The 60,948-nt window shown below is 42.9% G+C and overlaps 1 protein-coding gene across 1 annotated transcript; it reads right to left on the reverse strand.

The window, feature by feature from the left end:
* Positions 1 to 41,613: 41,613 nt before the first annotated feature.
* CD83 (CD83 molecule) lies at positions 41,614 to 55,779 on the reverse strand. The gene is made up of 5 exons (XM_063420152.1): positions 55,617 to 55,779; positions 55,358 to 55,488; positions 45,385 to 45,601; positions 45,168 to 45,271; positions 41,614 to 43,383 (listed from the first exon to the last, which is right to left on the reverse strand). Exons 1-5 carry the CDS (start codon positions 55,657 to 55,659, stop codon positions 43,225 to 43,227), a joined length of 654 nt encoding a protein of 217 aa, XP_063276222.1. The 5' UTR covers positions 55,660 to 55,779; the 3' UTR covers positions 41,614 to 43,224.
* Between the last annotated feature and the right edge of the window lie 5,169 nt (positions 55,780 to 60,948).

Below are 60,948 nucleotides of genomic sequence, written 5' to 3' on the forward strand. Positions count from 1 at the left end.
CAACCTCCAAACAGATCTTCTGCCATCTTTCTTCCCTACTTGCAGTAGTTTCTGATTTGGGAAGAGTGCTAACTGAGGAGGGGGCTTGGTGGGACTGTTGGGGCTGAGTTTGAGAGGGGCAGGCACAAGCAAGCTGGGGAGAGTGCTGTAAGCAGAGGCCTGGTAGGAGCCCAACTTTGTGCCCTGGGGCACCAGAAACAGGAAGGCAGAGAAAAACACCTGAAAAGACAGGAAAAATATAAAATGCTAAAGGAAGTTGATGCTGAAAAGGAGGGGAAGGGCTGCAGTCGGGAGTCCTGCCAAATGACTGCAGTGCAAGTTGCGTAGCTGGTGTTTCTCTGAGACCAGCAAGGACCCAGATACACTATGGTGTCCATCCCATGCAGCCTGGAACTGGTAGCCACACGAGATGGAAACTGCCACGGCTGCCAGAACTCAAATATTGCAAAGTTTGGCATTAATTTTTGTTGTGTGCGTAGATTATTCGGCCTAGAAAATATGTTTTTCTTAACTAAGCAAGTATTTTTGGGGTGTTGTCTGACCTGGCTCTTGATGCCAAAGATATCACAGGATGAATACACCTTTATGTATATCATGAATCAGGATAGTAAAAAAGGCAAGGAAATACTGAACAGTGCTAATCCCAGCTGCTCTTCTGCATCATTTCCAAGTGGGAGGGCCAGGTTTTCCCCTGGCTTGAGTCTGTGAAGTCTAAATGAAAAATTTTATTATGTAAATCTGAAAAATATTTTTCAGACTTTCTTAGTAATGTGGTGGTTTTTGTTTGCTGGGGTGTTTTTTTTTTGTTTTTTTGTGGTTTTTTGTTTGTTTGTTTGTTTGTTTGTTTGTTTTAATGTGGCCAGCTTTGGAAATGTTATATGTCTGAGTACAAAATCACACAAATCAAAGGTAGGATAATGAAAGCCACACTTTGCACCAAGTGAGTGAGATAAAACAGTCCAAGGAGGAGCTCGTTAATAGGAGTTTTGACTTGGATATCCCCTCAATCATCTGCATGTAGCAAGTCTGAGTTTCATAACTCTGTCTGTGAAGACTAAACATTATATTTTGTGGACAGCCACAAAAGCCTTTTAACACAGGTTTAATTACAAAGCCCAGAAAAATGGTTTAGCTCTGGAAAGAAAGTAATAAACAGCACTTCAGTTGAAAGAGGTTGTTTCACAGCTGAGAAGAAGCATACACACAAACTTTTTTATTGTGTTAAGAAGAACATTTGAATAATGGATGCTCTTGTTTTTATGTTGTGCACTGTGATTAGTACTGGAGAAAGTACTTAGATAAGTTTAGGTCACTTGCAATAAAGAAAGCACTTATGCACATGATATAACTTTATGCAGGTATTAAAAACATCTCTGGAACCTAGAGGATTTCTGAATTGAATTCAGTGTTTGTCAGTAAATTGTATGAAAAGCTACTTTCATATAGGCACAGCTTGAGTCCTCAGAATCAAATGTGAAAGATAAATATGTCCATGGTTCTTGCATTTAACTGCATGATAGAAAAAGAAAAAGAAAAAAAAAAAAAAAAAAAAAAAAAAAAAAAAAAAAAAAAAAAGAACAGTTGTAAAGAGAGTAAAAATGTTTCCCCATAGCATACTTTTAGCTTTTGGGCCCAGATAAAGAGCTCATGGGTAATTGTCATGGGTTAGCACTGGCCAGATGTTAGTGCACCCATGAATATATGTTTTTTTTCTCTAACAACTCCTGTGGGATGTGATCAGGAACAGAGCAGAGCAGGCTTAAATCTTGAAAACAAAAAAAAACCCACCAAAACTTTATTAATTACATAAGAACAAGGACAGAAATACTCTTAAACACACACAAAGACAGAAATAAAAACTTCTTAGAACATTTCTTCTCTTAGTTTCTACCTCCCCACCCATCACTCTTCACAGACCAACCTTTGGGTTTTAGATCAAACAATCACCACTCAAAAACAAACTAATCTTCAATTCAGCAAGGGAGAGAGGAGTCTCTCTCGCACCACAGACTGTTCCTCAGAAAACACGGGTCTACCCCTTATGTGTTTCCATGTCACCCATAGCACCGCCCGGAGAAGTCTGCTAAGGTGACACTCTCTTTTTCCTATGTCCAGCGCTCTCACCGCTGTCTCATAGGCCAAAACTGCATACAGGGCTTTTTAAGGATGCTGCATGCCAAGCTCTCCCCCTTTTCACCCAGGGGCCGGGGTTCCAGGAGCAGGTCTGCCCTGAGGGCAGAGGGCACCACCTCACCCTCCCCCTCTCTTCTCTGCTCGCTACTCACTTCAAGTGCCAGTCACTGTAGCAAAAGCAAGGGGCAGCTGTATCTACCCAAAAATGCAGTTTATGTTCAAAAGAGACTCAAGTTCAGTCCATGGCTGACATTATGCAAGAAAAGTCTAGCTCTAAGGCTACTCCTCTCATTCTTCCATCGATTTCTTTCCAATCATGCTTTATCATCTCGGTCCCAGGCCGCTTCCCTCTCTCCGAAAACCACCAGTCATGAGAATCAATGTCTAAGAAAAGTTTCTTTCTGCCAAGCAAGGGTTAACAGTTTCTTCTCGGCAGGGTGCTGCAGGCTGAGGCACTCCCAGGTTCCACAACCCCCACGTGGCTGAGCACCTTCTCCCGGAGTTTGGGGGGGAGGAGGGGGGTGAGCACACACAGAAGGCACTTCCACAGTTTTCCACCCCTCCATCCTGGACGGAGCAGCTTAGTTCCAGTCCTGTCCCTTCTCTTCTCCCCACCCCCGGGGGGGGCTCCCGCTTACCTGAGCCGACCACGTGTTTCCCCTCCCCCACCCAGCCTCGTGGCCAGGCGGGGGGGGGGGGGGGGGGGGGGGGAAGGCTGGAGATGTCTCTCTGCTGAAACCCGGATCCGAAAACAGGCCGAGCCCCTCAGACTCCTGCTTTTAACTCTTTGTGTCCTCAGAAGCGTGTCCAAACTTCCGAGGGACCAATCCAGGTGTTAGCAGAAAAGCTGATCACTGATTGGACTGCCCACATCTCCCTAGAAAATTTCACCTCCCCCCCCAACCACGACAGTAATAAATAGAACAGGACATTACTTACCACAACAAGAAACAGAAAACCAATATGAAAGGGTAAAAAGTGGGGGGTTTAAACCTTCATCTTGGGAAGCTTTAGCTGATTATCCAGTTCACTATTTGAAAAGTGTCATAAATCAGGCTTCTGTCAAACCTTCAATGCACTTTTGTGCAGCTTGAAGGAATACTTGGAGTGTAGCAGTATCATTTACAGTAATAAAGGACCACTAAGCCTGGCACTTCAGAAACTCAGATCCCTCTCCCTCCCTCTTGAGCAGTTCTCCATCTTGAGTAACAACCCTCTAAGTGTTATTTGAAATGAGAGTCAAGGCGTTCCTACATACACCTGGATTTCAATCTTTGCAGCTTCTACTTTAGCTTTCAACTGAAAACATTAATGTATAAAGATGCCCTCTGACAGATTCAGGACATGACTCTCCTACATCTCTTGAATCAAGCAGAATAGTACCTGTTATGGTGTTATTCTCAAGAATATGAATGTCAATATCAGCACGAACCAGCCTGGAGGAAAGCAGAGGCCTGGGAATATAGGAAGATATCTAAATAAAAGCAAGTATATGGATTAAATGTTACAAAACGAAGAGCTCAGACAGCCCATGCTATAAAGCCACCATTTGGGGGAGTGGGTCCAAGATTTCATGGTTCCCCCTAAATTTTTCTTCAGTTTTAGAAATGTGTCTGCATACACACATCAACCTTTTAGGTCTCCTTGAAAAGAGGAAATTTTGGGTTCCAAGATGAGTCACTATATGCCTTTTTGGTTAAAAAGAAAAACAAAGTCGCACCAAATTTTAAGGTAAATAAAGAAGCAGGTTACCCTGCGTGTTTGTGTGGCACCAAGCACAGAGGGTTCACAATTCAGAATGAGACAAGAGTAACACAAAGTACAGCCAGAAGACAGTCAGTGATCAAACTTACATCTGCTTTGCATGTATATTTATGTATTTGTTGCAAAACATACAGCCCAATTCTTCTCTTGTGCCTATATAGGCATGAGAAGTCTCCATGGTATACAAAACAACACCAGAAGAAGCAAGGAAATAAACTGGGTTTTGGTTTAGGATAAATTTTGGGAGGAAACTTTTGAATGGGGTCTCTCTAGAAAAGCAAATTTAAGTGGCTCCTCTTCCAATTGGTTCAGGAAAAGATTTTTTTGGAGGAAAGTGGAAAACCTTATTTATTTAGCAAGCAAAGTATTCACAAGCATTAAAAAAAAAAGGAATAATATTAAACAATAAAACCTTTTGCTGTTGGCAGATTCAGAAAGTCCTTTCATGGGGTGTAGCTCAGCTCACTCAGTCTCTTATCAGAGAGAATGCAGCATCCCAGGCCCTGGTGAGCCACAGGTGTGAGCTCCTGGTGTTTTTCTGGTTTTTAGTCAAGAGCAGGTTTGAACAGTTCCAAGAAAGACAAAAAAACCCACAGTCCAGGGAACTTCTCTGACTCAGCTAGCAAAAAAATAACTAAAAGAAAAGGAGAGCTCTCTCCTGCTGTCCATGCTGCAGACAACACAGTCCAGGAGCAGGAATGCGGAGGAGTGAGAGCAGTTCCTGAAAACAAATTGCGTGCTTCTTTTTCCCTCTCCTTTGCTCTCAGAACCAGTCTTTAGGGTGCCGAACTTAATACCCAGCACAAACAGAGCAGACAACTGGGGACACAACCATCACAAAGTCACTCTAGGACAGCTATTTATAATTGCTCGGTTACCAATATACTCCTTCAACAGCTTGCCCAGATTAGACATAATTGTGTATTTATACTCTCTGGTAGAGTGGTTCTGAATAACTTTGTCTCTTTTCAGAAGATGCTTTTATAAAATCTGTATTTGTAACTGGATTCCATACATCCTATTACATGGATACTTTAATAGTAATTACTTTGACCTCTGTTTGACCACTATGTAAAGGGAAAAGGGGCTTCCTCCAGGAACATAATCCTTTTAATTTTTCAGGAGAAAATAATTTTGGTTTAACTTTATTTCTCTCTAGTTATTGTAATATTTGTCTTGTTCCTCGGGTCCTTTTATAAGAGGAAATAATCTTTCTGTGTGAGCTTTTTTCCCTTAGAATCCTCTCTCAGACTTTCTACCAACAGACAGAGTAGAAACTCCATCATGCTGAAAAACAACAGAAAACTGAGGTTCCTGCAAGTACCCTGCTAGTCTGTGGCCAGGTGCAGAGCAGCACAGCTGCCTGCCTTTTCCTCGGGGCAGGCAGGGTAAGGATGCTGTGTGGTGCTTCTTTCTGCAGAGGGAGGATTTCACTGCTACTGGTGTTTAATGTGGAGCAGCACCCACGCTAAGTATGACTGCAGGTTTGGCAGAGGAGGACCGTTCACACTGTGCCAGGAGATCCACTCTCTGCTTCTCCTGCAGCAGATCAGAGGGGCAGCCACCTTGCTGAGATCACAGGCCTTCTTGGCACTGCTATTCCCTTTTCCACTTCCTTCTGTCTTGCCTAATTACAGTGTGAGCTCTTCAGGGCAGTCTCTGCTGCCATGTGCCCAGTGCAGTGGGGTTCTGATGTGGGTTAGGGCCCTGGGGCACTGAATGCAGTAGAAGTCATTAATAGGTCAAGAGAGAAATTTTGAAGTATGTGGTAAGGATGGAGAATGCACAAAACCCTGAAAATTCCCAAATGTTTACTAACCTGAGGTCAGAGCAAAGTGTTCTTTGAAACCTTTGAAAAATCTTGGCTTAGTACTTTGATGTTGCTTCTTTTTCCTGACTGAGGATTGGTGAGTTTGGCCAGCCACTCCGCTTCCCTCTTCTCCTCTCTTCTCTCATTCCCTGCCAAAAATCCTCTGGATGGTAGAGGGCTTTGGCTTGCAGGGGGGAGTGCCATCTCCAGTAAAGGAACTGAGTTGTCCATTTCTCCACTGCCACCCTCTGGAGTCCACCAGCCCAGAGGATTACAGTGGAGCAGACACTTTATTTTACAGTAAAGCAAACATACTGACTATGTCAGTGATTCCCATATTGAATTCAACCATTAAAAAAAGAAAACAAAAACAAAGCAAGAAAACCCCAAAACACAGCAAACAAAGCCCCCTGTAGCTAAAACCTTTACAATGATGGCATCAGGGCAGAGGCTTCTCTCACCTCACTGGAAGAGGGGACAGGGAAGGTGCTGCATTGCAATGAGTGTGTTACGTGCTGCATAAGCAGGTACTCATCTGCTGGTACCCATGAGGAAACTAATGTTCCCTTATTTCCCCATCCCTCCACTGCCAGCTAATCTGTGCCTGCCTGTCTAATTTCCTGGCAACTGTTCTAATGTACAGGCTAATAATGTTTGCAGCAATCCTGAGAGACGTCAGTGTGCAGGCTAAATATGAGGTTGTAGGGTCCAAAGGAGGATTAATTAGGGGAACTGTGGCATCTGGATAGGGGGAGCTTTTGCGAAGCCCTTCATCCAGGTGGTGTGAGAAGGCCAGATAAGCACCCAGATATTTCTGTGGAGAACTGGGATGCCATCCCTAATTGAAGTTCAACCGCTACAAAGTCCCCTTGATGATTTCTCCTCCTTTCTTCCTCGGAGTATCGTTTTTGTTGTTGTTTCCAACTATAACTTAATGAAAACACATTTGAAAGTAAAATTACACATTTCTCAGGGACTCTGACCCTTAGGGGCAGCCATGGAGATGCTGCAGAAGGAGCTGAGTACACAAGCTCCTGTTAATTAGAGCAGAGTGAATGATTCATAGGAAATAATTTATTCAATTAATTTAGCCTCTCTTTCTTTTGCAAATTATCTGTGGAAAGTTTGCAGTTTTATTGCATTCAGCTGCTAGACAGCAAATGATTTCTCTGCATGTAGTTGACCCCTATGAGGCTTGAAATGTAAGGTCTGGCTTTTAGTTTTTCAGTGGACAGGGGTACTGGAATTAGTGTTCTTCCTTGATTAAACAACTGACTTTTAGTATGTGCCTTGAAAAACTGATGTTCATTTTTACAAATGTAGAGGTGACCTTCCACGAATGTTATTAACTATGGCATAGAAATATCTCTGCCAGTGAACCCATTTAATAGAACAATGATCTGGAAAGTCTGTCCAGCACTTACCCTCCAGTGTCCGACATGGTGTGTCTTTGTGAGCCTTCCCCTCTGGCATGCTCAGGGAATTTTCACTCTTTCTCCTTCACCAGTCCTGTGCAGAGTCCTTTGCTTAAGCTTCTCTCCACTTGGAGGCAACCCCTCCAGAATATCAATTGTCTGATCAAAGCAGCCATGAAGCACAGTTGTTAAAGTCAAAGTCATAAAATTCATTGCCAATAATCTGATGCCTATTTGCTGAAGTCCTTGTCAGCAAGGTGAGTGTTTACTCACTGAAAAGCATTCATGATGCTTACCATTTTTCACAATAAAGATTACAGAATACTTCACAAGCAGGAGAAAATCCTAAATAGTACCCGCAATGACCCTCCACCACCAAGCAAAGAGCCCTGCTCCATAACCTTGCAGCATTTTTCTTTGCCTGACTTCCTCACATAGGATAAACTAAATGGACACAGACCTCGGGTGTGGGCAGCTGAATTCACAAATCTGTCTGTCCTGGTTTAGGGCAGGGCCGCTGTCTCCAGCAGACTTCTGCTGCCCTGGGAACAGGGACCTGTGGAGAGGCGACCCATGGCAGGCAGGCTTTTCTTGAGATGCATCCAAGCATGGGGTTGTAACTTCGAGCTCAAATTAACATTAGTTTCAGTAACAGCTTTTCATATTCCATCAAAAAGTGTTTTTAAAGAAGGATGGTACTGCATGAAAATTAATGCATGGGAGCGTTCCTGTAACAGGTGCATAATATTTCAGTAATAGGCTTGTGGGATGTTTATTCACTAGCCAAATTCATTTATCAGGTATTGGATTCAAAGGATTTCCCAACAGGATATCTGCAGAGACTAGTGAGCTAGGCAAATGTGCTTTGAACAAATACATCCTTTCATCAGGCAGTCATTTGGACTATTCCAGCACCAACATGCTCGCTGTTGGAATGGGTCTGCTGGTAATTGCATTAACTATTTTTCCTGTGGTCGTACATACGTGTGCCTTTAGGTCCTACAAGGGCAGAATTTGGCCTGCAACCTGTTAGTCAAGAGGTACCTGCCCATCTCTGCCTGCACACATGCACTTTTGGCCAGCCCAGTCTTGGCCAAAGTAGCCTTTCTTGCCTGGAAAGACCTGCTGTATTAAAAAAAAATAAAATAAAATAAAAAACCACCACCTTTGCCAGCACAGGTTGACCATTATTTCTTTGAAAACCAGTTGAAGACAAATTGCCTCCAAGATGTAAGAACATTGTATTTCAAAATGTTTTATAATAAAATACACTTAATTTTCATTTTCTTTGTTTTTTTAGTAGGTCTTTGATTTTGTTTTTGAAGTTGAAAATAAAATTAAACTTGGTTTTACCAGGAGAAATTTCTCATCTGATTTTACCCTTGAAACTTTAAATAGATTGTCATTTTGATGGAGGACAGGAATCAATACTGGAATAAGAGGAATTATCATGGATTGAAAACTTCAGAAGTTCATATTTAAGATGACAAGTCATTCAACAGATATATTGGAACCCATATTTTATTATCAGACTAATGAAGAAATAGTAAAAGTTGTGTTAGTCTTGTTCCAGCAACTAAGTGGCCCATTTCTTTTCTTATCTGCTCTATCCTATAATATTTCTGGTCTTAAACACTGAAGTAACTAATTATGGAAAAATTAATCAGCTTGGCTTATTAAATGGCCAATTCACTTTCAAATTATTTTTTTCTCTTTTTAGATGCCTGGTCTAATATAATGAGTCTCTGTTTGAGACACCTGAAGTAAAGAACCATAATTCTTCCATTGATTTTTGAAAATGTGGGTCACCATATCAAATGTACCAAGCTTAAATCCTGTAATGACTTAAATGTGGTTGTTCTGTGCCTTGAGCTATAAAAGTAGGAACAAAACTGAGGATTTAAGGGTTAGCATATGACTTTTCAACTCAGTGTGTCCTTTTTTTGTCAGATTTTTGAGCGTTTTAAATTGTGGAGGGCTGAAAGAACCTTCAGTAAATTTATTTTTGAGTATACCCGTGCTTCCCTGAGTCATGAAACCAAACCTTATCAAACCTTATCAGTGCGAAGAGAACCAGGGCCATGGAGAATGCACATAAGCAAGAAGGACTCTGAGAAATAGAAAAGGAGAAAAAGGAGGGTGAAAGTGTTTGGAGATTTGGGAAGGTGGTTAACATGCTTGAGGTTTTATTATTTTTTAATGTTTTCTTTTCATTGTTTTTGGGGGTTTTGTTGTTGTTATTGTTGTTATTTGTAAAGCATAATATTTTACTGTGAAAGCAATGGAACTCTCACAGCAAGCCCCTTCCCTTGTTTGCATCCTTTGGAGGTCACTAGCTGCTCACGCACATTACTGAGCTGAGGGCAGACTCTTTCTTGTGTTCATGTTGAGAGCACAAGAGCAGATGTCTCAGGCTGTGAGCATCAAGTTGAGTTCTGCCCAGGCCCCAGGAATGGTGAGATGTGATGCACATCTGTGTTTTGGTCTTGGCCTGCTCCAAGGATGTGTGTCAGCTGTGTGCTCATCTGAGTTCAAGTCCACATTCCCCTGAAAGCTCTGCTCAGAGCTCAGGGTTATTCCCAACCACAGGCATTGCATGTGCCCACCTCAGTGCACTGGAAATGGCATGGGAGGGGCTGACAGCCTTTCACACACAGTTCTGCCGTGGTGATTGCACAAACAGGTAGGACATCACCATCTTGTCTTCCCCTGCCAGACAGCCTGCACAGGGCCATGATATCTCGGCTCATCCCACCATAATTTGCCCTGGTCTCCCCAGGCCGGGCTGTCCTGGGGGACCAGGACACTGTGCCCCACATTCCCAACCACGGGCAACTGGTAGGAAGCAGTAGGAGAGGATGCTGGCAGTTGTTATGCTCTCCATCACGAGCAGGCTGCTCTGGATATCTCTGGCATGGAAGCAAGTGCATGCAGGAACCCTCAGCAGCGAGGAAAGGAAAGCCAGAGTTCACTGCTGCTTTCTGTCATGGAGAGGCTGAAAGCAACTTGCCAACTGACAAGCAGCAGCTGCAAGGAAATTTCCCCATCACTACCATCACCTCTTTTTTTTTTTTTAATGACAGCAAAATTTTAATCAGCTTGGGCTGAGCACAAAGATCTGAGTGAGAGGTGGGAGGAATATCTGGGGAGGGGAGGAGGAGTAGAAGAATGGCTGGCTGCTGGCACATGTTTGAGCTGAGGGACACTCTCTGCCTAGGAGGACAGTTAACCTACACAAAATGTTCTGGCTTCTTGCCTGTATCAGCCACATCCTGCTGCTCCAGCCTTTTGTGCCAGATCTCTGAGATGGTGACTGTCACTCCAACAGAGGGAGAGAGAAGGAGAAAAGATAAAAAAGATAAGGGGGGGGAAAAAGCAAAACAAATCCACAAACTCACCAAACCGAACACCACAACCCAGTAATAAGCTTGCTGTCAAGGCCAGGTAGAACAGCTGTATTTTTCAGAAATGAGCAGCAGTGGAAAAGTAGCAAGCCAGCTGTGTGTTTCTGCAGAATAAATTGAGGTTGGATGGAAGGCGTTGAAGAATAAAGTCAGCCAAGCTCCACAGAAATGGCTATGAACACATATAATTTAATAGGGAACCTGAACTCATGGAGTCTAGCTGCGAGCAAACCACAACTCAGGCTGGGATCTTTTTTTCTCCAATAAATCCAGGTGGAAGAAACACACTGATTTCTAAAAGAGAAAAATTCATTGTCAGAAATGCTCTGATAACACCTTTGTTTATACCCACAGACTTTCTTATACAAGGGATACTATAATAGCCTGTTGACCAAAACTGCCCCTGGTCTTGGGTCAAATTCCCTCATTTCCCTAAGCCAGGACTTCTGTCACTTTCTCCCTTACAAACTTCTTGTAAGTTCTTCTATAGAATGCTGTTATCTACCACAGATGAGAAGCTGCCTTTCCAAATTATTCCAGAAAGCCAAGTGGCTGCTCTCCACCCCAACAATTTGCACGTGGGAGTTGACAAACCTGTGTCATTACCCAGTTCACAAAAAATCTTTTATTATTAGCAACACAATTGCCGTTCCCAGGTCACACCACAGCTCTCACAGGCTGCTCCAGCACCAGTGAATTAGCTGGACATTGTCAGTGCAGAGCAAAAATGTTTTCCTTTGTCCTCAGATGTCTTCTCAGCCTTGTGGCTTGAGTTTGGAGCTGGCAGCTCCCTTAGCAAAGCCCAGAGGAAGGTCTGCCTGTGCCCACTGAATGCTGGTGTGGGAGCAAGGGGGCAGAGCAGCTTTTTGAAGCACGGGGGAGAGTTACAGCTGATCCAAAAGTGAGTGTTAAGAAGTGAAGAGACTGCTGGAAAGTGCATCTTAATAGCTAAAAGCTGTGTGTGACTTCAATTTGAGAGCTGGCTCATAGCTGATCTCATAGCTTGCACTCAAGTTGTGCTTTCAAGCTGTTCTCCAAAAGCACTTATCCACTTCAAAAATATTTTTGATGGAGCCCGAGATTCTCTAGTAGCTTGAGTTCTAAGGGAAAACATGAACTACAACAAGATTCATGTCAGAATAACACATTATTCCAGGATGTTTGAAGATGAAGGAAGATACCTAAGGTCATTCAAATGAAAGGATGTGAGGGGGGGGAGGCCTGAGCATAATTTCATTTATTTTTCTCATCACTGAAAAGAAGAAAAGCATCTAGGGACCCTGAATGAGATTTTTAAAACCTGCATAAGCCACTAATCAAGAAATTTGTTGGAAACCAGTAGGCAAACAGTTGGTTTAAAGTACACATCAGGTGCATATGGACCCACAGCTGCTCTTATTCCAAGTGCCACCCAAAGTACAGGTCTCTCCATGATCCAGGCTGTCACACAAGGACTGTGCCAGATGCCTTGCAAAAACCCTCTCAGCACCTGCCTCTCCTGTGCTGGCAGCTTCTGAAGGGCAGAAAGAGAGAGAGAGTGGACAGGGGGTTGCAGCAAACACCTTCCAGCTGGTAGGAAACTTTTATCTGCCTCAAACGGATGGTAAAGCTGCTTAAATAAGCTGTGTATTTATCTCACATCTCCTCAGAAAATTATAGAAGTGACACTGCTGTACCTCAGTGGAGAAGCAGAAGTCGAAAAAGTAAAGAGAAAAAGCCTAGTGGACGGATTAATAGAAGTTTCAGACCTTACTGCTTTCTTACTATAGTTCCACTCACATCTTGCTGCAGGTAAACAATACAGATATATCTGTGGTTGTTTTGGTGCCAGCTTAATGCCATGCATTATATAGGATGTAAAAGTTGGAGGGAAAAAAAAATCTGTGCTTTTTGCCACTTGCTTCAGGTTTACGTGTAAAGAGTCATGAAAGATGTTGTTTTCAGAGCCCTATTTTCTTCCCACCTCTCCACTTTTGGCAATATTATCTGTGTCAATTTTGTTGTTCAGCTACCTCTCGTGGAAAACTTCTTGCAGGCATGAACATCAAAGGTCCTTCAGGACTTATCTGGATGTTTTAGCTCTTGAACAAAGGCTCTTTTCTCTCATATCTGTTAATAAAAAAAACAAGACCCTGGAGCTTTTAATAACTATATAGATATTAGGATAAGTGAAATATGTTAACAGAAGCAGGGGGATGCTTGTTGGTGCATCTTTCACTGGGTGAGAATTTTACAGGCATCTCACCCAGCAGTCCTCTGTGTCCACCTACACTGAAAATGTCTTCAACAGGCTGGGGCTCCTTGGGTAGTAGTGCACAGATGTGCCCTGACAGTGGCCTCTACCTCTGAAGTCAAAGGAAGAGGGGAGAGTTCTGTAGGAAGATGCTAGCATTTGGGAGTACCATTTATTGCACCCACTCAAACTCTATCAAACTCTCTCCATGAGTCAGGCATCAAGACCAAAACAATGACCATCTAGTCCCTGGAGAGAAGCTGCTCATCCTGATGTGGACACAATTCCTTCTTGTGTTAAATACTTGCCTTAGAGTGCTGTGTCCCAGTCCCCACTGTTTGCCCACACAGTGGGCATTTTGCCAGCCTAACAAGTTGACGCTGACTTAAAGCTTCAATTTAGGGTGGATAAAGTTTTAGACAGTAGGATAAATGCTCTCTGGTTTCTGAACAGCTAAAGCAACAATCAGTTGTTAAACGATGAGTGCTTTGTCACACTGCCCTTGTAACAAGTCCTGTGGTCAAAACAGACCGCAAAAATTAGTTTATTGCCGTCTCTCTGACAGAAAAACAGAGTCTATCACATCATTTAATGGATAACATTGGACATCCAGAAAGAGGCACTGAGGCAAAATGAGCTTTGGTTGAATTATTATCATTGAATTCAGCACTTACTGAGTTAATGTTAGACATTGGAACAATCTGCAATTTGACCAGGATGAATTTAAATGTGGCATAAGTGTGAATATCCCATAAGAGGTGGTGCACCTCATTCAGCTGATGAGGGATATAAAAATCAGACTTGCCCTCAAAAGTATATGTAGCCATCCACAGAGCTACTTTTAGACAAACATCACTTGAGAAAGTGTTTCATTGAGACCCTAGATGTGTCTGAATGAGGATACATGGTACTTGTAAAGTAGAGCAGAGCATAACACTGCCCTCTTTTGTGTGAGACGACACATGGTCACCTGGCATCCCCAGAATAATTCCTGGGAAATGCTGCTTTTATGCAGCAAGTAATATCAGTCTCATATAGAGATCCTTTCTGCACTGGGGAAGAGGGAATGTTATATGTACGTTTCAGCCTAAATAAAGGAAGAATTATAAGTTCAATTTTACATGTGCAAATTATTTGAGTATCAGTTTACACAGGTAGACTGGCATTGGGAGGGCAGTGAATTAGGAGGGCAAGATGATTTTTTTCCTGTAGCCCTAAAGAATTAAAGTGCTTTGCTCAAGAAAGACCCCAGAAAACATGAATGTGTGCCTGCTGAGCACATATGCTGGGGTTCAGGTTCATATGAAGCAGAGCTCTGTCTGAGGGTGGGTTTGAAACCACGTTCAGAGGCTTTAGAGAAGGCAGGAGCTTCTATTATGAAATAGGGGCTTCTACTGCCTGTTAGAGAAGTGTCAGCTATGATGTTTCATATGTGATTTCATGGTCATATTAAAGGCCTGTTTCTTGGCAGTCATTACAAAATGAGCTGAAGTCTGAGTCTGCTTCTGAGCCCTGAGCACCACCAGTGACCAGATCAGTAACATCCTGTCAGCTCTCACTGTTTGTGAGGAGAGAGGAGGGGTATTTTCATCATGCCTACTTCAATCTTCAGCAAGAATGAACAAAATAATCATCAAGATCTTCGGCTCATTCCTTCCAGGTCCACATTGTGGGTGCATCAGCAATGTTCTGAGAGGGTCACGTATTTCCTTTGGATTCTCAATATGCAGCAATAGGCAGGAGAAATGTTTGCAAGGCAAATACTTTCTGATGGGCCTGTCCCTGAACTCACCAGTCACAAGCCATTTGTATGGAAATGACACTAAAATTGCTATCCTAGAGCTGCATCCAACCTCAGCTTCCGCCAGCAGAAGATACAGGGTACCAGATGGCAGAAATCCTACCCAAGCACCAAGTGGTTTAAACTGCTCTTTTTGCTGGAAATTTAAATGGTCCATATGCTGGAAGTATAACGCTCGGCTGCACCCTGGCTGCCTGGTGGAGGCCTCTGCTGTCTGAGCTAAAGGAGATGAGCAATTAGCTCATAGCAGCTTGGAGCTTGTATCCCCTCTATGTCCCAATGTCTGGCTGTGTCACACACACATCAAAATGTCAGATTGTGCATCTGGAGGAAGATTGTCAAACTGGGGCTGTTGTGTCAAAGACTCAAGAGAAAAGCAAAGACTGAGCATGGTCTGGGTATCTGGTGTCCTCTTTTTCTCAGCTTCTGGGATCGCCTAGTCAACCCCAAGCTGAGGTACTCAAGGGACATAATTTGCCATGATTCCAGAGAAGTGGCAACAATGCTCTCTGGGGGATTGGCAGCCTCAGATTTCCAGGGCCTGGTGAGACACCAAAGCTGCTTTGCAGAATGATGCACAGTGCCTGGAGCAGAAGGTCCTCAGCTCTGGTCACATGTTGTGCTTGCCATTGTGCAGTTAGGACAGATCTGCTCTTTGATCATTTGGGTGATTTCATTTAGTTGTTGGGAAGGGCTTACTCCTCCCTGGGCAGATCACCCACTTTATAGGTTATCTTCCAAAAATCTGCCATCCATCTCACTGGCTGAGGCTGTACACGTTCCAGGGCAGTAATGTCATTTTTTTGTATGTTGAAAAGGTGACCAAGCACAGTGCTTCAAATGAAGAAGTGCCCTACCTCATGCAGAAATGTTATTCCTTATCCTGATTTATATTCTCTTCTCTGATTCATCCACTTTCCCCTTGCCTATTGTGCTGGAGTTGAACTCCAGATGGATGGCTCGGAGGGCTTTGCTAAAGTAATCCCTGGAGAAAATTCCTTTCCCGGACAGATCATTCTGAATTACCCCTCTACTTAAAATGTACTCTGGCTCTAGATTTATTATGTAACATTTTTCTAATTTAAATTGTTTTCTGTTTACTGGCACAGTTGCCTGAAAGATCTGCTTCATCCCAAATCCAGCTACATTGGTCATTATTCGCCTTTTCTCTCTCCAGTTCTGTCACTGTCATTGGTCTCTCACATCTGATGTCCTTATCTAAATCATTTATGTCCATTGATAGGGAAGTCAAGTGTTTCAAAATCTTGCAAGGTCACTGAAAATAAAGCTGTAATTTGTTTTTTTGCTTGTCCTTTCTATGTGAAAAATTGTATTTTGGTATTCATAAGGAGACTTTTATTAGCAAATGTAAGACTGCCTTGAAATGGATATTTTAATTATGCATGTAATTTTTTATGATTGTGACTATTAGTATTTAGCATGCTTGTTATCCTTGATTTTTTTTTTATTCCTAGAGGGTCTCCAGATGAACAAAGCAGCACATATTTTAGTAAATTATTCTCTTTATATCAGTGAGTTACTGACCCTTTAAAAACACTTTTTGCTAATATATATCATATATATATAAATAAAATAATACAGTATTCTTTCTGATAAAAATAGACATCAAGAATTTCCCCATGTAAATGTCTATCTAGCTGTTCCTTTTAGCCCTGTACCAGAGCTAGATAACTTCCAAGGAGCTCCAAATCTTGAACTTCAGAGGGCTCAACTCCTCCTATTATGTAGGAACTTGTCTGCAGTGTTTCACTGGGCTCCAGTGCGAGTTTGTTCATTTCAACAACTATTATGTCTCTTCCCAAATGTAGCAAATTGAAGGCAATCCTTAATAGTACACATGAATCCGTTTTCACAGGTATCAGGTCCTACATCTCAGCAAGTAGACTCAATTTTCACAGAATATGTAGATACAGGGGTTGAGGTTTGGAAATTTCCAAAGAATCACACGATGGGGTGATGAAAAACTTTCTCACATACAGCATGCACTGAGCTGGTGTCTCCACAGCTTGCTTTACTGTAAATCTCCTCACACTAATTATGTCTCTGAAGTGAGAAAGCACTGTTATTGTTACTGAATACATGGTTTTGTTTGATGATGGACAGATGGGAAATCTGTAAGAAAGCTAGAGAAAAATAATCTAGATTTCACAAGTTCTGGACTAGGAAAAGCAAGTTAGGGGGTTAAAAAGTGCTGCGGATTAGAGAATAAGTCCCCTGAATAGAAGAGTGGAATGTGTTTCATCAGGGATTTATTGCAATTCTTTTTCAGCTTACAGTGGTGAAATAAAAATGTCAACAATTGACTAAGAAATTAAACTGATCCAATATCTATTAACATTTTATGCTCCTCAGGTGGCACTAGTCACAAAATAACCCTTGATTAATGTCTGTGCTAATATCAACAATAAGTTTCACTATTTGTCATCAAATGGGCTTTAATGCTGAAGCTACGCATGCACAGAAAAGTAAAAGGAGAAAGTAATGCTTGCAGACAGCAAGAAAACTAGAGATGTTATACTAAATACAAAAACAATTATTCAGAAAGCCACTCTGGTTACTAGTAAAAGAGACGTATTAGAGACCAAAAAAAGCATTAAAACGAGAAAACTAAAAAAGATTAATTTTTGTATGCTAAATGTAAAACTAAATTAGGCAAGAATAATAGATTTTCAGGAGATCTTTTAGAAAAACATAGAAGGTACCAGTGATAAAAACGGCAGCAGTATCAGCAACAACAAAAGCAACCACGTTTGATACAGAAAAAGAGTCAATGAAACCAGCAGATGAAAAAGAAGCAAAAGAAGGACAAGATCATTATGGCAATAGGAAATTAATTACGGGTCTCACCACTCACTACCTGTGAGACAAGGTCTCACACCAGAACTCTATTTGATGTTGAGTAGCCTAAGAAACTATCTAAAACAGGAGTGTCAACGGAAGAGATTGCTGGACAAATTACGAGAACAAGGCAGAGGTCACTGAAGAGTTATAAAGGAAGTCAGATATTAAATTGTTCAACAACTAATTGTCATGTGTAATCTACCATTTTTCTGCAGAGTAATGTACAGTGGCAAATGTGTCACCAGCCTTTAGTAATGGCTGCAGGCTTCATAGGGAACTACAGATCAATAAAACCACGGTCAAACTTGTAGGAACAATTATAAACAGAATTCTCAGACACAAAAATACATACACATTGTTCAGAAAGAACTGTACAGATTTTGTAGAGTCTTACTTGGAGACTTGGAGGAGCTGGCAACTGATGCCTTAAGTTTTAGCTTTCTTTTTTCCCAGACTCTGTGCTGCATTAGTGTATAACTCTGATATACACTCTATATAAAGTGTTCACGAGTTCTCCTCACAGTTTAGTCAGACAAAGCAATCCTTTTCCAACTTCAGGTCCAAAAAGTATAAACAACAGCAAATTGAGGAAAGCAATCTGGGAGGATGGGACTTCATAACCTGAAACTGTAATTGGACAATTGACTCCAATATGTAAATGAACCAAAACTTATAAAAGTGTGAAAGCTTGTGACCCATCATCCATCTTGGCTGTAGCCATGGCCGGGCTCTTGTACTGCCCAAGGTGCCCAAGGCCTTAGAGGCCTTTTAATAAACCCCTACTTTATTCCTTTAACACTCTAGCCTCTGTTCTAGGTAGCCTCTCAAGGCATCATGACTACCTGAAAAAATGTGATCCAGCTGAAAAGTATTGAACTTATGTTTGCCAATGCTTTTGACAGATCTCTCACCACAAGACTGTAAGGAAAGGGGGTTCTCATGGAGCCCACAGGACCAGGGACATGGTAGCGAGGGGAGTCATTCGGCAGCAAAACTCTTGCTCTTGCTCTGTGTATTTGTGATTTTTCAACAAAGCTGGTGAATCTTGAAGTGATAAATTCTGCAGAAAATATAAAATTACTCACAATAATAAAACAGGAGACAACTTCTGGGGGAGACTATCAAGGAAGTCTACAGATTGGGAAGTGATGTGTAGCAAGCAAATGAGAAATGGTGATTCCTTCTTTTTGTCAGTTCCAGACCCATGAGGTATCCAATGAAAATGATGATATAGCAAGACTGAAATAAATAAAAATGGGTTTTATCACAACATATATAAACTCCTAAACTGTGGTACTCATTACCACTGAACATGGCACGTGCCAGCTAAGACCAGGTTCAAAACCAGATCAGGCAACTCAGAGTTATTACATTTCAGGTCAGACTTAGTGTGGCAGTTTCAATACCCTGTGGAAAAAAAGTTGTGTTGCTGATGGTACAAAATGGCACTTGCATGAAAGAATTCTTACATTTAAAATGTGTCCTTAGATGGTGAAGTGAGCTGTCACTGTTTGGTTCTTGGCACAGTTGGTCAGAAAAGTTGCAGAAAATCTGTGTTGCCATCAGAAATCAAAACAGTTTGCAAAAGAGGATTGCTTTCAGTAGATTCCTGGAAGAAAATCACTGAAAAAAGTGCTGACAATGTAAGGTTGAAACATCCCAACATATTTTTTACTTTGAGATAATTCTCGGCCTTCATTTTTCTTTTTCTTACTTTGTATTAGCTTTTTTGCTATAACATAATATTAACTTTAAAAAGTCTAACCAGAATGTTTCAGTTTCCATTACAACAAAAGCTGTCAATCAACTTGAAATACATTGAAGATTTTTTTTTTTTTAATTCCCCTTTGCAGAGAATTTCAGACTCTGGGGTTTCAGTGCAATTCAGAATAAAGTCAACTTTTGAAACCTGAAAGATCTGTGAAAATCAGAACTCTTATTCTTTAAAACTTGGCCAAAATCACTCTATTTTCTTTCTCTTTCAGTTTGCTTATGTCAAGATTGGTAAGAATGTTGCAGATCCATTTTTGCAAAGCCCTTTCAGACTCAGTATCCAAGAATTCCACATTTCTGTGTCTGATACTAAAACTGTATGATTTCCAAGCACTATCCCTATTCCACCACCTTCAGCTGAGTCTCTCTCTCCCTCAGTCATATGTTCACAAATTTCAATGGTACTTCTTTTTCCCCACTCCTTTTCTTCCTGGCCCTGTCTAATGTTTTTGGTTTGCCTTCTTATTTGTGCAAACTGGGAACTGTTCCCTTCTGGGATGGGGGGAGGAATTGCTTTCCAGAAGGCCATTGCATTTGACCTTGTCCAAGATCTTTTCATGATTAGTAGCTCATTGAGTGGAGCATGCAAACTCCTAACAGCCCAAGCAGAGCTGAATCAGCTCTGGCAGGACAGTATGAGGAAGTTCACAGTGCCACCACTTGTGCTATAAATACAAAAATAAAAGGAAGAGCTCATCCTCTAAACTCTGCACATTACATCCTCAGGCTGGGGACTCAAGCATGCTTTGTGCTGCCATTAGCCATCTGCAGCAGAGGGAACGTCTTCCTTGCTCAATTCCCAGGACCGATGCATCAGGATTGCTATGAGATAGCGTGAGGCAGGAAGAGTTTTCTGGATTCTGGAATGCCAATAAGTACTTCAAACATCTTTCTTGGCTTCTGGAGTCCCTGCATCCAGCACCCTGGAGCGTGATTTCTTTTTATAAAAAGAAAGCCTGTGCTATTTTTCATACCAATCACATGCTGTTCTAAATGGCTTGAAAGTTTCAAGGACTCCAAATGCTGAAAAACAGCTGTATGTTGATGTGAGCAGCATGTGTAAGGATGATTTAAATCTAGTTTTTATCCTATTTAAATCCCAGTGGCTTTTATGTTTTTCATAAATGGATGAGAAAAGTTCTTGGCTGGAAAGAGTCATAAAAACATGTAATAAATTCTTTGTAGTCTCAGCATGAGCAATTCATCATACTTTTGTTTGTTTGTTTTCTGGGATTTTGTTTGCTTTCTGTGACTTTGACATGTCTTGGATCTCTGATGAGTCTCTTGTTCCTCACTACATGCTAGTCCACAGTGATATACTGTTCTTCATATTTTGGTTACAAGGTAGTGACCTACATCCAGAAGAGAACATCTACTGCCTGGGATGGCCACAAGGACCACCTCTGTCCTGCTGAAATGTGAGTCTTCCTAAAAATCTCTCCTGTTGGCTAATTATCTCTCTGTTAAGAGCAGAAGGATTTTAGCTCATGAACGGGTGGAATTCATTGAGAGGGCTTTAAACTAGGTTTGAAGGGGGAAGGGAATGCAGCTGGGCTCTCTGGAAGCAGGCCCAAGGATGGTAAACCTGAGTTAGGGGTGAAATCAGTAGCCCAGTGAGGTGCATGTGTACCAATGCACACAGCATGAGTAACAAGAAGAGCTGTGAGCCATGGTACAACAGCAGAGCTGTGGTGTGGGCACCATCACAAAAACGTGGTGGGATGACTCACGTAGCTGGGGCTCTGCACTGGATGGCTGCAAGCTCTTCAGGAGAGACAGGAAAGGGGGAGAAGGTGGAGGGGTGGCCCTTTATATTAGGAAGGCTTTTGATGCCATGGGTATTGAAAGTAGTGACAATGTAGTTGAATGCCCATGGTTAAGAATTAAGAGGAAGGCCAACAAGGCTGACATCCTACTGGGAGTCTGTTATCATCCACCCAGCCAGGAAGAAGAGGTGGACAACATATCCTATAAACAGCTAGAGAGTGTTTCAGGGTCACCAGCCCTTGTTGTTGTAGGTGACTTTAACCTACCAGACATCTGCTAGGAACTTAATACAGCAGAAAAAGAGGCAGTTCAGGAAGTTCTCGGAGTGTGTGGAGGACACCTTTTTGTCACAGCTGGTGAGTGAGCCCGCCAGGGGAGGGACTGTGTTAGACCTGTTGTTTGCAAATAGAGATGGGCTGGTGGGAGATGTGGTGGTTGGAGGCCTCTTGGGGCACAGTGATCACGAAATTATAGAGTTCTCGATATTTGGTGAAATGGGAGGAAAATCAATAAGACTTTTACACTGGAATTCCGGAGGGCAGATTTTGGCCTATTTAGGAGACTCATTCAGAGAGTTCCTTGGGAAGCAGTCCTTAAAAACAAAGGAGTCCAGGAAAGGTGGGTGTGCTTCAAAACAGAGATCTTGAGGGCACAGGAACAGACTGTCCCTGTGTGCTGAACGATGAGTCGATGAGGCAGATGTCCAGCCTGGATGTGCAACAAGGTTTTGAAGGAACTTAGGAATAAAAAGAGAATGTATCATCTTTGGAAGGAGTGTCAGGTCTGTCAGGAAGTATTTAAGGGGGTTGCCAGGGCGTGTAGGAAAAAAAATTAGGGAGGCCAAAGCTCAGTTTGAACTTAAATGAGCAACTTCTGTAAAGGATAATAAAAATATTTTTTACAGATATATTAATAGCAAAAGGAAGGGTAAGACCAACCTTAGTTCCCTACTGGATGTGGGAGAGAACTTAGTAACTGCAGATGAGGAGAAGGCAGAAGTGCTTAACACCTTCTTTGCCTCAGTCTTTAGTGGGAAGACGGCTTTTCCTCAGGTTAATTGTCATACTGGGTTGGTGGATGGTGTCAGGGAACAGAATGGTCCCTCTGTTATCCAGGAGGAGGCAGTCAGAGAACTGCTGAGCTGTTTAGATGTTCACAAACCTATGGGCCCAGATGGGATCCATCTCAGGGTGGTGAGGGAGCTGGCAGATGAGCTTGTGAAGCCACTCTCCATCATTGACCAACAGTCCTGGCTCACTGGGGAGGTTCCAGATGACTGGAAGCTGGCCAATGTGACATCCATCCACAAAAAGGGTGGGAAGGAGGATCCTGGTAATTCAGCCTGGTCAGTCAGCCTGACCTCAGCACCCAGTTGTTATGAGTTAACACAGTTTGGTTTTTAGTTAAAGAAGAATATGGACTATTGCCCTGTTAGGACCTTAGATTTCTTTAGAAAATACAATGACCTATCAAGGGCCAGTTCTTGACTATTGGCATGTGGTTTGAGTACTCAGAAAACAGAATGCAACGTTTGGTAATACCCCTATAAAGCTGAAGTTTTGTTCCAGCTCTCTCTCTCTTCTCTCCCGGTGAGCCACTAGGTAACATCGTGGGCCGTGGCGGGGCCCGGCTTAGGCCTGCTCTGCCTTGGGCGGCCGGGCCGGGTCTCCGGAAGCTGCTGCCATGGGGAGCGGCCCGGCCAGCCAAGCCTCTTTTCTCCTCGGCTGTGAGGAAAGACTGAGGGAGCTGTGGTTGTTTAGCCTAGAGAAAAGGAGATTCGGAGGCGACCCAATCACTCTCTACAGCTTCCTGAAGGGTGGTTCTAGTCAGGAGGGAGTTGGTCTCTTTTTCAAGGCAGCAACAGACAGATCAAGAGGACACAGTCTTAAGATGCACCAAGGGAAATATAAGTTGGATATTAGGAAAAAGTTTTTCACGGAAAGACCAATAAAGTACTAGAATGGCCTACCAGGTGAGGTGGTTGAGTCACCATCCCTGGATGTGTTTAAAGACTGGATGTGGCACTCGGTGCAATGGCTTAGTTGAGGTGTTAGGGCATGGGTTGGACTCAATGTTATTGAAGGTCTCTTCCAACCTAATAATTCTGTGATTCTGTGATACTCTCAGTATCCCAGAGACCACAAGAGGCAGTAAGACTCCTTAGCAAGAGCTTGGCAGATTGCAAGTAGAAGTTTGGGGGTTTGACTCTCCCCTGTTGCTGATATGAGAAAGCCCTTTGTGGCACCCAACCCAGCCCAGCAGAACTGCTGACAGAGGATTCCAGGCCCTCCTGAACAGAACCTAGTGTGTGTATTCTCATCACATCTCCAGGGTCAGATTTAGTGATAATTTGACTCAAACTAATATCTACATAAGGGGATTTTGCAAATTTATAATTTCCAAAGGGCACATCTGCTAATATTCTATTATAATTTCTGAACTCCATTTCTTTCATTAAGGAGCTAATTTTGTTCCCAAGAGGATCATTAGCTTTTACCCATTTTGATTAATTTAATTCATATTACCAATAGCTACCTAAGGCTTTATGAACTGGATGGGAACTTTTAGCTTTTGCTTTAACGCAGTCTCTCACCATGAGAAATCTTGTCACCTCTAATTGCATTTAGAGGAATTTAAATTAATTTCCTTTGACATTTTTTTTTCAGATCTATACTAAGTGCATGTTACGCTCTTCACAATGTTCTTATTCTGCCTTCGTATAAATGTTAAGCATGGAGGGCTCTTTGTCCAGGATTATCCCAAAATCACTCTCAAGAGACTTGATCCCAAGAGGTACAGGATTTCCTCAACTCCTAGTGAGTTACAGAGCAGAAGTACAGATTTTCTTTTCCTCATATCTCTTTCAGTGGAGTTTAGCCTTGGGCTCTCCTCCTCTGCAGGTCTCCCTGGGGTTCTTACATCCAACTTTACAGCTGTCTTGGAAGATTTGTGCCTGGGAGAGAGAAAGTGGCCAAGGGAACTACCTTTCCCTCATCGTGGACATGGGGATGAGGTAATAACAGCAAAGAGAGGACAAAAGGGTGCTTGGTGTATGGCACCTGGGACAATACCAATGCTTTTACAGATGTAGGAACAGATGATGTTAGGGAACGGGCCAAACAGGGCTTCTCAGGCATCTCTGGTGGCTACCACTCTCCCTGCAGCTCCTGTCAAGCAAAAGGCAGCTTCCTTTTTCCCCACTATCACATTCAAGATCCAGGCCCTGGCTATGATCATATATTTCAACATTACCAGCAATTTCTTCTCAAATTATGATGGCAACTTGATACCAGAATGTAAGTGCATGTCCCTGTGATCTGCATTCCTTTCCATTTTTGCTTGGATTTACAAAGGCTACAGTGTTGTTCAATTTTCCTTTCTGTTGACTGTCAGTGGGAATTCATCCTAGCTGGATGAAAAAAATCACCCTCATCAAGTCTAAAACTCCACTCTGCATGTTCCTAATAGCTTCTTATTTTTGGATGCTTAGCTTCAGCCACAGAGACTGTAGTTGTTTCTTCAATTCCTTGATCTTACCATTAAAACTGGTGAGTTGTCATCACGGGTAAAACCATGTGATATAGGAAACAGGCCTTCAAAGCCCATCACAGTGGCAGCTATAAATGGCAGAAATGCAGTAAATGTTTTGCATGGGCGAAGTACAAGCAGAGTCTGCATTCTCCAAATGGCACATCCTTGAAGACCACACGGTTGCTATTTAGAGACCTTGAACATCCATTAAATCCAGCAGGAGCTGTGGGCACTATAAATAGTCCATGCTGGGACTGACATAGCAGAGCTGGGGCTGAGGAACAGTGTTGCCAAACCTCTGGGATAAAGGCAGGGATGTAAGAAAATAGGTCTGGATGCAGAGTCTGGCCCATACCTTCGAAGCTAAGGTAGCTATACCCACTACTTACGTGAATTCCCTTGCTGTGTATTTTGCAGTGCACAAGCAGGATGTGGTCTGCAAAAGCTGACCTCGTTGAGTGCTGATTGTGAGCTGAAGACAATCCTGGGCAGGAGCACAGGCGGGACCTCCTGAAATGGCCGGCTGCCCTGCGCGTGCAGCACAAAGGCAGTAAATTCCGTATCTCACCAGCCTATAAATCTTTGTTGACCATCTCTGTGCATGTCCCTGTAAGAACATTGGATCTAATAGCCTTTTAAAAAATTTCCCTTCATTTTCCAGCATAACCCCCCAGTGAATCATTAATGTAACCAGATAAAGATCTCTAGCTAAGGAATTATTCTTATTATAAAGTTCCCAAGTTCTAGTAGTAAACCTCTCCAGGGTATATATTAAGCCAAAAAGGTCCCACACAATCATTTAAATCTACAAAATTCAATTCATTTCTGACTCCCTCCAGGCACTTGTTTTATAGTGATCTAATAAAGGAGAGTTGTGGCAGTTAAATGATAAAGTCTCCAAAGGGGACGTGGGAATCTGCACACTAGTCCCCAACATTTTCTGGGAAGTTTTAGTCCTCCATCTCACCAACATCCCTTTTGACAAGGAATCCTTTCAAAGTCTTGCAAAATGAGTAGATGATTCTGTTTTTAAAGGAAAGCAAAGTAAAAAAAAAAAAAATCCTTAAAAAAAAATACCACCAAAGGATATAGGTTACAAAAAGATTAAGCACTTAATTGTTCCAGAAATTATATGTATGTCTTCACCAAATGACTGAAACAAAAGATGGAGCGTATGCACATCTGTTCTATTTCCTTGCTGGTGCATCCCTGAGATGCTTTTTCTGCTACTTCCTCCAGCCTAGTTCTAAATTACCTGTGAAATTATCATTGTTGCAATTCTGTTGTGTGATAATGCATATAGATTCCCTGCAAGACAGTGTCTGATGATTTGGGGGTTTTTTCACATAGTCTTGAGAATAGAGAGGTAGGGATAATACAATACTAGCTCTCCTGATTGTATCAAAAGCATAACTGCAGGTGTATCAGTATCATCCACTAAACTGCACTCAAGAGGCATTAGATACTTTTTTTTTTTTTACAGTTGGAAAATATATTTACATGAAGGCTCGTATTAGAAAAATGAATGTCTTTCCTGATGTTAAATACAACTTCCTACCTAATGCAGACACAGGGCTAGATCAAGCTTGCTACTATGACAGCTACTTACAGTCCACCAGGGTTAATCACCATCAGGTAATACAGGTTTTGCAATGCCCATTTTTGTCCATGCAATAAGAGATTATTTATGTTCATTTTTAACTATGTGGTAACCACTGTATTTTGTAACACACAGTATTTTCCTTGCAAAGAGGAGGAATAAAAGAGAAAATTGGAGCTTCCTTCCAAATTGCAAAAAATAACAGTTCTGAGGTGGATGCACAAAGACCAGGGGAGAGCCAGCTTTATTTCCAAGGAAGCCAATTCAATTTATCCTCCAGTGCCCACACCTTAATGCATTAAGTGTTTTTGGGGCTTGCCACTGGGACTGAATGTTTTTTTAGCCAAGACAGGCTTTGTGAGAATGTTTAAAGAAATCAATATGTGAGGTTTGTCTAGGGTTACATGTTTGTTACTGTTTTATTGATTACACGATTGGTTGTGAATTATGTAACTTAATAAAGCTGCGGACTTTTTCTAATAAAGACAAAGAGGTTATTCCATTAGCTGGCAACTTAAGGCAAAGAAACTTAATAATATAGCACATTATAAGACCACATCCCAGAGACTGACAAATCCAATTCACCATGGAAGTGGCTGTGATGTTGCAGACTGGGCTGTGTCCTCATGCAATTAGGCTGCTCAGGTCAAGTTTAAAAGAGGGTGAGGTCTGCTTTCTGAAGCTGTGATGTGGCCATAAAAAGCAGATGAGAACAATGAAGTGGCCTGAAAGGATACACAGAGTGGTTCTGGAGTCTCGGGCATCCCATACACAGTTGAGATGGCACATGTGCCATCGCAGCCTTCTGTCACATGTTCATGTTTTTAGCTGAGACTTCTGTTCAGTGTTAGTTTTCCCCAAAACTGCTTCTCACATCTCCTTGGAGATGAACCTGTTTTGTTTGATTTTACTTTAAAGAAAGTTCTCAATACCCAAGGGGAAAAAAACCCTGAAAATGCTTTAAAAGGAAATGAAATGGTGAACTTCCAGCTGACAAAAGATTGCCTCTCCACAATACAATTGCATTTCCACAGCTGTGGAGAACAGCTACTGCAGCTCCTCTTGGGGCACGTGGGATTGACAAGCAGTTGCTTGCAGATGTGGGTCTAATATTTGACTTGACTGCAGTTGCCAGGCATTGGAGTTGTCTTGAGAGCAGAAAAAAAGCATCCCGTGACAGCGAGTGATGGAGCACCTCCTCCAGCTGCCTTCACAACCTTTTTATTTAGCTGACAGCAGAGGCTCCAGATCTGGTCTCTGGAATGATGCCCAGCCATGGTCACCTCCCATCCTCACACATCCCTCCCAGCATTCCCTCAGATCCAGACCCAGTAATTAGCACAGGCATCAGCAAGGCTACCTGGACCACTCTTGGGGTGCTTGAAGCACCATCAGTCCACAGGGGACATGGCAAGATCACAGATTTCACAGAAACATAGAATCATTGAATGATTTGGCTTGGAAGAAACCTAAAAGATCATCTGTTCCAGCCCTCTGCCTTAGGCAGGGACAATTTCCACTAGACCAGGTTACTCAAAGCCCCATCCAGCCTGGCCTTGAACCCTTCCAGAGATGGGACAGCCACAGCTTCTCTGGACAACCTGTTCCAGTGCCCTACCACCCTCACAGTAAAGAGTTTCATCCTAGTATATAATCTAAACTCAGCCACATTCAGTTTAAAGGAATTTCCTCTTGTTCTCTCCCTACATGCCCTTATAAAAATCCTTCTCCAGCTCTTTTGGTAGCCCCCCCTTTAGGCACTGTAAGGCTGCTCTAAGCAACCAGCCCTCCCTGGAGCTTTCTCTTCTCCAGGGTGAACCCTGACGGTCTCAGCCTGTTTTCATAGGAGAGGTGCTTTAGTCCCCAGTCATCTTCATGGCCTCCTCTGCACTCACCCCTGCAAGTCCACATCCTTCTTATGTGTGGGACCCCAGAGCTGGACACAGTTCATTTCTAATGAATGGAAGCTATAGACTGGAGGAGTGGTTCTGCTACTAGCCAGAGTGCTCCTCCCCAGGACAGACAGACCTCCTCTGCCTGCCTGTCAGCACAACCATTACCTGCTAACATGGAAATTGTCTGTCAGACCACACGGGTCTCCCTGCCAGGAAGGACCGGGTGTTGCCAGGTGAAAACACCAGAAATCTGTCTCTCAGATCAATGAATTCAGCCACCTAAAATGGACATACTCAGGATCACATGGTACATCTTAGAAATGAAAGTTCTTTCAGCTGCTGTCATTAGAAGTTTTTCGGTTTCTCATCTAGGTAATTAAACCCCTTATTTTCACAAGAAATTCAGAGGCTGAGGTCAGGTTCTGCTCGTGGTTACATCTGTGTCAAATCAAGGTAGTTACCAGGTGCTGCATGCATGGAGCAGGCTCTGTGGATTTGGAGCTGTGAATTAATCCCACAGGAAGACACATTTACTTCATTGGGAATTTAAGGGGAATGACATAATTTATCCTCCTGACTCTATGTATTTGGGCTTTTTAAGGGACAGAGGTGTCCTGCCCTGCAGTATCTGTAGTTACAAACCCACTAAGCTTGTAACCAGCATCCTAAATATAAGTACACCTCTACAACTAAAACCTTTCCCTTTCACTAAGATCACTGACGTCTCAACCCTGGAAGAATAACAAACATCTCACAGCCCAAATATTAACTCAAAAAAAACTCCCCTAAAGTTTAAAGAAAATAGCAAACGAAAAAAAAAATCCTTAAGGACAATGGTTCACTCAATGGTTCACTTTCATTCAGCCCTGCAGGAAGGAAGAGACCAGGCCACACTAGCACAAGACCACAGCAGTAATAGAGGTGGTGATGCATTCTCCCCATCACCACCAGGTTTTGTTTTTAGAACTGAGCAGTGAATGAAATGGTGGACTCGCAGTGCTCTGCAGGGCACAAATGAGCTCCAAAACATACGATCCACATAACAGCAAATTTATCTGACTTGACCATCAGCCACAGGTAGTGAAGCTAATGAGCTAACAAGGTGCTGCCAGCCTAGTCTTGGTTTTGAGTGGGAGAAGTTGGCCTGAACCCTGCAGCAATGACAAAATGCTAGCAAAAGAGCAGTTTTAAATCTTTCATTTGTCTGTCCAGCAGTTCCATTTTGTGGGGGGTAAAAATAGTGGTGTAAAGGAATAATTAAACAGCTTAAGTAAGATGATTAAGGTTGTCTTTGCAAGCTGAATTTCTGCAGTAAGAAAGTGAATCTCCCTGCCAATGTTTGTTTTGGCCATGCTGCATTTACTCCGTGCTGCTGCCAGTTTAACACTGATACCAGTCCCCACCCCATTGTTCTTGGCTCTCTCTGGGCCTCTGGTTTCTGACTCCAAGCAAGCTGGAAAGGACAAAAAAGGGAAACTAGAAAAGCTGCTATGGCACCCAGGTGAGCTGTACTCAATCATTACATTTTTCACCTTTCTTTTGTCTTGCAATGTGTCATGTTCACATCTAATTATGATCAGACAGTGCCAATACTTGGTATTATTTTAATATTTATGCCTGTGAATAACCCCTCTAAAATGAAAGGATTAGTGCTTGTATGATCAAAGCCACTGTAAACTCTGTGTTCTCTGTGGTGGCAAGTGTGTTTTATATTTGCTTCCTAAGCTGCTTTGAACACTGTGGCCACTGCAAAAGTAGTGCATAACAATGAGTTTTCAATAGCAATACTTAATAATTCTTCAGCTGGTGAGAAGGGGAAATGTCTGATTCAATCATTATTTTGTTACGGTGCTGTTGGGTTTTTCTTTACGAGATCGTTAAATAAGCATGAATGAGGTACAGTATCCTGGCTTTATTGGAGGCATAAGCATCAGAGTCATTCACAAAATGTTTCCCATTATCACACCTAATTGAAAAACAAAAGAAAACAGTCTCTTTGGGAGTTTAACATATATGATTTCTTTTAAAGACCTAATGCTATGGGAGATAGGCAGCACTAATTCTGTACATGCTCTTTCATTCTTGCATTATATTTTTATTCTTTTTAATAACTCAAGACCCAACGTTCCTAATTAAATATGCTCTTTTTTTTCCTATTTAATTAATGCTTACAGTTCAATGTCAGTTTACTTTCTCTACGCTTGACTTGGATACTTAACTTTATTGCTCATTGATTTATGTTGTGGGGGACCCAGCACTGTCAATCATTGAGCTGCTCTACAGACTTCAGACAAAGATGATGATCAAATCTCCATGATCAGAAACAACATTTGGGCAAAAGCAATAAGCAGCAGCTCCTGGGTGGGGGAGGGTGGGGGCATGTGGGAGGGAAGCAAGTCAAGAGAACAAGTTCAGATGTTATTGTGGAATTACACAGAAACTGCTACCCCACTTTCCCAGCATGCCTTCTTCTCTGTTTCATGCAGCTTTTTAAAAATGCAAATCACTAGAAAGAAATAAGGAAGTAAATCTAACACCAGAAAAGGTGGTGAAGTACAAAGCAGGATTTTGATGGGAATTTTATTTTATTATATGGCCAGTGGTAGGAAAACATTTGGAAATTATTCTTGAGATTTCTGTTCCACTTCAGTATTCTTGTCTCTGGGAAAGGTTGTCTCACTGCCCTTCCTGATCACATTGACTCAAAGGAGAAATATGTGCTGAGGCAGCAACCAGGCACAGAGTGATGGCTGAGGCATGGGGAGGCTGCAGTGCAAGGGGTGGATGCAAACGTACAGAGAAGGTCTTTCCCATGTCCACAGGGGGTGCTGATGGTGACCTTTCCTCCACATCTCAGGATAGAGTAGTTCTCATCCCCAGCCACGATGAAGCCATGGAATTTTCTCATTGCCAGCCTCACAGAATCTGGGAATGGCAGAGAGCAGCAAAGGGTGGGAGGAGAGTAAAGATGTTATTGAAGATCATAGATCAGGTACTGGGAAACTCTTTAAACTTACCCTAATTTTGTCTGTTTAGCATTTCATCAAAATGCATCCGTGTTTTAAACAAATCTCCGAAGCCTATCTCTCCCGTGAAGCCCATTACATTTTGTGCTGCACAACTTTGATCTCACTGAACAGTCTCTTTATATTAAGTAATAAGGCATCATTTGGTTTGCATTTCATCCATTCTTTATCACATCTACATTCAGGTAATTGCTTCCACATGCTCTTTAGTAAAAGAAAAACGCAACTGCAGTTCAAGCGTGTTTACGTTTATGGATGGATTGAGTATGTCAAGTGTCGACACTTTATTTTTTTTTTTTCTCCAAGGCAACCAATCCTCACAGACCATTTAAAGGGGGGAGGAGAAAAAACGTCAGTAATTCATGTTTCAAAAATTTCCAAAATTGCTCCCAACTGAGATGTTTTTCAAAGCTCTAATTTACCATACACAATGCTTTAAAGCTTGCCATGCCATTGTGTTTATGTCAGGGTAGGCCTCCCATGTGTTTGGTTATGTGTTGCTATTTAATGTGGCAAAAGCTTTAACTCTTTCTATACTACAAGATGTTAATAAGGTAACCTGTGACTATTTCTTCAAAGTGGAACAAAGCTGTACTTTGTCTTTCCTAGGAATCTGTATTGAGTAGCTCCATTTGTCCCCTGTGCTGCTAGCAGAAAGAGAAATGGAGTGCCAAATACAACATGAATTGTGAAGCCTGAGAGAATAGCAGTGTGAACAAGCAATGCTAAAATACAGTGATTTTAATTTTAATTCTTTTTTGCATGAAGGCTGTTCTTGAGAAGGAGTAAAAACAAAGTACAGGCTGTTCTGGAAGATGTAGAACAGATCCATGTTCTGCATGCTATATAAAGATTAATCTTCATACACCGATAGTTGTTGTCAGCCGAGCTGGCTTTTCTTCCCTTTTGCTAATGTTAATAGAAATGTACTAACACAATTTACCAGAGACATTTACAGCTGTTAAAATGGAGTGAAACCGAAAGAAGCTGTGTGGAGAGAAACCCAGGAGATTTGACACTTGCTTGGGTGACAAGAAGCATGAACTGAGGGGAGAACATCTTATTCTAGGGTCATTGCAAACTTTGCCAAATTTGGTTGTTTAGGAGCTGTAGGAGTGTCCCTTGTCTTGTTTTACTGATGTTAGGTGCATTTTGGGGGGAGTAGCATGGGAGAGTAGTTCCTTTCTCTTTCCCAAGGGAAGGAATGCTTTAACTAGTCCTTTTAAGTAGAAAGCAGTGAACCAGTGACAAAGGCCTGCATCTTAATCCACTTGACTGTATTTATGTAGTAAGTAGGACAGAGGGCCTGGCAACCTGATTTGCCAGTAGATACTACACTATGCACTTAACAAAAGAGCTCCTACTGTATACAAATCTCTCATTTCTTCTTGGGCACCAGGTGTCTTCCCGAAAGTCCCACACAGATCATCTGTTTCTCCTGAGCATTTACTGTAACATAAGGGCACTTCATAGTCTTAATATAGGCTTGCTACTATCCCTAGGAAAAAAGACAGCAATAAGGAGTTTCTGGCTAACCTAGCTACTGCAAAATGCATATTTAAAAGAGCTTAGCTAAAAATTGTAGCCTCTGGACCAGTGTTTTTCATCCTAGCACAGCGGTCCCAGCATCTGATCTGGGATCTCAGCTTTCGGTAAATTAAGCGCGCAGCTGCAAGCCCAAGGATGGGATCTGAGTGAGACAGTAGGGAGAACAGGAAGCTGCTTCCCCCAGCAGCGAACCTCATGCTTAACTACTGCACAAGGCAGCAGTTCCCAGGACCTGATGACTGCAATGATAAAGGCTGTGTAAACATGAAGCTGGATCTTTTTCTATGGTGTGACACAGGTTAGGAATTTATTTTGATTGTTTTTATCCATACGTAAAACCCCGTACGGTTAAGTGCTGCACAGAACAAAAAAACCATGAGACCATGTGCTTGATTCCTTGAGCCCCTGTGTGTGCATGTGCTGTCACAGAGTTCTGAGACTCAGGGATGTGATGAAGACAAAACCCATCTTTATTAAATGTCACATTTTATGAGCACTTTGAAAATTCAAATACAAGATGTACTGGAGACTGTGAATTCCTGCAAGGGCCACCATCAGATCTATGTCATATTGAGAAAAGCCAGAACACAGAGAAGTGTCTCTGATAGCATCCCATGTATCCTTGTGTGTTTGCCCTTGGGTGAAGAAGTAAAGTTTAAATAATTAAGTTTGTTACCATTTTACTTGTATTCTAATTATTGAGGATAATTGTTCATAGTTTGTTTTTTCTTTTATCCCACATGTGCTTTTTATACTGTGTTCTGAAAATTTTGTCTGAGATACTTCTAGTTACTGGCAGAGAGTAGACGTCTTGGAGTGGTCCATACATAGTGCAATGAACTTGAAGAGTAGTAATAAATAAATGTTCTCTGACATGAAAAGTGTAGATTTATATGCAGGATAATTGAGGTGTGAAAGGACCTCAGGAAGTCTCTACTCCAACGTCCTGCTCAAAGCAAGGAAAACTTTGGGATCAGAACAAGTTGCTTTCTTCAGTAAGGTCTTGAAAGCCTTTAAGGATGCAGACTCAACAGCCTCTGTGAAAATCTATTTCATTGCTTGGCTGTCCTCAAAGGGAAAACAGTATTCCTCTCTAAACTACTCTTGTTCAATTTAGGCTCATTCCCTTTTATCTTCCCACCTTGCACCACTACAAAAAGCCTGGCTCTTTCTTCTTGATACCTGCCTCATGTTTACTGGGGCACTGCTTTTATGACCTCCCCAAACCCATCTCTTCTCTAGGCTGAGCAAGCCCTCAGCTCTCCTCACTGTAGCCCTGACTGCCTTGGGGCAGTTTTGGGGGTCTGGAACTCGGTGACAGAGCTAGGTGTAGTCTGAGAGGCTGAGCTGAGGAGGTGCAGCTGCCTGATCTGCTGGCTGTGCTGCTGCTCACAGAGCCCCAGATGCTGCTGCCCCTCTAGACCTCTCGTAATCAGTGTGTACCAGCCAGGCTACTTCAGCACACTCTGCACTTGGGGAGCTGACAGCCCCAGCCTACCCAAACACCAGCAGCTACATGTCAAGAGAGGTGTGCTAGCTAGTGCTAATGAAGGGAAGGGGTTAATCTGTCCTGCCTTCTACATAGCCCTACACTTCCAGCTCAGTAGATGGAAGGAATGTGATTAAGTCAGTGTTGATACCAAGTCTGAGAACAGATGTGAGAATGAATTGGCAGAGCTGGAATTCAGATGGGACAAAAATAGCAAAAGGGAGTGGGTGGGAACAGTCACACATTTGTGTTACAGGTGCTTGGTCTAGACCCCAACATTTACAGAGGCTCCTGAATTTTTCTTCTTATTAATTCTTATTAATCCAGTTTCTCTTGTCAGTAGGGCCTTTTTCCCTTAACAGTAATGTCCAGCAGCTCAACCCTGCTGTCCCCTACCCTGAAGGACAACTTGGGCAAAAAGGTCCTTTCAGCTCCAAGAAGACAACTTGCAAATATTGTCAGTTTCCCTGCCTCTCACACAGGGCAACACTTGAACCAAATTGCTCCCATTTATACATACAGAAACTAAGGCTCACAGTGCAAATATTTTTTAAAGCAAACATGTAGTAACCTCCAACCACTAAGGTTGCTCTTATTCCGCTCACAGAAGCAACTGAAAGACTCTGCAGGGAGCAAAGCCCATGTTTGTGCTGGACATGTGCAAGCTGCTTTTCTGCCTAGGATGTCTCTTCTCTCAGTTGCTGCCCCTTGCCTTCAATCTGGCCATGGGGTTGGTTTGTGACTTTGTTAGGGGTTTTTTTGTCTTGTAACAGAGCTAACACTTAAGAGTCAGCCCAGGCCGTCCATTGGCAGTATAACAGATGCACTTGAAACTCAGCTACAAGAACAACAGCATGCTTTTCCACCAAAGGGTTTGAAGACTCATCAAAGGGTGGGACATAAGATGAAGCCTTCAAAGGACACACCACTCCTTGAAGCAATCTGTTGGTCTTGCCACCGCCCATTCCCTTGGTGGATTTTTCAGGATTTACGTCACTGCTCCAGAGAGTTAACAGCACTCCTCGCAGCTTGATGCACAAGTAATATCAGCTGTAGCCAGCGAAGAGCAGAGTACTGCAAACACAGGTCTTGGCAGAAAAGTGAAGAGAGAACAGACTATCAACCAAAAACCTTTCATATTGCTTTTACTTGTAACTTTTTAATCCCCCCAGCAATTTGTTCCACAAAAGCCTATGAACAAGAGTTCACTAACATTTACTTAAAGAAGAGCTGTGGGGAAAGCACTTAGAATTTACCTGTCTGTGTGGCTGTAACATAGTGTAGAAGCATTGTCCTCACATGGAGAAATTAAGAAAATCAATTGCAATCCACAGAAGACAGATGTATTGGTTGAGAAGGTCACAAAATACTTCCAGTTGCTTGGCAGACTTGGAACCAGATCCCCTCTGCATCGCGTTGCTGCTCAGCTCCACGCTGAAAGAGGGAAGAAAGGGGATTCATGCTCTAGGGAAAAACTCTTTATGCTCCTCAAATGGGTTTTATCAAGGGCAGAAGAAAAAGAAAGAAGGGAGGGAGGCATTTGTGGTGCCCAAAGAGCCACATTGTTTGTATCATTGACAGGCACATTCCGAGGATTGCTTCGGTCCACGTTGCTGCGCACAAGCACACTTGTAGCTCCCACTCAGGAGAAATGGGCTGAAAGCTGTCCAGCCTCCACAGAAAATATTACTGTTGCAGTGCTGTCAAGGTCATTGTCAGCCTGGGTTATCTGCTGTGTAAGTACTAGCCTCACAAATCAGGCTTAGCTAAGGGCTATAATTCATACACTCAGCATTTTGTGGATTATGTCCTTTAGCTTTCTCTCATTGTCATTTTGGATATTCATTTAGCTCCAGTGTGTGACTCCTGCGATTTCTCTTTGGGGTAATTTCCCCATGTGACACAGTGTTACCCTTTCTTAATCACAAGTGTAGAAATCCACTCTGAGTAATTTTATATACAATGCTTATTGTTATCTTTGAACATAGATAGTTCACTGTTGGATAAAACAGTAGAAAAATGCAGGCCACAGGGGGGAAAAAAATCAATGGAAAAGGTACAAAACCCACAAGAAATAACAGCAAGAAAGTTCCTGTAATTAAGGCACCCACAGGAGAGTCAGGAAAACTCATCTCCCTCATTCTGATCTAGACTTCTGCAGAGATTTCTGTTTTCCTGATGTCCAGCTATTATTCATAAAACAAAGATTATGGGTTTTCCCACCTCATGGATTTATCAACTTAAACTGAATTGCTCAGTCTAAAAAGTATTGTAAGAAAGTACTATCAAACACAGTTCAGGCACACACTTATGCTAATACATTATTTTTAAAAACTGAGGACAATGATAATAAGAGTGGTAGAAGATAAATCTTTTTGTCCAAGAGAGCAATTATCCTGTGTAATCAAAACAGGCTTTCGATTGTGCAATGCAGAAGCATGTTTCCCTTTAATAATGGAGTGTTAAAGTCTAAAGAATGTGTGCATGTGCTCATCTCCTCTATGCTGGGCTAGCTGGAGCAGTATTTTTGAATCAGGTTACTTAGATCCGCAGATCCATATTGCAAGGAAAGCACTCTCTTTGGAGATACTATGCTAAAAGTATCTCATTCTGTAAGATTGTCAGGCAATACATGATTTTTTAAAAATTTTGTTCCAACTGGTGCAGGAGTCATTGTAGTATATAAACTTTTATATTCTTCTTTCTGATCCATAATAATTCCAGTTAATGTTAGTTTTTGTCCTATAATGCCACAAAAGTTTCTTTATATCCTTTACACCGCAGATGTGCAGGCACCTTTATTGCTTTGGGAAGTTGCCTGTTTCTCTCCAGTTTTGTGATTCAGTGAAGCATCTTGGCATAAGACTTTGTTTCTGCTTTACTTCTTCTAAACAATTTAACACATTTAAGTGGCCTTGAACATGATCACTTCTACCGCACAGCTGGGCCTACAGCAAATCCCCAGAATCAACCAGCCTGAAACTTCTAAGCCTAAAATTTGACTCACAGTGTTGATGCCTCAGGCCCAATCTTCTGTATTGCAGACAGTTTGGCTCAGGAAAAAAATAATGGACATAGTTGTTTGCACAAAGTCCAATTTTTTTTTCATTCTGTTCTATCTGATCTGATCCTATTTATCCTTCTGAAAAAATAAGTTTAAAAGTGTTTCAGCCTTTGCTGCTGACTAATTACCAACTTCTTTCAAGTAAATTTCCCCCTTCCTCTTCTCTGTGCTCCTAAAAAATTACTTAAAGATGTTTTAAAAATATAAAAAGATAATGCATAGGCATCCCAGATTCCTGAGCCAGCAAGCTGGCTTTATCCAGGGCCTAGCTCAAATGCCTCTACACAAACTCATGGAGTATGGGGGAAAAAACACGAAGAGCTAGAGATTGTGCACACACCTGTTTGGGGACGACAACATTGGCATCATGGAGATATGATGGGCTGGCTCCTGTGACTAGAGTTTGGAATTGAAGGTTTCAGGCATTTTAGGAGGGACAGGCTAGGGAGACAAGAAGGGACATAGCCCGTATGTCAATGACCAGCTGGAGAGTCTGGAACGCTGCCTGGGAAAGGATGAGGAGCCCGCTGAGAGCTGCTGGGTGAAGATTAAGGGAGAGGGCAGGGACAGAAGATGTTACAGTGGGAGTCTGCTACAGGCCACACAATCAGGAGAATGGTGTGGATGAAGCCCTCTGTAGGCAGATGGGTGCCTGCACACTCTTAATCCCTGGACCTTGTGGGGGATTTTGACCTCCTCGATGTCTGTCAGAAAGACAACATGGCAGGGCAAAAGAAATCCCAGAGGTTCCTCGAATGTATCAAAGACAACTTCCTTACACAAATGATTGAGGATCTTGTGCTTACCAACAAGGAGGATCTGATGGGAAATGCAGTGCTCCAAGGCACTGTAAGTGACGACAGTATGGTGGAGATAAAGATCCTCAGGGCACTGAGAAGGGCACACAGGGAAATAACTGCCCTGGACATCAGGAGAGCAGACCTTTGGCCACTTCAGGGACCTACTCCCTAGAGCCCTAGAAAGCAGAGGGGCCCAAGAATGCTGGCTGAATTCCAAGGATCACCTGCTCCAAGTTCAGGACCAATGGATTCCAACAAGAGGGAAATCAGGGAAAAAGCCAAGAGGACTTAATGGATGGATAAGGAGCTTCTGAGCAAGCTCAGAGAGAAAAACAAAGCTTTTGGGAAGGTAAAACGAGGACAGGCAATCTGGGAGGAATACAGGGAAATTGTACAGCCAGCTAGGGACAAGGCTAGGGAAGCCAAGGCCCAGGTAGAATTGAATTTGGCCAGGAATATCAAGGATAACAGAAAGAACTTCTACAGGTATGTTGCAAGCAAAAGAAAACTGGGGGTAATGTGAGCCCTCTCCAGAAGGAAACAGGAGACCTGGCTGCCCTGGACAAAGAGAAGGCTGAAGTTCTCAATGACTCCTGTGCCTCATTCTTCAACAGCAAGTGTTCCAGCCACACCACCCAAGTCAAGAAAAACACAGGAGGAAAAATGAGGACCCTGAGCCCTCTTAGGTTTGAGGCCATCTAGAGAACTTGAATATGCACACCATGGGACTCAAAAAAAATCATCTGCAGGTCCTGAGGGAGCTGGCAAAGTTTCTAAGCCACCATTTTTGAGAAATTTTGTCAGTCAGGTAAAGCCCTCAATGACCAAAAAACCAGAAATATAACCCCTATTTTTAAAAAAGGTGTCGGAGTTTGACACTGGCCCAACATCAGACACCCATGAGAGTCACTCGCTCACCCTTCCCTGCCACAGCTGGGTAAAGGAGAGGGAAAAAATTAATGAAGGATTAATAAGGACCAGGAGAAACACTTCAAGGGAACAGACTCAACCTAAATTGTGAAGTGAAATCTATTACTAACAGAATCAGAGGAGGATAATGAGAAGTAAAATAAGCCTGTAAAACATTGATCCCCCCAGCCCCTCCCTCCTTCCCACTGGCAGTGCAGGGAGACAGGGCATGGGGGGTTTGGTCAGTTCATCACTGCAATTTTCTTCCGCTGCTCAGGGAGAAGATCCTTCCCCTGTGAGGCCGTGGGGTCCCTCCCACGGGAGACAGTTCTCTGTGAACTTCTCCAGCATGGGTCCACTCTCACGAGCAGCAGCCCTACCACACCTGGTGCAAACATGAGTCCCCCCCATGGGCACACAGTCCTCCCGAAACTGCTGTGGCATGGGTCACTCTTCCACGGTGTGCAGTCCTCCAAGGACAGGCTGCTCTGGCCTGGAAGCAGGGCCCCCTCTCTCCACTGAGTCTCCCACTGGATCACAGCCTCCTCCAGGCATCCATCCCCTCTGGCATGGGCACCTCCCTCACTGGCTGTGAATGGATCTCTGCATCCCACATGTATCCCCATGGGCTGTGAGTGGATCCCCATGGGCTGCAGGGTCACAGCTGCTTCACCATGGTCTCACCACGGCCTGCTGAGGAATCTCAGCTCTGGCACCTGGAGCATCTCCTCCCCCTCCTTCTCCACTGGCTTTGGTGTTACCATGTTGTTTCCCTCACAAGTTCTCATCTCCTCCTCTTCTCTGACTAGAAGCAAAAGCCGTGACTTTGTTTTAATTTTCTTCTTAAATATGTCATCACAGAGGCATTACCAACCTCTCTCATTGGCTCACTTTTGGTCAGCAGCCTGTCTGTCTTCAGAGCCATCACAGATTTGTTCTACTGGGCATGCGGGAAGCTTCCAGCAGCTTCCCACAGGAGACATCTTTGTGGCCCCTCTGCTACCAAAAACCAGAACATGCAAAACCAATACAAAAGGGAAAGCAGAAGACCCAGGAAACTCTACAAACCAGTCAGTCTTACCTCTGTGCCAGGCAAGATCATGGAGCAGATTCTCCTGGAAAATATGCTAAGGCATATGGAAGATGAAGAGGTGATTGATAACAGCCAACATGACTTTACGAAGGGGAAATTGTGCCTGACGAATTTGGTTACCTTCTATGATGGGCCTACACTGTTGGTGGACAGGGACAGAGAAACCAACATTGTCTGCCTGGACTTATGCAAAGCATTTGACAGCATCCTCATCTCCAAATTGGAGAGACGTGGATTTGACGGATGGACTACTCAGCAGATAAAAAACTCTCTGGATGGCCACACACAAAGGGTTTTGGTTCATGGTCCAGTGACGAGTGGTGTCCTTCGGGGGTCAGTACTGGAGCCGATGCTGCTCAGCATCGTTGTTGGTGACATGGACAGTGGAATAGAGCATGAACCCTCAGAAAGTGTGCTGACAACACCAAGCACTGTGGTGTGTTACACATGTTGGAAGGAAGGGATGCCATTCAGAGGGACCTGGACAGGCTTGAGGGGTGGGCCCATGCAAACTTCATGAAGTTCAGCAAAGCAAAGTGCAAGGCCCTGCACCTGGACCATGGCAATCCCAGACACACCCACAGGATGCTCAGAGAAGTGATTGAAAGCAGCCCTGCAGAGAAAGACTTGGGGGTGATACTTAATGAAAAGCTCACATGAGCACAATGTTTACTCAGAGCCCAGAAATCCAATGGAATCCTGGGCTGCATCCAAAGGAGAGTGGCCAGCAGGGTGAGGGAGGGGATTCTGCCCCTCTGCTCTGCTCTGGTGAGACTCCACCTGGATCCACCTGGAATGCTCCATCCAGCTACGGGGTCCCAAGAAGGACAAGGAACTCCTGAAGCAAGTACAGAGGAGGGCCACAAAGTTGACAAGAGGACTGGATGTCCTCCCCTCACAAAGATAGGCTAAGAAAATTAGAAGTGTTCAGCCTGGAAAAGAGAAGGTTTTGTGGACACCTCATAGCAACCCTCCAGTATTTGAAGGGGGCCTTCAGGGAATCCAAAGAAGGACTCTCTGTAAGGAACTGTAGTGACAGGACAGGACTAATGGGTACAAATTGAAAGAGGGGAAATTTAGGCTAGAGATTAGGAAGAAATATTTTACTGTGAGAGTGGTGAGACCCTGGAACAGGTTTCCCCGAGGAGGTTGTGGATGCCCCACCTACAACAGTGTTTAAAGCCAGGCTGCATAAGGCCTTGGGCAACCTGGTCTAGTGAGAGGTGCACAGCAGGAGGGCTGGGACTAGATGATCTTTAAGATCCATTCTAACATCTTAGCATTCTATGATAATAAATCCCAACAAACCGTGACTGTTGGCTATTAAGCCTTTCTGACCACATGGAGAAACACATACACTTCCAGTTCATATTTTTTGCCTCCTAAACATACACCCAGGTCACCCAGGATGGTGGGCCATGTTTAAAAGTGACTGTGGGCAGACTGAAACACCCTTGTGTTTTACCTAATGACTTGTCTTTTGGTAGGGAACAGGTGTTTTATAATGTACTTTGGACAGAAAGTGAAATTTTGATGAAAATTTAAATGGTGTTAGGTCCTTAGAAATGCATAAAATTATCCATTGCTTAATCTGTTATACACACATACATGCTTTTGCCTGCAAAAGAGGCTGAATCACATCTCTACCTTATTTGATGTAATTATGCTGGTTGTAAAATAAAATACAATCAATACGGAGTTTTTCTGGGTTTATTTGCCATATGTGGCACAGAAAACCAAATGGTAGGTTATCACTGAATTTTTATTTCAAGTATCCTACACACATCTAAATGTAAAAATTACAGAAAAAAAAAAAAAGTAATGTTGCATTCCTTCTTTACTATGTTCTAAGTAATTTGCATATCCCTTGTAACTAGAAGTCATTCTGGTCAGGAGCCTCTTAGAGCAATGCAGACATCTGCCCTGCTCACAGACCCAGTGCTGAGTGATGTACAGCTTTCTTCCCATCAACACTTCAAAATTAGTCAAAGGATTACAGAAAGATCTTTTTGTCAACAGCTTGGAATTCCAAGCTGCATTAAAAATTCTAATGTTGCTGGTCAGTTCTTGAAGTATTTTTTTAAGACTGTGTTCTTCAGGGTATGAAAGTTCTGATGTTTGGGCTCAAATTCTGACATTATGGTATAAGCAACCACAGTCATTTTAGACTCCTCTTCCTTCACGTTCTGCCCTAGCAATCCAACAGAGGGAGGTTCCTTGGATTCAGAGCCTAGGATCACTTGAACTTTGGTCCAAAAGGAGAAGTCTCTCCCCTTTATTGTGGGCCTGAGTTCAGCTTTTCTCATGTCCTTTTTTCACATACATACCCTGCCAATACCAAAGCTCCCATGTCCCATCTTCCATTCCTGTACCTCATAGCTAACTTAGTGTATCCCAAGGACGTGGTTGGTTGATTTCTTCTAAGCCATGGCTTTGGTCCTCACTCATGTAACTTGACTGACATAAGTGTTGCATATGTTTGGCTCCATGTTTTGTAAACCACACAAGAAGTCATCTTAATATGTCCTTAATATCACAGTCTTCTTCATTCTTATTTAGGATTAATCTTATTTAGGATTAACAGTCTCTTTGAAGCTTCCTATAGATTAATCTGGAAAATACTGTCCCTATTTCTCCTGCTGAAATAAAAAGTTAATTCAGTCCAAAAAGATTTTGAGAAAATCTTTTTCCTGTGCTCTGTCACTCTAAGATTTAAGAGTGGATGTTGCTCTGATCCATCCAGTGCAAGAGCCTGAAGTTACCCCTTCAGCCTACTTGAACATCACATGATGAGTTACATCTCATTTGCGGTAAAGGAACCCCATCCAGGATCAGGCTCAGAGCAAAAACAGCCCTGCACTGATATCTTCTCATATCCCAGCACTTGCTGTGTTTGCTTTGGAAAGGTGGGAGGTATCAGTCTAGTGAAGAGCTTTATCTGCTGGCTTCTCACAGCCATGGCCTCCCATAACTCAGTCTTCATGTTAGAAGCATATTTCTCATGTTAAAAGCTCAGATAAAGAGTGCTTCACAGCAGAATGAAATAAAGTTGATACCAACTTCATAACAGCATTGTAACATGTTGTGTAGCTGTAAAGGTATTTCCTAGCTAACTAACTCTCAAAAGTTACCGTAGTGCATAACAGTGCTTGTTGAAGGCTTATCCAGCTCAAGCAGATCACTGACAAGGCACCTGTACTTTCAGGCTGTTATGAAGAGACCATATATTATCATTTTTTTCCTCTCCGTACCACTCAGCCATCCAGCTTGTGTTTACTGATGAGTCCACAGTGCCATGAACTTCAACTTAGACAGGACTTGAAGTGAGCTCATTTTTGCAAGTGCTGCCGCTGTTTAAATGCTGGAAAGTTGTTATTTCATGTACATTGATGAGGGTGAGTATGTGCTTCATATCTGGTCTGGTTTTTTGGTCATTAGGAGACATAGTCTCTTTTCTTAGACATGTCTAAAAGAGAAAACACAAAGGAAAGCTTAGAACTGAGAATTCCTATGAAAGGCAATTAAAAAAAACTTTTGAAGGTTTTCCTTTTTCTCTTTGCTAACCATAGCTCACTACACCTTTCCCATTCATCACTGGAAGCACCCAGTACCAATGAAAGCTGCTGTTTCTTCTAAATCAATTAACTTTATAGGACAAAAGCCTCAGTCAGAAAAGGAAATTTATATTTGATTCACATTTTCATCTCAACAGGCCTTGCATCAAGCTATTGCAAGTGTGCTTCCACCTGCCTTCAATGCAAGCCAGTGCCTGAATTATTTTCATCAGGTTGTCAAAGTAAAGCCCCAGTCCTGCCAACCAGTTCTAAAGTGAATGTCGCTGTTGAGTTTAGTGGAGATAAGTCACAATCTTCACTAAAGAAGAGGACAAGGCAACCTGTAAGAACTTAATAGGCATTTAAATAATGAACCTCATTTATGAGATCAGGTCAATATTAAATTTTGATGAAAGCTAGGTTGATACCTGAGACAGGGCCTCACCCAAAAGTAAGATACACGTAATTTCACCAGAGTGATTATCTTCACTACACAGCTCTGCTTTTTATAACTGCACCACTAAAACTGAGACTTTTTTTTATGTAAGGGGAGGAGAAATTTCTGTAGACATCTGAAATTCTTTCAGGACACTGAGAAGAACATGGGGCATCTGTCTCTTCTGTGTGATACCTTTGCTTTCATACTTCCATCCTAACAAATTCCTACAAGATTTATCTCATCAAAATTTAGTCTGAATGGCACAAATTACTGGCAGAATTGTCAATCTAAAAAAGAGACAGGCATAAATTTAATTGCTCCCTGAAGATACATGGAAAGCTACATTTAGTGCAGCTAATTAGATACACTCTGATCAACAGTTATGATTCATCTACTGAGGTACAAAACAAGAAGGCAAATATTAAATAGACAACAAAGGTTAAATCTGACCTCCCAAAATGCTGGGGCTGGTTTTGGTTTGGTTTTTATTACAAATGCAGCCAGTGATGCACTGTACTAGCACCCAGAATTCCTGCTGCCTCTGAGCCAGGAGGTGCAGACCTCTTCATGAAGGGGTGACTTCACTGCCACTGCATGCCAAGCATAGTTTTTCTTCTGTGGAGTGAGCTTCCCAAGAACTTAGTCTCCCTTTCTTTCCCAGAACTACCAGCCATCAGTGAAGGTATGGATAAACTCACCAATGAGGTTTTTCTCCATGTATTTTAAAATGTCTGTTTAACAAGAAGGACGTGACTTCACAAAAAAATCTCATCTAAAATTGGGTTGTCACCAATTTACCAGTACAGAAACTGAGGCAAAAAGCAGGTGGACTTGGACATGTCCATCATGCCAGCACACAAAGCAATTCCATATCTGGGGAAGGGCTCCCAGGGCTCTCTGCCTCCATCTTGGACAAATGCTGTTCCCAGGTGCTAAACCAGCAGACCTGTTGCTGTGCCCTTAAACTGATAAGTAGTTTACATGGAGTAATTGGAAGCAGAAAAGAGCATATAGAGTGCAGGAAAATATCTGATAGTTTGAGGTAATCAGAGTTAGATCAGTTAGACCAGATCAGACCAGTTAGATCAGATCACATCTCTCCTTGGAACTCCATCCTCATGTACCTGAGTTTAACCATAAATTAAGTATAGATACCAACTTCAGACCAGCTGTGTTAAAGCAGTGCTATCAGAGAAAATGAGTGGGGGTATCTTGGTTGGTATTGTTGCTTTGCTTATAAGAAAGGGAATTACTTACACACGTAAAGAAGATGAGCAGCAAGTAAAAAATCCCAAGGCAAGTAAGCATCAAGAGCTCGCTTTTGTATTTTTTTAATTTGTCCCCTTCTGTTCCAGGGCAACCTAAAATGTAAAGCAAGGTGTTACATTGCTCTGGTGTTTGTAAAATATTTTAAAACTGTTACCTTCCTGACATGCCATGCAGAGCATGGGGCAGTCAAAGGCCTCCACTGTACCTGTTACTTTTAATGTGACAGTGCTGCTCAGATTACGTTCTCCATCCTGCCCCTCCAAAGTGCACTTGTATGTCCCGCTGTTCCGGCTGGTCGCATTTTTGATCCTCAGTGAAAAGGAGGTGCCATTGGAGAGCTCCAAGGACCCCTCAACTTCTCGTGGATAATCAGTTTCCACATGAAGGACTTCCCATGCTATTTCTTCGCTGTCTCCGGCCATCTGGAAAACACAAATAGATTTCTCTTATTGGGCAACAGTGTCATACTCAGTTTTAGAGTGAAGAAAATTTTAAAGCCAGCTTAAGGCTGAAAATGCAGAGGCTGAAGAGAGGCAGGGTGGAACACAACCTCAAATCCATTTAATACGTTCATGCTTGCAATCCAAAAGTATATGGGGTTTTGCTTAAACAGACCCTATATATAAATAGGAATTATAGAACTATTCTTCTTAAGCTGCCTCACCTGATCAGCAACATCACAGAAGGCAGGGGTAGAGTCTGCTCTCAGTGGGCCTATGCAGAGGCCCCAGAATAGTTCAGACTGAGAGAGACAGTCCCTGGGGATGGAGCAGAGGTGGCAAGAGAGAGCCCTACCCAGGTGCTTAGCGGTGGCTCTGGAGATCAGAGGTGCCCAGGAGACCATGGCAGCAGACAGGGAGGCTCCACTGCTGCCTGTGCTTGCCCTGCCAGCACACCTTCTGCCATGCAGTGGTGACAATTAAACTTGCTAACCCAGCAAGTGTGCCACTGCACGAGGGCCCTGCCAAGCACAGCCTGGCATTCTCCCAGCGGCTGCACAGCCCAGAGTTCCCTGTGAGAATGCAGCCCTGGAAACGGCACTTTCCTGTGCCAGTTTCTGTGTAGCTGACCCCTGAAACCATGCTGCCTCTCTGGAGGAACGGAGGTTTCCCCCCACCCCACTTCCCTCCCTTCCACTCATGATTGGAACCAAAGAACAAAAAATTGCTCTGACTCCTTCAGATTCAGTTGTGTGAAGGTCACAAGCAGGTTCTGGTGCACTTGGGGAGCATTTGTATGTTGAATTTCTTAATTGTAACCAGAAGAGCTACATTCCTTGGCATTGCTGAGAGGCTGCGGGAGAAATGAAGTGTATTCCCAGAACAGTTCGTACTGCGGGGCGATAGGATGCTCTGAAAATGACAATTGGCTGGGAACCACAAAGAAGAGAGAAATCACTAAGTTGATTTGAAAGATGGAAGAAGGGTTTGAATTAGCCTGTGTCCATTCTTATTCATCCGAGTTGCTCTCTGGGATTCGAGGCAGCACGCCCTCCAAAAAGGTTTCCCAAGTAATGAATTCAATCTTTCTGTGGACCAGCAGAGCCAGAGCCAGCTCATAAGTCCAAGGCTCAGCATTTCAGGCAAACGTATAACTAATGTAAGCCAAGGTTTTTTTATTATTATTATTTTATTTTAATAGACACATTTTTGGGTCATATGTTGGTGCTTACTTTCTATCAGCATAGCTACTGCATCGGGGTATAACAGTTACACCATAAGTTATTAAAATTAACACAACTTTCTCATACTGAGGCTAGGAGTATCTGGTTTCCCTTTCATGTGTTTGCAGGAGGAAAGCACACTCCTGCTTTCTCACACTCCTGAGAGCCTGGAGAGAAATACGGGTCTGATGCTCCCTTACACATTGCTATTTTTGCCACCTAAAATGGTATAAAAATAAGCTGCAATTTGGACAACTTCTCGGGAACTGAGGAGTGAGACTACAGCACAAGATTTCCTTAATTGTAAAGATTCTTTCTCAGAAAGGTTTGGGGTTTTTTAGTGCATCAGCTGAAACACAGAGCAGTAATTTCCTGGGGCTTTCCACACTTTACCAGAAAGAGGGAAGAATCTTTCTCTTAATTCCCCAGTAAATTTACCCCAGCTTCTTTTTCTTATTACACTCAGCCTCAAGCAGCTACAAGACAAGCGCTATGTATGGTGGCTTTCAGGCTGTAGGGACTTCACTGTGCTACAGGGATTTCAGCATTTTCAGGCCTTGCACATTGTCAGAGATGTGGCCAGAGGAATTCCAGTACCCAGGCTGCGCTCAGCTCTGGTTACAACTAGGTCAATAGCAGTTAAGTGGATATAGTTGACCTCCCTCAGATCTAATTTTTGCCACTCTCCCTTCCCTTACCACCCCTTTCCTCAGTGAAATTTAAAACTGCCTGCAGGGCAATAAAAGGAACCAGCCTGGCTGCCCTTTGCATTGCCCTAAATTGCAGATAGGATGTCTGAGCTACACACTAAAAATTAGATTTGTTTAGGGATTTTTGGTTTTGTTTTTTTCCTTTCATTTACTGGCAGCATAAATAATTGCTGTCTTGGGTGGTAAACGGTGGTGTGATTCTTGTGGCTGAGATCTGGGAATGAGAAAACACTTTGATCTTTCTCTATGCAATTGCAATCAGCCCTGCTCCTATAAGGGAGAACTCAATTAAGTCCATGCATCCCATGCCTGACCATGCACTTATTTCAAGTGAGATTTTGGGTAAATGATTTAACTTCCCTATTTCATGGGAACAGGGACAGGATTGATTATTGCCTCCAAAGCTTTTTAAGGTGCTTGGTTGCTGTTGCAAGCACAATGATGGTGACCCTGCAGACAAGACTGTCAGAATTCTGCCTTAGACATGCTCTGTGTAATGCAAAGCTGTGCCATGAAACTGCACTAATAAGAAGCTTTTCCCCAAAACAAGAAGAAAAAGTTACTTTGTGGCCTTATCTGGCTCCCTCGTTTGGCAGAGAAACCACTGGTTACTTGGATGGGGATTGTGAACCTTGCATTTGGGGAGGAGGAGGAGGAAGGGGTCATATGTGTGGGTTTAATTCGAGGTTTGCACACCTTTCTTCCTGCATTAAATCTCCTCTTTACTGAAGGGCAAGGGCAGGCAAGGCAGTCTGCAGGGGTGCTGTGTGCCTAGCAGCATTCCAACATTTTTTAGGCTGCAGAGACATCTGGTGGCATTTTTCCAGCCTCTGCAAGCAGTGCATCCACCCTTACTCAGAGGTCACAGCAACCTTTTCTCTGATGCCTGAACCAAGCCTTTTTCTACAGCAATCCTATCTCCTGTTATCTTATTAAAAATAAAAACAAATACCTCCCTCTTTTTTTAAATTCTCTATGTGGTGAGAAAATATCTGAGCAAATTTGCAGAGTGCATCCTCATATCCCAGCTGTATAAAAGGAAGTCCATGAAATGTTCAGTCAGGTCATTGTTCTGCCTCTTGCTCTATTCAAGATAACCTCTTTCCCACCCCAAACCTAATTAAAATTACAAAAATTCCACTTTGCTTGCAACCTCCTGTGAATTACTTGGCAGGCTCTCTCACTGGACAGATCATTTTGCGGCTCAAGCTTCTATGATAAACCAGCTCTAATTCATGCCAAGTGTCCTCCAGGTGATACCACAGCCCAAGGTAAATGCTGGGGCTTTTACCTAATTAGTTCCACACAAGCTTAGAGGGATCAAAGCAAGCACTGCCAGAGACAGCAATGCACTTGTGTAGGGACCATCCTCTCCTTTAATCAGAAAAAAAAATCTTTTCTTCCCACGTTTCATTTGTATTTCATTTCCCTTCCACCTCACTGCTGAGCAAACTGCAGCATGCCAGCTTTCCCTGCTCCCCACCTCCAAATGGAGGAGAAAAGGAAGGAGGTCTGTTCCTGCTCCCATGTTTGCTGCTAATGGCTTTACCAAAATTTAAAAAGCAAATGATGGCTTATGTGGGGACAGGTAGAAAATTCTACTAAATCTATTTTCATTAAAAGGGCTTTTTTACCAAGCAGTCTGCTGGGATTTAATTCCCCCAGAATTTTGCTGGGGAACAGGGACTTGCTGGCAACATAGTTCTTCCTATCTGCATAAAACTACCCATTAAGAAAATTTTTTAAAAATTAAAAAGAAGAAATGTGAGTTTATGTTTAATGTCACATATACGGTGTCCTTCAGCAACGTCTGTGGCAGACTTTCAGAAATCCCCTGGCAGAATGTCTTCAGCAGATGCTGAAGGGAGGTGATCTTTCCCCTCTGTTCAGTCCCTGCTGAGACACAGCCTGGAGTGCTGGGTTCAGTGCTGGGCTCCCAGGGCAAGGCAGACATGGTCATATCTGAGGGAGTCCAGTGCAGGGGTACTAAGATGAGAATATCTTGGAGCACCTGACACGAGCAGAAGGTGGAAGAGATAGTTCAGCCTGGAGGACACCAGGCTCAGCATCATCTTATCAGCATTCATTCAGCCTGATTAAGAGGGGGATAGAGAAACTGAAGCCAGACTCTTCTCAGTGGCCTTCAGAGGCAAGACAAGGGGCAATGGGCACAGACTGAAATTCAGGAAATTCCACTTAAACAAAAGAATAACCCTTTTAACTGTAGGGATGGTTGAACACTGGAATGGGCTGCCCAGAGAGGGTGAGGAATCTCCATCCTTTGAGATATTCAGGACTAAACTGGACACAGCCTTGAGAAGCCAGATCTAGTTGTCAGTTTTTAGTGAGTTTAATTCAGTTATTCTAGTTCTGAAAATCTTGGAAACACATGTTCTAAAGAGGCTGTGATTTTCCCACATGTATTCTCTAGTCAATTGACCGATTTCTATTAAGTTTATCCTAGCCCAGCACTTTTTGGTAAGAACGGTGGTGGTGATACAATGGATCTTAAAATGGGATATGTTTGATTGAAAATACCACTGAGCTGATATTTTTCTGTTTTCTGACTGGATGAATTATGAGACACAGGTAGAACAAGGAGGCCCCCAAAATTTGGGTGCTCTTCAGCAAATATTTTTTTCAGAGAATTAAAAACAAGGTGGAAGAAGGAGGAACACTTTCCTCAGTTCTCACTGGCTAGGTTTTAGCTATTGTTTTGAAAACTGCTACAGCATTACATGGTAGTACCCTAAAAAGTCAATTCACCCATGCTGTAGTGCTTGCACTCATCTAATCAATTAATATTTAATTTTATCATGAACATGTGAGAGTGAGCGGTTCTCACATTAACTCATGTTCTCTGGTCTCATTCAATACCTTTTCTCATCAAACTTTTCCCACACTAAGGTGGTACACTGTCTTCCAGGTAAATCAAAGTGCCAATATAAACCACTTCTCCCATATAAGAAAATTTTTATTTCAGCAAAAATGGTTGAGGTCCAAAACTGATGTCAGTTTAAAGGTGGAACATATTAACATCAGATTATTTTCTAGTGGGGGGGGAGATAATTGTAAAAATGGTTTTGTTTAAAATTATACCAGGCATAATGGCCAAGTTGAAATTTCTGACTGTTATAGAGAACTAAAAATCTACATACAGCCAAAAGAAATTTATTTTCTGAAGCAAAATATATAGAATTCTGGCAATGCCCAATAGCCAACATATAATGAAACACAACTGAGCTGAAACAGCTTAATAGGTGTATTTTTCAGCACAAAAACGCTTCCACACTCGATTAGTGCTAAAGGTGCATCCATATGGTTCCTATACAGTGTCATGTAGAGATACCAAAGTTAAATTTGAAAATAACAGACATAAATTGTGGGCACATGTGAGTGAACTCTGAGTATGCTCTAAAAAGGGAGGGGGGTTGAGGGGGGAGATGAGGAAAGAAAATCCAAAACCCAACCCCAAAACAACAGCAAAGGAGCTATGTTTGACACATGAGTCAGCTGGAAAAGCCCTTTGACTCACTCACACAGATTCTTTATTGTTTAGTTGGTTTGGCTTGGTTTGATTTTTTTTTTTTTTTTTTTTTTTTAAGCTTAGGGCATCCAGCCTTAGCTCATGTCAGACAAAAGAATTGTTTTGGTCATGAAATCATTTCCATTGCTCCCTTCCTGTCTAAATCATCAATGTGATGGAGCTACTTGGGGATGAAGAGATGTGTGAGGAGCATTGGACTGCATTTCTCTGCGTAGGTTAGAAATTCAGCTGAACTAATTTAGGAAATATTTACCTATGCTAATATATCACAGCTACGCACTTTTAGCAAAAGTAGTTTCCTTTGAAGGAAGGTGCAGTCAACATTGTATGTATAAAATGTTTATTCTTGTTTTGTCATATGAATACCCCCTCTTATTCTGCCACAATTTTATATTTTTCAAGGAAGTGCTATAAAGTTAACAGATTTCTCTCCACTGAAACATGGTCCTCTTTCCTCTTCCTGAAAATTTGTTTTAGATTAAGACTCTTCTGGCTATCACATGAACAAAATAGTGTAATATCCACTGGGACTTCATTTGTGTGTGTTTAAACTTGATTTTCAAACAGGATATAAAGTGATAATTATGAGGGTTTATGAAGGGGTTTTTATTTTCAATGTACTGCACAAAGAGAAACTGTTCAGTTTTCAATAGCCCTACAAGGCAGAAAGGTAAGTAAAGTGTCATTACCCAGATTCTTGTCTTGTAGGTGGGCTATAGAGATTCAAACCAGCTTTTCCACAGACAAAAAGATTTTCCACCCAGTATCTGGGTGCTTTGGCAAAAAAGACCTAGTTTTCAGTTCTCAGCTGGCAAACTTCCATGCTGCTCATATATGGGTTTATGGCATGCAGGGTACCCAGCGTTCCTAAAAAAGTACCACACTGCAAGACCATCATCATCATGAATTATTTTCCATAGCGAATGGAATGAGAGCTGCACCAGGCTGGAAGAGGACTTGGTAATCTATCTTCTCCCCAGTGTGTTCAGCTTTTTTAAGTAAAAATCATTTTGTGTGAGCTGACTGATTGTGGTCCCGATTCTGCACACAACTACTTACACAGGTGACTTCCTGCATAAGAATAATTAGCTCAAATGATCCTGGATGCACACCAGGTCAAACATATCCATGTGGGGTTTTGGGGGGTTTTTTGGGGGGGGTTTTGGGGGGTGGTTTTTGAGGGGGGTGGTTTTTTGGGTAGTTTTTTTGGTGGTTTTTTTGTTGCTGTTGTTTGGGGTTTTTGTTTGTTTTTTTTCACTATGAGACATTAGCAAAAGCAAAGGAATTGAATGCAAACCTTCTTTTTCACACCCAGTTGGATTTTGACACCAGAATATTAACTCCATTAGACAATTACTTCTCTATACAGCATATACTTTTAAATTACAATCTTTTTTTTTAGCAGATTGTAACAAACTGGCCCTTAATTGGTCTGAGCACACAGAGGTGCCAGTGGGAAGGAGGGGTTTGCTCACAGAACATTCACCCTGTGCAAACAGCTGCACAAGCAACACCGAAACATTGCCAACATCATTTTTTTTAGGCAACAGAAGCAAAGGTTAATTGCTTGCATTTACTTCACAGTCCAAAGTGACCTCATACAAAAGATTTTGCCTAACAGCTGCTTGAACTTTACAGCCTGAAATTTTATACAATTTGTTGGAATTACCTTTTAATTAGTCCTTTGGGGTTATATGTGGTGTTTATTGATTAATCCTTCAGTAGTTGTTTTTAAATAATAGAGTAATTACCTGTGTTGGGTAGCCCAGTCACACTCCACCATTCCCTCACCCTCCTTTGCAGTGTTGAGTGGGGACAGCAGCACAGAGCCAAAGTGTAGAGAGGGGAGGAGAAAGATTTTCAAGCTGCTGCCTATTTAGCTAGCCCCACAAGTAGCAGTATTGCTTGTTCAGCACAAAGCACTGAGCCTAGATTGCTTTTCCCCATGGAGAGTCAGGCTTTTTAGATTTGGTGCTCTGCTTTTCCTAATACGGCTGCAACTGTGGCTTGGGCTGGTGTCACTGCCTGCCTGTCCCCAGTTCCCACCTCTCTCACGGGACAAGGAAACAGAAGGCTGCAGTGCCATGGTTGGTGCCATCAGCCCCTGAGGACTGTGGCAAGAGCTGACAATAGCCAGATTTTTGTTACTTTTTGTGTCAGCAGAGAAAATAAGTCCGAGGTTCTGTCATGCTGGACACTGGAAAACCAGTCTTTTCCTGAGCAAAGCAGTTGAAGCAGGAAGAGCAAGGAGACCATGGAGAGAGTGGGGATTGTAGGGACAGGGCAGGGGACATGCAGTGACAGTCTAGACTGTGACAGCATGACTGCTGTAAGGGGAAGCAGCACCAGAGGGTGCTGCCCCACAAAAGGCATCATCAAAATATCATCCTCCTGTGCACGTGCAGTAATTTTGTGCCCAGGTGGAACTGCAAAGAGCTATGAGGCAACACAGAATTGGTTTTGTAGCCTTTCCCTATATTTCTTAATCAGGGAATGGCTTTTGGCTGCTGTTTGCTGCTTGGCCTTCTCAGCTGCCACTGAACTTGGGGAAGCAAATGCTTCTGGAGGATCCCCACACTTCAGCCTGTTTTTGTTTTCATTGACTTCCAACACTGCTGTGGGGGAGACTTTTCTGGGATCCAGTCAGTCTCTCTGTTTATTCCTCCTCCACGCCCTACCACTTCTGCTCAACTCCTCCTGGTCCACCCCTCAGCATGGTTTGCCTTCCGTGAGCTCCCTGCCCTTCCTGGACACTGTGGGAGAAAGGGAACCTTCAATAATTAACATGTATCGGGATGAAAAATACAGATCCTTATCCAGCTTTTGAAGCAGAAAACAAAAAAAAAAGTAAGTTGACTCATATTCCATATCCCATAGTAAAGTTCAACCAAAAGCATTATTCTCTGCTGTTTACCAGCCGTACTTAGTTCAACAGTTTGGATGCTACACTTGGTGGGTTGGCAGTCAGATGTTCAAAACAGCTTTTCTGAGGTGCAGTTTTCATCTAGTCTGTAGGGAAATGCTCAGTGTTCTACCAGCAATGAAATTCAGATGCACTGCAAGTTTCAACCTCAGAAGCTGTATCTAATAACAAACACTGTTTGTTGGTTTACTGTAGGAAATAAGTTTAAAACTGTATCTGACCAAACTGCTGAGGGAGCCAAGGCTGTGGCTTTAGGTTCTGTCAGAGATAAATTAACAGTTTTCAACACCCATAAAGATGGTTTTTTCCTCTTCCGTTCCGTTGCTCTACCATCACATAGGAAAGTAATTCAGCTCTGTAACCCACAAAATTTTATTTACAGATTGATTTTCTGCTATTATTGCAAGCAACAAACAGTTGACTTAACAGGTAACAAGAGGACCACCAGGACTGGCCCAGGAAAAGCAGCAAGAGTGTAGGTCTGGGAGTGGGGAATGGGAGAACAAAACCTTTGTTGTTTTCTTGTTAATTTGGCTCACATCATAAGCTGAAGCTCTGCGCTGAGATGTAAACACACGGTGCCGTACAGCTTATCAACAACTACCTCTTCTTGCCACTGGGCAATCCTACCTCTCTAAGAAATTTCACCTTGATAATGCTGAGCAGGACTTTTCTGCTCATTAGCTGATTGATTCCTGTAAGCCCTCCTGTACACAGGTGGTCAGCAGGGCTCTCCTGCTCTGGAGAGAGAAACTCTGAATCAGAGCAGACAAGATGTGATTTTTACTTCATGACTGGAAAGAGATAACTCAATTTCTAGCTCTCCATCTGCCTTCTGCTCACACTCTGCCCTTATGCACACTCCACTAATCAAATCTTCCTAAAGAATACCAAGTACTTTTTTAGTTCTTCTATTTCAAGGAAAAAATCATCTCCTGTTTGGAAGGGATTAAACAAGAGCAACATCATTGATGTTGCAAGGCTTAAATACCTTTTTTTTTGCTCTGAAGAAAATCCTGGAAGACTCCTCTTTGGAGTAGTATTTGGCAGATTGTACATGGGGCATCACTTGAATTTTGATCCACAGAAACCAGCAATAATTAGATGGAAAAGCAGGCCAAGAGCAATTCAGGGAATCGCACTCAAATAGCCTATCTCCAATGACATGGAAAAGGCCTGTTCCCCACAGTCAGCTCAAGGGTTTGCAGTGCTGCCTTCTCCCTGCTGCACTACAGGAGATGCCTGTGCAGAAAGCAACCCGTTTCATACAAGACAAGCCAATATCAGATAGGAAAGCAAAGCAGACTACTTAAGTAACTTAGGGTTTTTTCTTACTTTATACCAAGACGCTGTCTGGTAGGAGATTGAGGGGTCCTGAAGAGCTTTACAGGGCAGCACTGCTTCCTCAGCACACCTCACAGCAACATCTGCGATCATCACAGAAGTCCCACGGATCAAGCACCAAACTGCAAAGCACAAGTACACATCACCTTTAAAAGAAGTTGCTTACACAATCCTTCCTGTCTTCCCAAAACACATCCCCACAAAACAAACATGAAAGACCAGAAGGAAAATTGCAGGGCTGCCCACTTACCATTGCACAGGAAGATGAGCAGAGCGTAGTCTCCCAAAGACATGGCTTTTGCCTCTTCAGATCCCAGGGCAGCTACAGCGAGCCTCTCTGCAGAATGCACTGTGAGAGCAGAGTGAAGCTGTGACTGCTTCTAGAGTGATATTTCTGAAGGCAGGCTGGGGAATCCCCCAGACTTGAGGCTTTTGTCATAGGGAAAATCCCTATACGTACACCAAGGCTCCTCCCCCTAAATCTGTGAGGTCACTCCCATTTCTGCAAGCACTTGCAGTGGTAGGAACTCGTCTCCATTTTCTCTTTTTTTCTGCCCCTCTGTATTGATCTGAACAGAGTTAAGTTTGACCAAGGGGCACTGTGGGCTGGTGTGAAGGCCATCAAAATCAGCACTGAGCAAATCTCTCTTGAGTGACAAGATGTCAGGGGAAAGGGCTTGTCAGCTCAAAATCCCCTCTCAACCTCCCCTTTGCAGTTCTAATAGCTCAGTGCCTGTGCAAAGGTTGGCTTTATGATGTGACATTTCTGAAACCACATTTAAGACCTCAGGTCACAGTGCCACAGAAACACTTTGACTTGGGGCTAAGGGCTAAACAGGAATTATCAGCATGGCTGAGCAAAACAAGTTGTATTTCAGTAGAGTTACACATTTAATTCTGCAAGTAGGCACACATGTTGTAGAACATCACCTCCTCTTAGCATGTTTTGTCATTTTCAAGACAAACAAAGGCATCTGGAGTGACATAACTTCACAAATTGTATGCTGGAAAATTTCATCATGGAAAAGGTCAAGGCAGCTCCCAGAAGAGGAACTATTTGAACATCCCCTCTAGGTATCTGGAGGGGGGAGGGAAAATCCTTTCCCTGTGATGAGTGAGAGCTGTTTACCCCTGGAGAATTTTTGAGGAAGTCCAAGGTCGATCACAGAAGCATTTACAAATCCTGAAACTGAAAGTTGCTGATGTTATTTTTGGAAAACACTCGTGGCTGCTGTCGTTAGGCTACTGAGATCATGATGAAGAGAGCTATTTAGGAGAGGAGGATTTGAGATTTTATGGGTGGAGAATGTATGGTCAGCCTCCTTTGAAAACCAGGGTTCTGGGAGCCACTCCAGTCTGGGCACCTAAGTCCAAATCACCTCTAGAAAACTTTGTGAGGAGAAATCAGTTTGACAAGTCCTCACCATGCAAAAGTCCTACTCAGATAGGTAAATGCTGTGAGTGGGTAACACTTTTGGAAACTCCAGTCTGATATGTAAAGAAAGTCAGACAACAATTTCACTGGGGGCCTCACTGTTGAAATAGCCCACTTATTTTTAAAGCTTTTTGCTTCTATCTTCATTGACCATAATGGTATATATAACAGGCTCTAAGCTTTATTTTTCTCTTTATGTTTTCTGGTTTCAAGGACCAGGACGTCAATCTATTACTTAGAAAGTGCAAGTGAAATATAAAACCCAGTGGATCTCTTGAGAGTGAAAGAAAATCACTTCTTTCTCCTGTGTGAAATAATAGAGTCCTTGAGAAGATAGAAGTGGGGGGAGGGGGCTGCTGAAGGAAATCTTAGAGAGAAGAGGGCTCCAGCTAATACATTTCACATCTGTTCTTCACTAAAATTATGACTTTTCTGCCCCATGAGTCAGTCACAAATCAAGCCTATCTCCAAGAAGGGCACTCAGCTTTCACCCAAGGGCCTCTTTCTGTGAGTCGTGCGGAGATACGTGTTTACCTTTCATAAACCCATCAAGAGGCACAACCTTTCTCTTTCTCCCTTTTCATCATGAGGAAACCCCCATGAGCAAACCACAGTCCCACTGAGGGTCAGCCCACAGCCTGGTGCCCTGGCCAGCAGCAGCTGGGGGGCTGTGACAAGCCTGGGGCTGGGGTCACAACGCCCACACAGAAGTACACTGAAGGTAACAGGCCAGGCTTCAGCACTGGGGAATGTACATGCCACACACGCTTGCCAAGGTGGTGTTAAACAACATTCTTCCTCGGTTAGTTAAAATACGGGACTCTTAAAAGCACACGGGTTTTCCCTCCAGGAAGGCATAACTTCAAACAAAACAGCCCTTTTCCTCCAGAAGTATTTGCAAGCTCAGCTGCTGTTCCACAGCACACTGCGTGAAGCAGGAGAGCAAGATATAAAAAACAAAAGCTGAAACTCCCTTTGCTAGGAAAGGAGAAATAATTTGGTTTCTAAATTTTCCCTGGTAGGGATTTTTTTCTTTAGGGAAAATTTGAACTGGGCTGTACTTTCCATCCTAACTTTTAATATCCTTTCTATGGTTTCAAAGATCAGATCTGTTGTCTCCAGAGCCCTGGTACCTGCTTTGGGTTTCAGTGGAAGCGATGGGAGCTCTGCGGCACGGGTCCGGGTGTGGGAGTGGAGAGGCAGCGATTGCCTGTCAGCCTTCTCCATGAGAAACAGATCCACACCTTTGAGGGCCCTCAGCAGCTGCAGGAGCTGCACAGTTTTATGAACAAGTGGAAGTTTATCATTAAATGCCTTGTTCTGTGAACCTAATGAGACCTGCTTAATACAGTGTGTCCCACTGCCTTTTGCTCTCCTTCCCTCTCCTGCACCACTCACTACAGCAGCCGTGAGCCCTCGATCCCACTGGGGAAGAGGCAGCATCTGCTCTGGTGAGTCCAGAACTGCACACGTGATGACTGACATTAGCAAGCAGTGTGTAAAACTGCTGTGTTCTGCCTACCCTCAGCAGAACCCTGTGTTCTGTCTTCCCTCAGCAAGGGTGCTCATTTGGATCTTCATCTTTGACCCAGCTGCTGATTTTCATGAATTTCATAGGCACTTAATTCTCTTTGAGCCTCGATCCCTCTGTCAGTTTGATAGAAAGCAGGTTCAGAACATACTGGCTGATAGACAGCCAGATGGCATGATCACAGAAATTTCATTCTCTGTGGGAAATGAGGCTAGAAGCACAAGGATGTGGGATGGATTCATACAATAAGGTTAAAAAGTCAAGACTGTATATTTTTCTGTGTTGATAGAGCCTTGGAAATTCTGTTCATGGAATCATATCCTGTTTCCTTGAACCAGGTAGGTATTACATCCCTCAGACACTTGCGTAGCAGAGTTTTCCTGATTTCTCACTCCAGTGTGTGGCTGCAAAATATATAAGAATGCTTATTTCATGTGCTTTCCCCTGGGTGTGAGCATTCATCAGGAAGCACAGCATTTAAGAAAAAAAAAACCAACTTAGGTCTCTACAAGGAATACAAAGCTCTCTACAGTGAAGGTTTAAAGGTTAAGACAAAGGCATCAAAACAGCTTGTCGCATTTTTGTCAAGGCACAGATTTTTCTGTATTTGGGATATGATTATCAAATATCATTTGTTCCACTGCTTTTAAGCTCCTGCTGTGAATAAGGTCCATCCACATGCTTCATGTCTGTTGTGAAGCCTCTGGTGAAGAAGGTTATTTATTATTATTAATCTCCTGTGCAGAAATAAAAATTGTCTGCTTCAGTTCAGCTAGCAAAACTGGAAGCCTTTTGCTATGTTTTAGCAGACAACTGTTTTGTAAATAATATACTGTGTGTACACTGCAATGTCAGCTGAGGGAGCAGTGACAGAAGAATCCACAGCCACAGAAGCAGAGCAGTCATGTAATTTTAGGGGCTCAGCAGAGCTGAAGCCACACCGTTTATTTTCCTGTCATGCCTTCATCTTGACACTGCCCACACCAGCAAGTGAAAGCAACTGAGACTTTCCAGGCTGCAGCTACTGAGAGGTGTGTAGATTACTCACAAACTGGAGTGAGAAAAGTTTGACAAGTCCTATTCTCTGCCCCTTTATGGCAGATGTTGAGTCAGGGGCTGCCTTTGCTATTTAAACAGTGACAATCCAGCAATACTGAGAAACCAAAACACTGGAACTCTGACCTGGCGGGGAGCACAGAGCTTTGTACTACAGACTGTCTGCTGCTGCCAGCTCAATTAATAACACCCAATTAATTATACACAAACAGCCAGTCCTCTGAAATGCCTGGACTTTGGAGTGAGCCATTTGAGATGTGCCAGCCATGTTTGTCAAAGTAGAAATTAAGAGCACTCATGTAGAAATGTAAGTGTGACCAAAGAACAGATCCAAAATGGAGACATACAAAATCAGAAACCTCTTTAGACACTGTTGGCCTGGGAGTTTAGGAATTGCCTTTAAGCAAGGAGAGAGTAAGAGATTATCTTAAGTTTATACAGAACTGTAAGAATTGGGATAAGGCTGTACTGAAGCTGCACCTTGTCCAGAATCTTGCAGCAGCAGGCAGTGAGCTGTCAGGTAGCTAAGCAGCCCAAGGTGCTGTCTTCAAACTGCAGTATCCACTGGAGATACACATTGAAATCTCACTTTTAAAAGGGCCCTGGATGCCCTTTTTCCTTCAGTTTGGTAGATGGTGCTTGTCTCACTAGGCCTGGGGAATATCTTGGACAGAAATCTTTGCAGTTTTCAGTGTACTCTTCATTGCTTGCCCTACATGTGGGGTCATCCATGCTGCCTTCTCCAGAAGGTAAAAAGCAGTATATTGCTCCTGCCATTTCTACTCAGTTCTGCAACACTAGTCCCCATATAGTCCCTGCATTGCAGAGGTCCTTCTTGGATCTTGCATCTCCTTGCTACACCCAGCCGGGCATTGTTTTATTAGAGGTCCAAAGTCCAGCATGCAAATCATACTGTGGAATTTTTTACTCTTCCTGGTGTTCCTCTCTCTTTTCTTTTACCTGCACAACTTCTCTAGACACATTCTATGGAACCTCTTACACTAGAAGAAGTTAGGGACCTCAGTAGATCACCTAGTAATCGTAGCTGATTCCGTGGCCCACAGGGAATGTAAGTCAGAAGCTCCTCTTGGGAGCAGCTTGCTGACAGCAAGCCTTACAGGATGCCCTGACTGTTGCTTGCCATCCAGGGACCCAGCCATGTACACACAGCCAAGCTGTGGCTCCTCTCCTGGTGCCTTCCAGACCTTTTGTTTGGGTTGTTTTTTTTAATACCTTCCCCATCTGTGGTCCCACTGAGTCATGGGATTTCCTGATCAACTTCCCCCACATCCCCAGCAGAAGAAAGAGGAAGCCTGGTGAAGAGTCCTGGTGACCATGATGTCTATATCCATTCCCTTTTCCTCTGAAGTCTCCCAGCACAGCATCAGTGAAAACTGTCCGCTGGCTTCTTGATGCCTTCAGAGTGGGTTGCATCCTCCTCTGGTTCCCTATCTGTAAATTCCTGATCTTTTGACATTGATCTTCCTTTCTTCTCTCCTTTGCTGTCTCTCATGATCATTTGGCTTTCTCCAGGCCTTTTGAAGAGCATGAGATCAGTGC

This window comes from Prinia subflava, chromosome 1 (assembly GCF_021018805.1).
Source record: "Prinia subflava isolate CZ2003 ecotype Zambia chromosome 1, Cam_Psub_1.2, whole genome shotgun sequence".
Taxonomy (NCBI): Eukaryota; Metazoa; Chordata; class Aves; order Passeriformes; family Cisticolidae; genus Prinia; species Prinia subflava.

What these genes read in the sequence shown, in the direction of transcription:
- CD83 (XM_063420152.1), bottom strand. Translation starts at nt 55,659, where the DNA reads ATGTCTTTGGGAGACTACGCTCTGCTCATCTTCCTGTGCAATG. An exon ending in GCTCATCTTCCTGTGCAATG is followed by an intron (nt 55,489 to 55,616) that starts GTAAGTGGGCAG and finishes TGTGCTTTGCAG; the next exon opens with TTTGGTGCTTGATCCGTGGG. An exon ending in TGCTCATCTTCTTTACGTGT is followed by an intron (nt 43,384 to 45,167) that starts GTAAGTAATTCC and finishes TTTCTCTTTTAG; the next exon opens with ACATGTCTAAGAAAAGAGAC.